The 72,089-nt window shown below is 38.4% G+C and overlaps 1 long non-coding RNA gene across 3 annotated transcripts; it reads left to right on the top strand.

The window, feature by feature from the left end:
• Positions 1-19,781: 19,781 nt before the first annotated feature.
• On the top strand, positions 19,782-59,560 carry LOC146003931 (uncharacterized). 3 transcript variants are annotated; one of them, XR_014443869.1, is made up of 4 exons: positions 19,782-19,947; positions 37,566-37,707; positions 38,608-38,690; positions 41,108-41,197. It is a non-coding gene; the product is annotated as an uncharacterized LOC146003931 (long non-coding RNA). The 3 variants fall into 3 exon arrangements; XR_014443871.1 differs by lacking the exons at positions 19,782-19,947; positions 41,108-41,197 and adding exons at positions 37,114-37,164; positions 59,524-59,560; XR_014443870.1 differs by lacking the exon at positions 19,782-19,947 and adding an exon at positions 37,114-37,164.
• Positions 59,561-72,089: the final 12,529 nt, after the last annotated feature.

The following is a 72,089-nucleotide window of genomic DNA, read 5'->3' as shown; positions in this document are numbered from 1 at the left end:
ATTTCTGAAGTCGCATAAATGAAATCCAATGTCTAAAATGTCCAAGCCGCCAATATATCACACAAATAACATATCGCAATCGCAAATGTTCCCATTGCACAAGTCAATCATAAGAAGAAAAAGAAAAAATTCAGACGTGCGCCTGTGACATGAATTCATGATACGAAATCTTCAGACTTGCGCCTGTGACATGAATCCATCATCCGCCATCATAGAAGCCCTGAAAAACCTCATTGACGTTACGCAAGGAATTTTAATTTGAAGAAAAACGTAAGTTTCGTACACGCAGATCTAAAAAATTACCTTCAGCGCTATTTACAAACACTGTTTGTTATGAGGAACTAAATATTTTCACGAAGATATTTGAAATGTGCGGAAAATCGAGGGTGTAGAATGATACCCCGGCGCCTTAAATTGATGTAGAATGAAATTTAAGTTTAGTTGAAGAATAAATCTCCCTTATATCCTACAAATTAGTTTTGCCTGCATACGTGAATAGTTATTATTTTTTAAGGAAAACCTACACATATTTACAACATTTTGGAATAGTAAATGCTTTTAATTAATGTCAGATGAGCAGAAGACAATGTGCAAAGTAAACTTTGACGAATCAATTTTTTTAAAAAAAGCGTGTTACAAATGCTTACAGTTTAATATTATGTAGCTACGTTCTTGCTCTGAATTTGCATACGATGACTTTTCATTGTAACTCCATAGTACAATATTTCTTCTGTGGTAAATGTGCTGTGTTACGGATAGTTTGTTATTTTAGTGCAAGGGGGAGATATTTCGGTTCTATTATTGTTCATCTCATTACATATCCCGTGGATTGCAATGATTAAACTCCAACGTAAATAATAGAAAAATCCTGAAATGAATTACAATAATGAACCATCAAGTAAGATTTTTAGTGTAAGAATTAAAATTGTCTTGAATTTTACGAAAACCAGAAAATGACTCAATATCATATATGTTTAGTAAATGTATAAGAAATTAGAATATTTTCTAGATATTTCTTTCGGACAATCCAAGACTAGAATCCACACAATTTTAATTATTCCTTTTTAAAATTTATTACATTCCAAAGAAAAAAGTCTATTTGCTTTCCAAGTATCGAGCTCAAACATCGATATGCGTATTAATCGATAGTTCCTCACTGCGAGAGCACGTTGTCTTTCCCCGCCAGATGGCTCTTCTTGTACTGGGTATGTATAGTCTGTGGTTTATAAGGCCTTAGAAAAGTGTTCGCACAAGTCAATGGAGATAATGCTCAGTGTCCCATCCTGTAATAGATAATCCTTGATATAGCGGCACTTCCTGTGTTGAATAGGAAGGAGACTACCTGTGTAGAACAGGCTATAGGGACTACTCTCCTGTGTTTAATAGGAAGTAGAAAACCTGTGTTGAACAGGTTTTAGCTTTACTCTTCCTGTGTTGAATAGGAAGAAGACAACCTGTGTTGAACAGGTTTAACTTTACACTTCCTGATCACATCACCCTAACCACGACCGGATCAAGAAAGTGTGGGGCGTTACCCCCACACCCTCTATACGCCTTCATGGCGTGTTGCTATGCACAGGGGAGCACTTTTTTTCCTTCCTGTGTTGAATATAAAGGGGACCGCCTGTGTAGAACAGGATTTAGAAAAACTCTCAACATAAACATTTTTAATTCCAAAGCTTCAATATTGTGGTTTACTCGGTATTAAAAGTTTGGCAAATAAACAGTCAAACCCATCTATGGTGTTCAGTGTTTCCATGATCCAGAGATGGCTTCAGTGAAGGTCTGAAGAGTCGTCTTAACTCTTTGAAAGGTGGGCAGGTTAGCTGTGGTAACCACGTTTTGTCCAAACCCTTTGAGGGACACAAATAGGAATTGCAATTCAATTTTGAAAATAATGCTAATGGTAATTCTTATACTCATTGTAATAACATTTCTATAAATATCATCCAAACCCTGTTCGTTGTTTGTCTAGATATCACGTCATCAAATGTGGTTGCTGATGCTAACCACTGCACACACACAATTGCCTATACACAGAGGCACAAAATGCAAGCAATACATAGAGAGACAAAAAATGTATTTTATTTGTAGCATTTAATTAGTGCTCAAACAAATTATGGTAATTTACTTCACAGGTGGAGATGAAAGTCTGAAATTTAATATTGTTTCACATAGTTCACAAGAATTATTATTATTATTTAATTAGTATAACAATTATACTCAAAATTGTATAGCAAAAGATGTAAGAACAATAAACTCTTGCATGGGAAATGAAATCTTGACATATTTTTTTTTAGGAGATATGCTGATATTTGCTGATCAACTCACAAAAAATCTCTTACTTCGAATGAAAATCTTAAAAGGAGGTCTTACAGTTCATACATAAGGGTACTTGGCATGTACTACATGACCAGATGGTTCGCACAGGTTTTATTCTTGTACTGCCGTAAGCACATCTTCTTATTTTCCTGTAGTTTACGGTTATTACAAGCATAAGAAAACAGTTTTTCTTTGTGACGTTTCAGGAGAACACACGCTCCTTTCATCAGACATTTATTTTCATTTTGACTAAAGATACAGTTATAACAATGGTTAGTAATTTTTTAAACAAAAAGAATCTGTTATATAATGGATGTTGTCAATGTTACATTGTTGTAATATAGCAACTTAACTGTGAAAAAAGTGTTTTTTTTGGGTTTTTTTAAAATTATGAATCCAAAATATCATCAGGTAATTCAAATTCATCATTGTTTTCACAAAGTCTCTTGATGTTTTCTGTTACATTAAATTTTAAAGATGGTGGCTTACTCCATTTGTGAAAAAGAAAACTCCATACTGGATCTATGTTACCATTTTCATTATTTAATTTATTCCAGTCTTCTTCTGCAATGAACGAAGCTTCCCAGACGTTCAACTCTGTGTTTCCCGTTAATCTTTTTAAAACCCTTCTCTTTTTAATCAAATGCTTCTCTTCGATGATATGAGTTGATGGCAAAATCTATCAGCAAAGTAATGGTCTATCAATGGGAAACCCAGTATCCGGTATCATCTCCAGCATTTTCCTTCATTACATAGAATCTCAAATTGTTAATGCGATAGGTGGGGATATCAAACTCTACATCAGATATGTAGATGATGTGCTAATTATTGCTAAAAATGAGAACACCATCATGGACGTATTTAAATTGTTAAATGAATCACATCCTCGCATAAAATTCACTTGTGAACCCATGAATAACAATGTAATTTCTTTCCTTGATCTGCAAATTAAGACAACTGACTCAACAATTCAAACATCGGTCCATAGGAAAAAATTAGCGGGGGAAAAATACATCCATTCCAAATCAGAACATTCGCGTATAACAATGGATAACATATTTTTATTTTTTTTCCTGAGAGCACAAAGACTATGTTCTAATAATGAGGATATCAAAAATGAAGAAGAAAGGCTCTTTAATATAGCAAAAGAAAATGGCTTTCACACTAACAGAATAAACCAAATCAAAAAACAAGTTGCAAGAAAACTAAAGGAAAAGAGAAATACAGACAAAGATGAAAAATCTGTTGAAAAGAAATTTGTGTGCATCCCATTCCACAAGGGATTCTCACATAAAATTGCAAAAATTTTTAGAAGTTTTAATTTCAAAATTGTTTTTAAATCACCAAGAAGTTTGGAATGTACATTTAATGAATTCAAAATGAGAAACTCTCTACCAGATGTGGAAACCACAGGAATATATAATATAAGTTGTTCATGTTCAAAAGATTATGTGGGACAAACAGCAAGGAAAATGGCAATAAGATGGCACGAACACGATTTGGACATTATAAACCTAAACCCAAGAACAGGTCTGTCAACTCATATCATCGAAGAGAAGCATTTGATTAAAAAGAGAAGGGTTTTAAAAAGATTAACGGGAAACACAGAGTTGAACGTCTGGGAAGCTTCGTTCATTGCAGAAGAAGACTGGAATAAATTAAATAATGAAAATGGTAACATAGATCCAGTATGGAGTTTTCTTTTTCACAAATGGAGTAAGCCACCATCTTTAAAATTTAATGTAACAGAAAACATCAAGAGACTTTGTGAAAACAATGATGAATTTGAATTACCTGATGATATTTTGGATTCATAATTTTAAAAAAACAAAAAAAACAGACTTTTTCACAGTTAAGTTGCTATATTACAACAATGTAACATTGACAACATCCATTATATAACAGATTCTTTTTGTTTAAAAAATTACTAACCATTGTTATAACTGTATCTTTAGTCAAAATGAAAATAAATGTCTGATGAAAGGAGCGTGTGTTCTCCTGAAACGTCACAAAGAAAAACTGTTTTCTTATGCTTGTAATAACCGTAAACTACAGGAAAATAATTCTATAATGCAAGCAATGCGTACATACAAGATAAACTAGCACATCTTCTTGATGTTGACTTCTTTGGCTGATGAGCATTCTCCGTCAATCGGATTGCCGCATCCACCGATGGCTTGTGTTTTTTGACGGTTACAATTCCTGTGTTCTGCGATCGTGGACTGCCAGATTTCCTTGATGACACTATCTGTTTGCTCAGAAGTCCCCGATAAACTGCTCTTCGGACGTCTTTGTGACTGTACTGCTCCATTTCCAACTCCTTATGAATGATAAAATCATTCACAACACAGCAATGAACAAAGTGGAAAAACAGCCGGTGCCACCATTTGCTGCTCTTTCTGTCAGTCTCGTAGTCTCCTTTGAGACGATCTAAGTTATCTACAAAGTTCATGTGTCTGTTGTAATCATCCAATACTGCAGGGCATGAAACACTGACAGTGGTACCATCTCTCTCTCTCTCTTCTTTGAACACTTATAACATTGGTGGGGTCGTGAACAGATGAGAGGAGGTTCACAACTCGCTTATCGTTTCAATGATACACAGCAATTCCCTCATGACTTATTCTGACATCAAATTCACCCCTCTTCATTGTCCTCTCTGCTTTCAATTCTGGTAAATGTTTTCTGCTTGGATTTATTTTACCAACTGTAAACATTTGCTGTGCTTTCAGTAATACGAATAAACGAAAGGAGGAAAAGTAGTTTTCCATGTAGACAATGTGATTTTTGGCATAAATCTGTAACTACGCGTGCACCAAGTTCCTTTTCAGGCATATTGCCTACTTTCCCTGTATACACATGGAAACGCAAATTATATTATGACTCATCCCACAGCATCCAAATTTTATAACCTCTTTTTATGGGTTTATTACACATGTACTGTTTAATTACGCTTCTCCCTTTGAATTTCACCATTGACTCATCTACAGCAACTTTTTAATAAGGTTTGTATGACCTTGCAAATGATTCTTCTATCAAATTTAGCAAAGGTCTTACTTTGTACAGTTTATCAACATTGTTTTCCCCCTTCTTTGGCATCAAATTGTTGTCATTTAGATGTAAATGGCTCAATAAAAAACTGAAGCGTTTCATTGTCATTAGGGATGAAATGTAGGAATCATGCAAATCCGGAGAAGACCACCAATAATCTCTATAGCTGAGAAGAACCTTTACGCCCATAAACAAATTAATGCCAAGAAATACTCTAATTTCTTGTCCACCTGTTGGTACAAAAGGTTTTCCTTGTTGGGTTGCATAAAGGTTTGTGTGAAGAGCAATGTGATCTACCAAATCGTCCTTAAATAGTTCCTGGAACAAGGAATATGGCGTAGGATTCTGCAGGTCGTGAATATGTTGCGAAACTCCTCCATCTCCGATGAAGTTAGGAACATCAGGTATCCATGCCGGAGTTTGTGGCAGAACTACTGGCACTGAAATGTGGACGAAGGAACGGGAACACTTTGATTCCGAACAGGCTCGGACTCCCCACTCACACACTGTCACTTTCTCCTGCTGTCATGCACGAAGTGTTATTTGGTTTATAAGTTGGATCGTCATCTGAATCGGTACAATCATCCAGTTCACTTTCAGGGTCCGAAGGAATGTCTTCAAATAGAATCTGTTCTATCGTAGTTTTATCAAGATCATTGGACGCCATTTCTGCCCGACACAAAGAAATGTACCTTGTATGTGCCGTGGTTATCGTTGCTAACCACATGCAAAATACAGAATTTCAACAAACACCCGCAACAAAGGCGATATATACTTATTGCTATCAACAATAGTGAGTGAGCAAGATGAACCGGACACTAAATGTACAACAAAACTTTCCTTACCACTGATCCATTCGTCAAAGTTAATAAATGGCACAAACACCCGAAAACAGCCAACAACGCCAACCACAAGACCGCTGTCTATTAACGCTAATCTTTTCAGAATGCAATGACTTTCTTGTGCTGCGATCTACCGGCAAGTATACGAAGTAAATCTGTGGCCAGCAGAGCTAACCACATTTCCATGTAGCCCCACACAAATTCAATATATGTGGTTATTGCAACTAACCACTGCCCCTCAACCGGTGCAGTCGCGAGCAAATCCCTGCCCCTGAAAGAGTTAAGCCCGACAGAAAGAGCAAGGGTAACAACTGTAAAAAGTAATGTAACACACTTACTTCCCCAATCGTACTGCATTCCTGAACTTCTAGGGCGGATAGGGGCTGGGGGATGTTGAACTGCACTTTCACTTGGAGATGGGTTGGCGCCAGCTGTTTGGGGCTCAGATAAGGTGGCTGGGTCAGGTTGGAGATCACTCAAAGAATACTTGACATTGTCAACAACGAGGTGGCGGTAACTAATATATGCTCTATGACCTATTGGGGGGAGGGCGCAAATACTATAAGCAACTTTGAAAACAACTCGCTTACCCATTAAATGTCCATAGCAAAAATTAGTATGAACGAAGCTATGAAGAAAATGTTTAGCTCTATTTCATCACAAACTGGCAATAATATAAATTTAATAGGGACGTGAAGTTTTCGTTTTATTTGTCTCTAAATTTCGATGTTAACTTTTACTGCAATTCGGTGTTAGTTTTCGAGGTTTATGGCAAAATTCGGTGTTATTTTTACGTGCATATTTACTATTCCTCTTATGCTTAAAATTTTCACATTGTTTTAGTTTCTGAAATTTGAGAGAAATTTTAGTTTCAATGACAGAAAATATGGCTTACCTTTGTGAGAAATGACCAAATTTCTTCCATTTGGAAAACTATTTCATCTCATCAGCCACTAAATATGAAATGCTTATTGAATTGCACACTCATCTTTGAACACAATCATACACATCACATTTACCTAACAATGCCAAAAAATCCTTCTACGACCTCAAAATACCGTTCTGTGTACTCACATACATGCCCCCCGCCCGAAAAATAACAGGGTGCTTCTCTCTGGAAATTTTCCCGTTCCTACGAAACTTTATAATAGTTATAAAAGTAAGAGGGGCGTTTGCTGGTTCGAATCTGGTCTTACGTTGATTATGATGCATGGATGTTCATTCATGTAATAGAAATTTAAATGTACCAACTTAATTATGACACGGGATTATTCATCGTGTCTACGGTCCAAGTATTCGGCCAATGGACTGAGACGCATTTGTTCCCAATGCATTGGTCTTCATTTTCGAGCCAAAATTATCACTACAAGTAGGAATCAGAAATCAGAAATCAAGACACTGAACACTGTAGCATGTTATGACATAATATTTAATGCATTACTGTTGACATACTTAGAACACCTTGTTGCTCACCTACACAAGCACTATTATAGACAAAATACTATCGCGGACCCATCATGCACCGGGTCAAAACAATCTAGCAGCGCAGACCGCTGATGGTCGACGTCGCATGTAAACACTAGTTCTTTACGTGAGAACCATTTCTATCAAGTTTAAAAGTTAAGTTTGAAATCTCAAAGCTAATCCGAAGGTACTGAAACGAGAGTCCTAATCTTAAAAGTCGAACCGTGTATCTTGCACTGTGTCTCTAAACTGTGAATATCGAACTGTGTTTGTTCTAAACTGTGTACGTTGAACCGTGTATCGAACTGTGTCTGCTAAGTGCTTACTTCCTCTTTTTTATTCGAGTTCCTTCGTTCCCGGAAGAATTGTTCTTCTTCTCTATTGGTCGTCGAACTTTTAACTCCTCCCACACGTGGTCATGTCTGCACCGAAGAGTGATAATGCTTACACTGAAGGGTGATAATCGCGTAGCACAAAAACACAATAGCACCTTGTTCGAGAGCTGATCTCGAGAATGAAAAGTATCTTGTTCTAATTAATTTTTATTGCTCACAACTCAATTTTTATTGCTCACAACTGGGACACTTCGTTAAAGTTATGCCTTCCGTGGCTGCCAAAGCCCCACTGAAGCGAAGAGATACGAAGAGATATTTTCGGGCAGGGTTGTAGTTCAAGATTCCGTACTATTTACCCTTGTCACTTCACTGTCACTGAGCCAGACTGGCGGGCGCGATCATAGACGTTATGACGTCTCGTCGATACTGCCATGTGTAGATCAATTGTCTCGATTCTGAGCCTTTCCATCTGCGAACTCCCTAGAGAACAGAGAGTTCTTTGTTTGGGACGGGGCGAGAGTCTCCTTGGGGTTTTTAAGTTTTAAATGCCTGAAGCTCCGTGATTAGCTCCATCTCTAAATTTCAGCCATCAGGCTGAGCTTGAATTTATGTTGACGTGAGCCGAATGTGGACGGGATGGATATGAGAGTTTATTGCAGGACGCATTGGCTCCTTTATCTTGAAGTAGGGGCAGTGATATATGCGGGGCTTCATGGGAAAGAATGCTGGTTTCTTGAGGCAGATGTCTTTTCTCAGAGAGCAGAAAAATGAAATCTTGGGGGGAATGCGTAGAAAGACCGATGGTAATGGTAATTCGTACATCGGGTAATTGGAACATCGGTTATAACTTCCCATTTGGGAAGATCCCCCCAGCGAATTCTATTTCAGGACGAGGTTAAACACTGTCAGTCATATCTGCGCCATGACGCAATAAATGAAGCGTGACAATTCCTTTGAATCAAAATATCACCAGCTAGACTACAAATAGCACATTTAATCGCACTTCAGTTGGTTCTTTTTTAACAGAAGAAGTGTTATCCCCAGTTTATATTGCATATTTAAGTGCAAAATTCGGTGCTATTCTTAAAAAAAATGGAATAATGCGCGTTATTTCGCGATTTCGAAACACTGATAACCTGCCACCTTAAGCTACCGAAATCCATTTTACACACTTTATTTTGCTTTCCTCAACTTTTCGGTGTTAACGTTAAAACGAACACTTCATGTCCCAATATAATAGTACACCAATACTGCAAAAGGATGATGGGACGTTGACATTTTGTATGTTCGTTTGACACCCGGAGTGACCTCGTCTCCCTCTCTCCCAGTCACGGCTTTGCACTTGAGGCACTCCTACGATTTGTGTTCTGACTTTGATTTTTTCTTTAGTGTAGCTATTGTTCCACTTCAGATTAATCGAGGAGATGCCAAAAGTAATGTTCCCCGTGCATGTAGCACCGTGCCATTTAGGCACATTCTCCACTTCGGTAATTTTGGGGGTTATGTGATCAGCACCACACTCCGGCGGCATTTACACCTCAGGGTTACCCCAGGTACCTTTTTATTGGAGGTTGGGTGAACTACAGAGTCGTTTTATGCGGGATCAAGGTCGATAATATTCCAACCTTAGATCATCAGCTACCCCGGCAGGCCCGTTGCCAGGATTTTTCGAGAAGGGCTCCTCCATCATGAGCAGCCGCTATCTAAAGGTGAAAAAGGACCGGGGGGGGGGGGGGGTTGAAGCCCTGAAGATAAATTTCTCACCATATTACAAATTGTTATACAAGGATCGATACGGTGGAGGCACATAGTGGTTCCGATCCCACTTTAAACTGCAGGTCCAGTCCCGATTAGCCTTACTGTGCATAAAATGGACTTAAAACACCAAATCAACCAGCTAAATTTAAAATACAAGCTTGCACATAAAGCAAAAGTCGTTTCGTGGTTTCAAGCGTCGCCAGCTTAATCGTTAACAACATATTTGACTACTACAAAACTAAACATCATATACTAAATGTATCAATAAATAGTGAATCATGTTTTAGGTATTTGCCGACCCCCGTGGCGGAGTGGTTAGCACGGTGCGAGTAAATATTGGCTAAAAAAGAGTAACATATCAGTGAATTCAATGCAATAATTTTCTTACACGGTAAAATACACCCCATTTCATGGCTTCTCGTTTCGCCATTCACACATTGAATCCTTGCACAATATACTGATGAATGAACTGTTCTTGGTACTTTATTTATAATCCAACAATGTTAGTATAATTGGTTCTACAAAAATAGTTAATTTTTGCCGTAGAACAAGAAAATGACTAATAGGGTAAAGACCCCGAATATGAGACCCTTTTGGCAGAATTCGATTTACTTGTTAATTAAAGCATAAACGATTAATGTTTTTTTAAAAATATATTTTGTAGGGAGTCTATTTTATGATACAAGGTATTGGAATATATAAAAAAAGTAACAATCATAAATTATAAACAAAAAATGAACACAAGTGCTACTAAGCTATTTTTATAGGGGGTATATAAGTATATAAATCATTTGAATCTTTGAACTAAATTATTTTTGAACTAAATAAACTAAATTATTTTCTTACCCAACTATAATTCAAACGAAATTATTTTTACAACATGTTTAAAAAGATTAGGCTATTCTAAAGAAGAAACTGACTATTTTTACCATGCTAAAAATACAAAACAAAATGTTCCTTCTATGCTATCCTAGTAGCTGTCTTGTTGTCACCAAAATTGGTTCACTTCAAATGAAACCTACATTGTGTTACACATGATATAGCTACCTGGTAGAAACGAAGTTCATAATGCCTTTACTTTTGATTTTTGCACATCGGACACACAAATGTGTCATCTGCACCACAATGAGCATGAGCCCACTTGTAACAACGTGTGCACTTTACCCACTGTTCACCACATTGATCTTTGGAATAAGATGAAACACAAAATACACATTCTGTATCATATTCATCTTCATCTAATTCTAAACTGTAAGACGATTCTGCTAATGAGAAAGATTCTTCCGACTCATCTGTGGATTCTTCACATTTCTTTGATACAACCTTCTTCTTCTTACGTGAAGTAGAACGCGAGTAATCTGATCGCTGCTTTTTCTGGACCTCAGTAGGCTTCCTACTGTGAGTACCTGTAACACCCCTACCAAACAGGTTCTTCTTCACTTCCTTCTTACATTTCTTCCAATTGTCTGCAAATCTTTTTTTGTATGGTGTTGTTGTTATAACTACTGGTTGATTCACTACTCGAGATTTCCCGGAGTTGGTAAGAGATGGGCTGTCTAGTGTGGGCAGTGGCTCAATGTCTTCTGGCATTACAATTGCATCGTCATCAGGGGTGGTACTGTTTGAAGACTGCGTAGCCTGAATAGGACTGCTTTCAGGCTCCTGTTCCTGTTCAAGTTGGCCTAACCTGCTGCAGCTTGGTTGGGGTTCCACTTCACTTTTGGGTAGTTTAACTGACTGACCTGTCACATTCCGCTTTCCCTTTTTAGAGCTGACAGAGTGTATTGCAAAATCTTCATCACAAGAAATGTATCTATTGCAAGGAAAAAACAATCTTTCGAAATGCATTAACGGATGTTTCCATAGTAGCAGCTCTGTTGTATGCACCTGACAATATTCTGGCAATTTTAGTTATTTTTAGTGTTTTTCCTCGATTCTGACGCAACCATGTTTCAACTTCTTGCGGCTAAAATGTTTTGAAGGGAAACATATGAATGTACCATTGATATTCCTGAGTCGTCCATATTAAAAAGTCTGTGTGGTTCGTTTTGAATCTCCTCCAGTTCCCCTTCAAAAATATCAAAGAAGGCACTCACACTATCGAGATTGAATACTTTAAATATGGGCAAATGACGTTGGTTCTGGACTCCGCATAGACAGTTCGGGGTGACGCTTCAGAAAACCTCGCAGCCATTTCTTGCCCTAAGCGAACACTCACTAATGCCTCAGGTGTCATCCCTTTGTCTTTCACATAACGTTCTAGTGTTCCTTTGGGGACGCAGAAATAACGTGCAGCTTCCTTATAACCCATTTCGCCACTTCGAACATAATTTACAGCCCTTATCATGCTTTCTGGGATCCACTTCTTCCTTTGGCATGAGGCCGCTCCCTGAAACAAAGAAATGAACATTTTCATAATAAATCCTAGGCTATACACATTTCCAAAATAATTGTTCAAATTTTATTAATCTAATTATGAGTAAATTGGGTTAAATTTGAAAATGAGTGGGTCATTAAATTTATTAAAAATTGCAATACTTTGCCTTCAAGTTTTCTTCCCAAAAATATCGTCCGATGTAGTTCGTTATTTTGTGTAAAAACTACAAGAATATTCTATTCATTACATATAACAAAAGGTAAAGATTAATAACCATTTCATTTATAACATAATTGCAACGTAACTCCCAAATTAGGAAAAGCAATGATGAAAATCAACGTAAAATATTAGATATATTTTATGACTCCTAATATGAGAGCCTTCATTATTATGGTAGTCCTATTATGAGAGCGGTCTCATATATTGAACCTCTTCCAAGTCTTAATAGGACCTTCGCAGGCTAAACAAATGAACAACGCTATATCTCTTACAAGTGGACGAAAGCTAGCAACTAATTACATGGTAAAACACACACACTCACCACTACGAAATACAGTAAAAAGGGGATCAGCAACAACTTACCTTAACCATTTTCAGCAGCTAATTTCCAAACGGCAGCAAAATTTTCAGGAGCACGTTTTCTTTTTCACATTCGCTGCGTCACCAACTCTGCACACAAAGAGCTCACGTGACTTTCAGTGCTATGGCGCGATTCCTCCTCCTGTTTCAGCTTCTTTCCGCTAGGGTGCAGCTCTTTGTTTACGAGATACATGGGGTCTCATTTTAGGTGCCTATCCTCATATTCGGAGTCTTTACCCTATACGTGTTGTAAAAAGGAATATCATTTCCAGATATATATTTTTGGGTAGGAAATGGTGAATAATTTCGCATGTAATTTTATTTTCTCAACGTCTTCTTAATGATAATATGAAAATAACAGAATTTCCTTGGATATAAATATGCATTTCCTCTTTTCACATAAACCCAACAAATGATGACATCCGTTCCCATTTTCAAAAGCAAAAATTTTATAGCACAATGCTTGCAGGTTTATTGTGCTATCGTCTAAGTTCTTCAAAGTTATTTTCTTTCCTTTTATATTGGGAGAACGCAAGCCGAATGCAATGGACGGAAATGACAATTATACACACACACAGATACATCCGACCGTGTGCGTACGTTACAAAACTGTGAGGAAATTAGCAGCAAACATTTATGTTCTTTAATAAATTGCTGACGTGTTTCTTTAAACATAAAAAGTAACCGATTAATTTAGGTTATTTCTTCATTAGTTAAGCGCCTTTACTCACCTTATTGTCACAGCAATCATTTTCTGGAGAGATGCATTGTCCCATAACTGTACCAGTGATTTATCAACACCTCCATCATATTTCCTCAACAACCCTCTCTACCGCGGTGGCTCAGTCGGTAACGCGTCTGACTACCATGCTAAAGGTCCCGGGTTCGATCCCCGGCCGGTTCAAATCCGGGAACTTTTCTAACGTTTGAAGCGGCCCCGGCGCCCACCCAGCGTCGAATAACATGGGTACCTGGGGGAAACCCTGGGGGGGTAAAGGCGGTCAGGGGCGTGATGCGATCACATCACCCCCACTCACGACCGGATCAAGAAAGTGTGGGGCGTTACCCTTACACCCCCTATACGCCTTCATGGCGTGGTGCTAAGCACAGGGGAACACTTTACCTTTTTTACCCTCTCTACCATATGAGTCCATTTACGATCATTTTGACATTTACACCCGCCTAAATAATGTTCTTGAAATCCCCACCCCCTTTCCGCTGGAGAAATCTTGATAAACACCTGACTTTATCTTTGCCTTGAATGCTGACCAAGTTACTGTACCTCATTCAAAAATAATTGAAATGTTTTATTTCGTCGCCAAGCAGTTTCCCGAAAATATTATAAAGGCTACCTTCCAGAGATACGTGTAACTGTGATTACTACGTAAATTCACTCAGTAACGTCTTTTATATATATTTAAGTGGTATTTATGTAGAAGATGAAAGAGACTCAAGATAGAAAACCACATGTGAACAATTTTTCTGTGGTAAATTGTTGAAGTGTTCCTTGAAAAAGTGCCCGATGTTATTACGTTATTCCTTCAGTAACTGTGAGAAATGAGGATAATATCCAGGTATTCTCCAGAATCTATTCATCACATAGATGTACATCATTCTATTGTTTTCTAACCGCCAGTAAATGTCAAGGTATCACGCCAAATTTCAAGGGCGAAGCCACCGAAGCACTGAGGCTTCGCAGAATCGCAGGGCGCCGTTTTCTGGGAAACCCCATCCCTCCGGCGAGGTGGGAGTCTGGTGACGTCCGTTTTTGACCTCGAAATCAGTTAAATTCAGCAGCGCCATCTCTTGTTCTGCTAGGCAGAAGTAGTGGAAGCAAAAAGTGCGAGTGGTGCTCTCAGCGCCTCTCAACGTATAATTTCCCAACTTCTTGCGAGGGGCCATTTCTCAGTGGGAGGTCCGTACAGCTGGTTTCCTGCCTTCGATGAAGATCTGATTATATATTTTGTATCTGTGGTAAGACTCTGAATCATTGCATGCATGAGTCAGCATAGCAAACTCACGTGTCAGTGTTTACCTTTCATACGCTGACAAGTATTGTTTATTTTGTTTATTTTATTTCTCCTTTCCTTTTCATTTTTTTAGGAACTATATTAATCGAATTACATATTTTCGGTAATGGTATGTTAATTCAATAATTTTGGGACTATATTTTGTAATAAAAAAAAAATCTCCATAGAAAGGATCGATATGGAATACAACTTTAAATCTTTCATCTTTAAGTGAAAATCAAATGATTTTCTTTAGGGGGTAGAGTAACGTAACTTATCGTACCCAAGGTATTTCATAGAAATGAAAAGTCTTATGTCATTCTTAGCATAGTAGGAAACAGAGATAGGAATGCGGAATAAGCAATGAGGCAAATGTAAGGTTATTGACTTGGGAGACGAGGAGGCTTGGAGTGTTGGAATTGACAGGGAGTAAGATCAGTTGGAGAGAATACGAGAGAGAGTAAGGACTGCAGATTGTGAGAGAGAAGCGAAGTGGAGAACGATTAGAACAATGGTGTGTGATGAGATTGATGTCTGACATGGAGGTCAGATAAGTGATATTCGAGAGGACAAGTGTGGGAATAATCTTCATATATTTTAAGGCAAGTAATATCCTTTTCTAAACCAATCCATATCGGTTCAGTCATGGAGAGTATACAAAAACCCAAATCTAACATAAGTTAATTTCTATCGTCATTCCTCTAAATGTAACCTCTTGCATTTATCACATTTAGGCCAAGCGAGTGATAACCATCTGAGAGATGAATACAATTTAAAGGTTCTTGGTTCGATCCCAAACGCAGAAGAAACATTGCGTTACGTGATGTAAGCTCCGTTACGCTAGTATAACAACGTTAATCAAAATATGACTTTTTCCTTACAAATATCGGAACGTCTAGTAGTTCATGTATGTTGAAGAAAACTATAAAATACTCGTCATTTTCATAAGCTGATAATAGTAATAATAATGATAATATTAATAATAACATGAAAAATGGTAAGATTTAACTAGATAGTTGCTGTTGAGTGATATACTTGTCAGGCGGATACGAGAAGAATATCACGTGGTCCATTCGCATCGTCAGGCGACCTTGAGTAGTGTTGTAATATGATTTCCTTCCTATAACATGAACTTGTTGTCATCGGAATTAGTAGTAGATTTTTCCAAAGCCGAGAATTTCTTCTGTGAGGAACCTGAGGACGAATTTGCCCATCTTTCAAAATAATATTTGGATTTTCAACGATAGATGGAATGTAATTGAACTGATCGCGTTGATATTTTTTAGTCCACTTTATGCACAGTAAGGCTAATCGGGACTGGATCTACAGTTTAAAGTTCGATCCGAAACACTATGTCCTCCATCGGTTATCGATCCAGGAATCCCTTGAATACAAAACGACGACGCTACCACTGCGCCATCCGGAAGGCCAAATAATGAAATGTAGTTGAAATTTCGAATTATGCATATCCATTCTACGCCGTGGAAGATAATATTTTTTTACTACTTTCCTCATTAATTTTCATATAAATGTTCAGAGTAATGAGGTTGGAGAAATTAAAGCTCCAAACATGGCGGATGATTATTTTATTTAAAAATAATTTAACAATAATATTTTCTTTCTACTCAATGCGAGTACTCACCATGATTTAGCAAGCGACAAATAAAAACAGGCAAACCCTTATTGAATTAACCAAGCAATATTTTGAAATTTACGCATTTCTTTTAGTTTGGTGAATATTGACGTGAATGGAATGGGAACTACTTGTTGAAACATATTTTGTTTACAATCCTACTGAAATAATTATTAATAATTAAAATTTCTACAAAACAGTTTTTGTTATGAATTTCTACACGTCCTAAGTTTCCTTACAGAAGAAATTCTCGCCTTTGGAAAAATCTACTACTAATTCTGATGGCAAGAAGTTCATGTTATAGGAAGGAAATCATATTACAACAATACTCAAAGTCGCCTGACGCTGCGAATGAACCACGTGTTATTCTTGCAGTATCCCCCTGAAGGCAAAGCTGAGGGACAAATCTATCACTCAACAGCAACTATCTAGTCAAATCTTACCTTTCTTCACGTCATTATTAATATTATCTTTATTATTACTATTATCATCTTATGAAAATGTCGAGTATTTTATAGTTTTCTTCAACATACATGAACTACTAGACGTTCCAATATTTGTAAGGGTCAAGTCATATTTTGATTAATGTTGTTATACTAGGCTCTTTAATCTTGAAATGTTTCTGATAAACGCAAGCAAATATTTATGAGGAATATTGCAGCACACAGTAACCAACGTCGTACTTCCAAATGTTATTTTCAAATCGTTTGAAACGATAGTAAAAACTATGGGGCAATTTAAACAATCATACATTCTAAACTCTACCATAAGCCGAAAAAAAAGGATTGGCCGAGTGGAGACTCGAACATGGGATCGAAATGTCAGTCTGAGCTTATAAGTAAGATGCCTTAAGCAACTACTCTAGCATTCTCTCTCCACTCAACATGCTCTTGCGGGCTCGCTCGGCAGACACCGCATGGCACGTTTCGTCCGGCCACTTCTTGCAACTTTACATTTCGCGAGAGACCTGTTGACATATTTCCCCCCAAAAATTACAGTTTGGTTTGTGTCCATGAATATTTTTTTATATCCTTACGTATGATTGTTGTAGGAATGTAACCAGCTCATACAAGCCAAAAGCTGAGTCGGGAAGACTGCCACGATGATCGACAGTGTTACAAACTGTGAAGAACTCTCAACATTTGCAGTTTCATTGTCGACATGGTAGGACACGTAATTAAGAAGAACACGCGTGTTTGTTTATGTGACCAAACAGCCAATTGCTATTGTGTTCATTGCTGGCTATATATGAGTTTTGTGTGTTCGTGTTTGTGTGCGCGCATGTTTGTGTATTACTTTTTTTCCAGAATTCATTTTATGCAAAATTTCAGGACGTAATTTATCAAGTTCAAAATAATATTTTTTATCATCTTTTTGAACCAGCGTATCAAATTTTCGAGGGTGGGTGGTTTTTTCGCTCACGGGTGTACCTAGGTAGTATGAGATGTTAAAATTGCATAATAATTACGACTTGTTCTGGTATCAGAGCAGACCATTAGATGAAAATTTAGACGTTCGACATGTTCTGGTATCCAGAACAGACCTTTATTGAAATTGGGAAGTTAAATTAGTTAATATTTTATATTATTATTTTAATGTGGGTGTTTCGCTTATTAGTATTTGTGAGTTGGTTAAAGCTTTGGTTAGTGTAGGTCAATATTTAGGCTAAGTCTATAAACACGGTGTTTATATATATATAGCATTTTATGACTTCGTTGCCCTAAATTGTTTGTGTTTGAGGAAATAGTGCTTAGTGAGAGTATTTGTCTAAAGCAGAATTATTATCATAGTATTTCTAAATTATGATTTGTTATATTGTAATGTTCTGTGTGTTTTTACACTTGATGTTGTGTTTACATATTACACAAATGTCTATATTTATTGTATGTGTGCTATTGAATGGTATGTAGAGAGGAGTTGCAAGTATATGCAATATGTGTTCAATTAAAAAATAATAATAATTTTTAACAAATCAACCATTATTTTTGAAATGCCCCACGTTCGTGACTTGGCGAAAAGAAACTGAATCCACACAAATAAGTTCCAGAAGAGTAAACTTGTATTTTATACATATTTAATCAAGGGCTGGTTGACAATGCCTAGCTCCGGAGCACTCAAATAACATACAGGAGAAATTTTGAAACTCATTTACAACTGATCACGGCAATGAAAAACAGAGGAATAAAGAAAGAAAGAACAGAAAGAATCTAACATAGAGGCAAAAGAAAAGTCACAGATGTTGAGAAACAAGGAGAATGAAATTTAAGAAGAAATAGAGAAAAGACGTAGAAAGAAACAGGATTAAATAAACAGAAGAAAGAAAGAAGGGAAATAAAATAAAATGAGAGAAAGAGAATCAGAAAGAAATACCATAAAACAGGAGAAGGAAAAAGGGAGAGAAAGGGTAGAAGGAGACAAATGAATAAGGGAAGAAAGAATGTGAGAGAAAACCGAGAACAAAGAGCATTATGTTAGTTATAACCACTGATGATAAGCCCGTCCGAAAATATTTAGCATTCCCTGTATCCTACTCGAGCAAGAATATCTCTAATAATTATTATAGAATTGATGCGATATTGTTTGATGTTTTACTCCGTAATAAAATAGAAGGTGGTTAGTCCTAACCTCGACAAGTGTGGATTCAAACGAACATGCCACATCGAAATCACATTATGAAGACTATTGTTTCTCTTGGTAGTCTAATCTAACCGAATCATGGGTGTTTTTGACTTGCCTGGGCGTACCATTTATAGGTTGTAGTATTAATTAATTTCGTGTGTACAATTCCGATAATGAAAAAATGCAATATCGCTTCCACTTTATTCGTGGACAATACAACAGTACAACAATGCCTACGTGATAATCGTTTCCGTAGAGCTTATATGACAAAAATTGCAAAGAGAAAAGTTGCTGTCTTTGAATATTTGCAGAATTATTTGGCTTCTTACAATTCTCAAAGCCAAAATTTAATCAACAAGAAAATGAAAGTAAGTAAGGCTTGTATTATAATTAAATGCATAATGTGTACTCTTGCAAACCAAGAATTGATGATGAGTAAACACAAGAAGTACCAAAATTCGCGCAATGTAGGTTATCATTAGAAATGTGAATATGTGTTCGTGGACAAATAACACTAGCCAACAAATTAATTTTTTTTATGTAGAAGTTACAGTGATAGCAATTCCAACCCACTGAATCAAAATATCAAGTGAAAAAATGTGTGTCACGTCACACTTATAGGAGGAATATAAATTTAAATTCAATGCATGTCATTCAAAATAATATTTTTGAAAACTTCGCAATGCACCTGGATATGTCCTGTGTACAACAGTATAATTATACATTTGCACAATTTATTTAGTATTATTATGTAATAAGTAAAAAGGAATACATTTTTGTTCCCAGAAGATGCCTGAAAAGATTTCAGGTTTGAAATCTTCGACAAGTCGAAAGAAGCCACCATTCGCAAACTGGCCAAAGTTCTACTTCCAACTTTGACTTCTTCACCAGTTAGTTGTTTTCTGAGAAGCCATTGAAGAAAGAGCATCTGGCAAGAGGAGTATTGCATAGACAGTAGGTGAGAATTGTTGATTTTGTGTGTGTAATCAAATGGCAATGCAAGACAATGTTTGAAACACCAGTTTCGCTTTCAGTTGTCCCCCCTTCTTTCTTGTCACTGCCATGCTTGGAACACGGTGAGAAGGGCAAGATAACATTGAAAGTTTCCATTTCTAAAAATCCCTCTCTTTGCACTGATGTATGGATAGCGTCGACTCGGTCGCACGGTCTCGAATGGAACGGGATTGCAAAAGTACATTTCAGCGCATGGCTGGTGGTGGTAGTATGCGCGCTGGCTGTGCGAATGAAGTCCATAATAATACAAGCCAGAAAAGCGAATCCATTTTCTCCCCTCGAATGCTGCAAACAGCGGCAGAGGTAGCATATTTCAAAAAGTGTTGGCGATCGCAGTCCACGCGAGAGATGGAGGCAACTTTGATGAAGCGAAGCAAATGGCAGGTAAAGTGGCGTGGGAAAATTTGAAGGAAATGGTGTTCGGTGAATAAGTATAATATAAATAATTGCGCAAATTCCCTAACAAATGTATTGTTATTAACACTCCCACGATTGGGTGACAAAAGTGGGGAGGGGGGCAGGGACAGTTTACTTTTTTTTGTGAGAAGGCTTAGCATTAAAAGGCCACAGTGGGGCGTAAAAAGTGAGGGGGCAGTTCGTAATCGCAGTCACTGTTGGAAATGAATAAATTATGTGTATTGTTTTGAGTCGGCTATACGAAACCATGTTTACATGTAAATGTCTCTCTGAGCCTCAGAGAAGGAAAACAAAAGGGGGGGGGGGGGCAGAGTATTGGTGCCACGGAAGTTGGAACTATTACAGTGTTTTTCGGCGGGGTAGAAGAGAAGAGCTGGGTAGAGAACACTCCAGGATATCGGTGAAAAGCTGTTTCGACAACATGACATAGAGGGTGATTGAAAAGAAAGTGTCCAGTAGTGACCTTGCACGCTGCAGGTCAGTTGAGTGCAGTTGAGCGGCGAGGAAAGTTGTGAGTGCGCTGCGGTGGGTCAACATGGTGTTAACGGTGCAGCAGCGTAACTTTGTTGTCGAGACGTATGCACGCCTCGGTTCTTGGAAACAGTGTGCAGATTTGTTTACGACGGAGTTCGCGGTGAATGGACTTCCAGCGAAGGCCCAAACCAAATCAATAATGTAAAAACTGATTTCAAAATGGCGGGAAACCGGATCGTTGCTGAATAGGCCAAAAAATGCGTCCAAAGACTGTCCGCACTGAGGCAAAGGTGGGTGACGCAGCGCAGCTAATGATACGTACGTATTCCACGAAAATCATCTCGGCGTTTGGCACAACAGTTGCAGGTGTCCCAGTCAACTGCTATGCGGATCCTGATGCAGGACTTGAACTTGCACGCATTCAAAGTTACCGTGATGCAACATGTGGACAAGGCAGCTCGTGTGCAGTTTTGTGAGTGGTTTCTGTTTAATATAGCTCCGGAGGTGCTGCAGGATGGTTACTTGTTCATTTCCGATGAAGCATGGTTCCATCTGTCAGGCTACATAAACTCCCAGAACAGGCGACACTGGTCAGGTGACAATCCACACGTGTTCAAGGAGGTTCCACTGCACGCCCAGAAACTCGGTGTCTGGTGTGCCGTGTCGTCACGCCGCATCATCCCCGTGTTCTTCCATGAGACTGTGAACTCGGCTCTTTACATCAGTAACATAGGCCTCCCCGATGGCGCAGTGGTAACGACGTCGCCTTGTAATCAAGGGGTCTCGGGTTTGATTCCCGATGGAGGCACAAAGTTGTTGGGATCCCACTTTAAACTGTAGGTCCAGTCCTTACTGTGAATAAAGTGGACTTAAAACAACAAATCAATCCAATCAACATCAGTAACATATTCAACGTGTTTGTTGAACAACTGACTGAGGATGAGCGAAGGAACGCTTACGTTCAGCAGGATGGAGCCACGGTGCATACAGCATGGGTCAGTGTTCCCGCCTGATCGCCTCATCAGCCGTGGCACGAACCAACCTTGGTCACCTCGTTCTCCAGATTTATCACCCTGTGATTTCTTCTTGTGGGGAGCTCTAAAGGGACAGGTGTATAGCAACAACCCTCAAACACTCGAAGAACTCCAGAACAACATTATCACAGCTATCCAGGCCATCCCACAGGATGTCCTCGCCCTTGCCTTTCAGAACATGTGGTATCGTCCGCACACGTGCCTCGAGGTCAACGGAGGACATTTCCAGCACCTCCTTTAGGTAGGTTGTTGTCACACTGTACTGTATTTACAGAAGAGATGTTTCATTCATTTACGTTTATGTCAAGTTGTTTAAATTGTCTTGGGACCGATATCCTGGACTGTTCTCTACCCCGCTCTTCTCTTCGGTGTACCAGGGTTGCCTACATACAAGGAGCACATTTTCCACGGGGCCTCTTTTAACAGTCTCACCCAGTAATAGTAATCCATTGAATATGAACATGGATTTTATCTTAAGTGGAAACTTCCCTTGCTAAAGTAAAATTTTGTTGCGACATTATGAGAATTTGACTTTATTTATTTTTCTGTTTTATCGAAAAATGTTCAAAGTGTTACTATTAAGTATACTTACTACACCTATTACAACATACAGGGAATAAATAATACAGTAATATTGTTAATAGAACTACATCATCAAAATGATGCACCTGCTTTAAATTAAACAGTATACACACAGTAAGCATTATATTTTAAGAAATGATATTATTAATCTAATCACTATTGAGAATACTGTTTTTATGTCTTTATCGTGCACTTATGGTATAATTCTTCAAATCACCTCATGAAAACGCCGAACACACATTTTTGTAATGCATTAATACAAGGAAAGTAAGCAAGAAAATATTTACATATATTTCTTTGCAGACTTTCGAGAATATTAATTTAATGGGTTGTCAATACTTTCATAGGGTTCCGCGATATTTACTCTGTTCCAGCTTCTATTTTGGGTCAATCCATATTAAGTGGTACAGTGTCTCTCAAAAGTTTTAGGACAACGACATTTTAAACTAGGCAACACAATTTACACAAGCCGTTGGTGGGTTGCGTGCAGAGTTAGGCTCAATTTCAGGGTTGCCACATGCACAATAGATATTTATAAAACACGCGAAAGAAATATAAACAAGTATTATTGTATAAAATTATTAAAAATATCACTATTATATCGCAAACGACAAAATTCTTTCTGAAAGAAAAAAATAGGTTTTCTAGTATTTCATCGCTAATGAGTCTACAGTAAGGAAAAGAGGTGAGAGGAAACGAAAGGTCACAAAGGAGAGGAGAAAGAGAAAGCGAAAGGAGAAGAGGAAAAGTAGAGGAGAGAAGAAAGATAGGATAGACGAGGAGAGGAGATGTAGTGAGGAGAATGGAAAAAGATTCGACGAGAGATGAGGAAAAAAAAAAAGAAGAGAAAAGAGGAGGAAAACGAGAGGAGAGGAGAGGAGGAGACGAGAAGAGGGAAGTGGAGAGTAGAGTAAAGGAGAGAAAAAGAAAAGAACAAAAAAAGAGAGAATAGTGCAGTGGAGTCCAAAATCTAAGACAGGAAAGGAGATAAGACGAGTTTAGAAGAGTGGGATGGAGATAAGATGCGAGAAAAGTAGGGAAGGCGATATGAGATAAAAGCAGAAAAGAAAGAGGGGAGAGAAGAAGGAGAAGGAACTGGAGAGAAGAGGTAGTTGCAGAAAATACCGTCTGAGCGTCAAAAATGGATGCATTGGTCAAATTATCGACATGAAACATTCAATGACATTTTGAAATGTATTGGAGAATATATTAGATCGGTGCGAAATGCCTTTTGGCTGAGTTCAGAGCAAATTAAAATCTTCCATGTAAGATCTTTGATTTTACCTGCGATTACACCACTAAAAAAATGAACGTAATCTTTAATATTTATAAGAATTATTCAATTTTTTTCCACTTCTCGGTTCGTTGAAATGGAGATTTTGTAATTCAATATTTCCCCTCCCCCCATCGTTAATTCCAAACTGAATCATTCCGTTTCACACGGCGTGGACAATGAACACAATGGGATATGTCTAAAACTTACGAAAATTTTCTGCCAGCGGAAGGGTTTGAACCTACGACCATCAGATTGACAATCCTGAACGGTAACCACTACCCTACAACCTTTAGCTCCTTAAAGCAGGTAGAAGAACCACTACACTACGCCTTTACCTTCGAATGAAACAATATTTTTTTTTTAAGTATTCTGCCCCTCCAATATTGTAAATGTCGTTTGGTATACGTGTAGTTGAACTTTTACTTTAATTTTGATTTGCTTTCTTGTAGTATAACCAATATCTTCAAGAAATAATTTTCGAAGTAATTAAAAACGAGAATATTGGTAGTTGTGAAAATGCGAGTTATATCTTCTAACTTATTATTGTGATTAGGCATTACTAATGGAAAATATCTAGAGGCTTGAATATTACAGGACGATGTTCTTTTCCTGTGATACTCTAACAGACAAAATGCTTGTTTACTGATGCAAGTCTTGTGTCCAGAACAGTCTTATGAAATGTATTTGCTGTTGCGTAACATAACACGAAATAATTACACCGTTTGCGAACTACCAAATCTGTGCAACGTTATACGTAAACAGGCGGAAAATTTTATTCATAAAATCACTTCACATTTGACAGTGTTAGTCAAGAGAGACTCGTGGGACACTGTGTTAAGGTGCTGGACTAAATCCTTCTAATTTTTCTTCCTCGAAGAACAACAATTTCTAAGGAAGAGCAACAGTGATGATCTTTCTTATTTCTTTTAAATGCTTACACTTGCCTTTAATTGGGTTAAAAATAAATAAGAATATTGCTTACATTTCTGTCATTGACGTAGACCAGAGAGAGAGACAGACAGACAGACAGATATTACAAAATAGTTCAAATAGTGCGAACGCCATTAAAAAGTCATGATAATTCTATGTTGCGTACTTAGAATTATCCATACAATAAAGAACATGTCTAATTGTGAGTTAACAAAAAAAAAAAAAAACAATAATAAAGAGACATTTTTGCATCACGATTGCAGTTCGAAAAAGTCTGGACAGGGATTGAACGCAACGCACTGTCCTGACCAAATCGGTGAATCGGACGTCTGGTAGCCTTGCATCAATGATTATAAAACTAAAACCACCCAATATTGCAGCTTGAAGACTTATGCGCAAGAAACAGATTCATTTATACAAGAGCAAAATTGAAATTTTTACACATTTCAAAAATCGACGATGTTATTTTCGTATTGATAGGTTCACAGTTAAATATTTTAGGGTTCGAGAGGGAAGCATGGCCCACATGGCCCCTCCCCTGGGTACTGACCTTACGTAGACAGTGGAAGAGACATTTTGGAGAACCTTTCTATTAAATTTAGTATTTATGCTTATGCTCAGATAGGTTAAACCGTTTATTGACAATCGTGAACTTTTCGTTTAATAGATAATATTTGGTTTTAAACGACGGGAGAACATTGGTCGAATTTCCTTTCTTGCTCTTTTGAGAGAATATATACTTCTACAATAGCAATCGCGTTCGGAAACCGTGAAAAAAAAATGACTTGGTTTTCAAAGGCAGACAAGCTTGGTAGTCTAGCTTGCTCGCGATCAAAGTGACTCACTCACGCTATTCAAGGCCGCTTCTTATCGCACCCAGCACGTTACAAGTGACCAGAGTCGAATTTTAAAGAGAATCTGAAGAATCTTAGATTTCATCAGAGGCGGCTAGGTAGGCACCAGCTCAACATGCAATAGTTTAAGTGATAATTCCTGACAAAAAGAACCGTATTGAATAATTATTGGGATAGTAATACGTGTATCCGCTCTTTTTTAACAATGTAAGCTCGAAGACAATCTGTATTCCATTTATTTATATTGGCAACTTGGTCAACCGGAGGTTATTTTATCGCCTTCGATAATCGAATTGTCTGATCGATTATTTTTTGTTTACCCAGGAACATGCCCCATAGGAGATTTCCGAGACCGGGTTACGCTACTCACTCGTAGCTCCCCAATTTCTTCACGATGGTGGGTTGCCACCGGTCCCATACACAGGCCGAGAACCTAGAGAGTGAGCATAGGCGGACTCGAATCCATGCCGTCCTGCAGTCGGAGGTCACGGAGGAGGACTTTTCTTATTTTACCTTTGGGCACGCAAAGAAGGCCACGCACAAAGTAGAGGACGATCTTCAACCTCTTAGGTGACGAGTTCAAGCCTTAAATATGAGGATTTCAACCTTAGACGACCTCAATTTCAAAATTATAAACAAAATGTCTACTTAAACTAAACTTCTCCTCAAGGCCAAAATAGTTTGTAACTGTGAAACTACCCCTGAATACAAATTGACATTTTTTTTCCATGTGAGTAAGAATTAAATGTGTGGCATACAGAGATAGATGATACCTTTTGAGAAACAATTAACTGTACCCTGTCCCAGCATCTCTGGAGCAAAGCCGCGCATAGCGGAAGAGAAGTGGAGAGAGGGGATAGGAGATCGAGTGGACAGAGCGAATCAGTGCACGCTGCTGGGAAGGCTGGTAACTGCAGTGGCTTTCCTCCCTCCACGCAATCCCATTCCTCTCACGTGTTCATCGCTGCTCAGATACTTGTTTTCGTTCACCTGCTCCTGAGATAAGTGGGACAGAGTGTAGTTCGCATACATGTAGAAAGTAAAGAAACTTATCCCAGAATGAAAATTCCACATAGTTTTAAAACGTTTGTTTAAGCAATGAATAACTGGAAACGGATAACACATAATTCCCTTGCCAAAATCTAGTGGTCGAAAATTAATTTCAAGACATTTCATATCTTTTCACCATATTCCAAGTTATAAGGAACTATTTCGTAGATGTTCATGAAACCGTTATAAAATTACAAAGAAAATATATTCACAAGCTTAGATATAATAATACGAAGAAAGAAATTCAGAGTTCAATTTCAAATGCATGTGTATCAAGTAATTCTAGAAGTACAGAGCTATATCTGAGTATTTAACTTCTTTTTTGCAGATAACGTTTACAATATTGAGGCGACAGAATAATCAGGAACAGTAGCTCCAAGAAAACAAAGGGCGTAATGTATTGGTTAGAGTTCTTGAAAGCATTGCGGTCCCACGTTCGATCCTCCATACTAGATGTTAATTAAAAAAGAATCCCTTCCATTAAACAAGAGCATGGTAACATTATTTGTAATAGCAGTATATAGCCTAGTGGATACATTGTTCTGCATATGCAATTTATAAAAAAAATAAACAAATAAATTAATTGACACACGTTCAACGGGATATTTTTATATATAAGATCATGAATAATGATACTCTAACGATAATTGTGTACTGCTTCAAAGACATTGACAAATATTAATGAAATAACTATTTATATGTGTGGCAATTCAGGACATGCTAATTTTACCCCTTTTCCCACTTGAGTTCAATGCAAGGATGCAAGGATGTGTAAAAATTTCAATTTTGTCTGACCTTGATTTTTCTATTCATTATTCATCCTCATCGTCGCGATTAGCCAAAGGTAAAATAAGAAAAGTCCTCCTCCGTGACCTCCGACTGCAGGACGGCATGGATTCGAGTCCGCCTATGCTCACTCTCTAGGTTCTCGGCCTGTGTATGGGACCGGTGGCAACCCACCATCGTGAAGAAATTGGGGAGCTACGAGTGAGTAGCGTAACCCGGTCTCGGAAATCTCCTATGGGGCATGTTCCTGGGTAAACAAAAAATAATCGATCAGACAATTCGATTATCGAAGGCGATAAAATAACCTCCGGTTGACCAAGTTGCCAATATAAATAAATGGAATACAGATTGTCTTCGAGCTTACATTGTTAAAAAAGAGCGGATACACGTATTACTATCCCAATAATTATTCAATACGGTTCTTTTTGTCAGGAATTATCACTTAAACTATTGCATGTTGAGCTGGTGCCTACCTAGCCGCCTCTGATGAAATCTAAGATTCTTCAGATTCTCTTTAAAATTCGACTCTGGTCACTTGTAACGTGCTGGGTGCGATAAGAAGCGGCCTTGAATAGCGTGAGTGAGTCACTTTGATCGCGAGCAAGCTAGACTACCAAGCTTGTCTGCCTTTGAAAACCAAGTCATTTTTTTTTCACGGTTTCCGAACGCGATTGCTATTGTAGAAGTATATATTCTCTCAAAAGAGCAAGAAAGGAAATTCGACCAATGTTCTCCCGTCGTTTAAAACCAAATATTATCTATTAAACGAAAAGTTCACGATTGTCAATAAACGGTTTAACCTATCTGAGCATAAGCATAAATACTAAATTTAATAGAAAGGTTCTCCAAAATGTCTCTTCCACTGTCTACGTAAGGTCAGTACCCAGGGGAGGGGCCATGTGGGCCATGCTTCCCTCTCGAACCCTAAAATATTTAACTGTGAACCTATCAATACGAAAATAACATCGTCGATTTTTGAAATGTGTAAAACTTTCAATTTTGCTCTTGTATAAATGAATCTGTTTCTTGCGCATAAGTCTTCAAGCTGCAATATTGGGTGGTTTTAGTTTTATAATCATTGATGCAAGGCTACCAGACGTCCGATTCACCGATTTGGTCAGGACAGTGCGTTGCGTTCAATCCCTGTCCAGACTTTTTCGAACTGCAATCGTGATGCAAAAATGTCTCTTTATTATTGTTTTTTTTTTTTTGTTAACTCACAATTAGACATGTTCTTTATTGTATGGATAATTCTAAGTACGCAACATAGAATTATCATGACTTTTTAATGGCGTTCGCACTATTTGAACTATTTTGTAATATCTGTCTGTCTGTCTGTCTCTCTCTCTGGTCTACGTCAATGACAGAAATGCAAGCAATATTCTTATTTATTTTTAACCCAATTAAAGGCAAGTGTAAGCATTTAAAAGAAATAAGAAAGATCATCACTGTTGCTCTTCCTTAGAAATTGTTGTTCTTCGAGGAAGAAAAATTAGAAGGATTTAGTCCAGCACCTTAACACAGTGTCCTACGAGTCTCTCTTGACTAACACTGTCAAATGTGAAGTGATTTTATGAATAAAATTTTCCGCCTGTTTACGTATAACGTTGCACAGATTTGGTAGTTCGCAAACGGTGTAATTATTTCGTGTTATGTTACGCAACAGCAAATACATTTCATAAGACTGTTCTGGACACAAGACTTGCATCAGTAAACAAGCATTTTGTCTGTTAGAGTATCACAGGAAAAGAACATCGTCCTGTAATATTCAAGCCTCTAGATATTTTCCATTAGTAATGCCTAATCACAATAATAAGTTAGAAGATATAACTCGCATTTTCACAACTACCAATATTCTCGTTTTTAATTACTTCGAAAATTATTTCTTGAAGATATTGGTTATACTACAAGAAAGCAAATCAAAATTAAAGTAAAAGTTCAACTACACGTATACCAAACGACATTTACAATATTGGAGGGGCAGAATACTTAAAAAAAAAATTATTGTTTCATTCGAAGGTAAAGGCGTAGTGCAGTGGTTCTTCTACCTGCTTTAAGGAGCTAAAGGTTGTAGGGTAGTGGTTACCGTTCATGATTGTCAATCTGATGGTCGTAGGTTCAAACCCTTCCGCTGGCAGAAAATTTTCGTAAGTTTTAGACATATCCCATTGTGTTCATTGTCCACGCCGTGTGAAACGGAATGATTCAGTTTGGAATTAACGATGGGGGGAGGGGAAATATTGAATTACAAAATCTCCATTTCAACGAACCGAGAAGTGGAAAAAAATTGAATAATTCTTATAAATATTAAAGATTACGTTCATTTTTTTAGTGGTGTAATCGCAGGTAAAATCAAAGATCTTACATGGAAGATTTTAATTTGCTCTGAACTCAGCCAAAAGGCATTTCGCACCGATCTAATATATTCTCCAATACATTTCAAAATGTCATTGAATGTTTCATGTCGATAATTTGACCAATGCATCCATTTTTGACGCTCAGACGGTATTTTCTGCAACTACCTCTTCTCTCCAGTTCCTTCTCCTTCTTCTCTCCCCTCTTTCTTTTCTGCTTTTATCTCATATCGCCTTCCCTACTTTTCTCGCATCTTATCTCCATCCCACTCTTCTCCACTCGTCTTATCTCCTTTCCTGTCTTAGATTTTGGACTCCACTGCACTATTCTCTCTTTTTTCGTTCTTCTATTTTCTCTCCTTTACTCTACTCTCCACTTCCCTCTTCTCGTCTCCTCCTCTCCTCTCCTCTCGTTTTCCTCCTCTTTTCTCTTCTTTGTTTTTTCTCATCTCTCGTCGAATCTTTTTCCATTCTCCTCACTACATCTCCTCTCCTCGTCTATCCTATCTTTCTTCTCTCCTCTACTTTTCCTCTTCTCCTTTCGCTTTCTCTTTCTCCTCTCCTTTGTGACTTTTCGTTTCCTCTCACCTCTTTTCCATACTGTAGACTCATCAGCGATGAAATACTAGAAAACCTATTTTTTTCTTTCAGAAAGAATTTTGTCGTTTGCGATATAATAGTGATATTTTTAATAATTTTATACAATAATACTTGTTTATATTTCTTTCGCGTGTTTTATAAATATCTATTGTGCATGTGGCAACCCTGAAATTGAGCCTAACTCTGCACGCAACCCACCAACGGCTTGTGTAAATTGTGTTGCCTAATTTAAAATGTCGTTGTCCTAAAACTTTTGAGAGACATTGTACAACATGGTTGCTTGACCGTTTTTAAAAAAGTTTATTTTTTGTGTGGTGTGAGCCTCATATGTTGACAGTTCAGAACCACTGTTATATAATTTTTACTATCACTGATTTGAAGATGGCGGGCATTTTTTATCATGGTGCGAATCATTTTCTCCATTCGTAAGCTTCAGTGGCAACTTTTGTATCTCAGCTCTGGTAAGTCCTACGACAATAAGACAAAATCTGTGATGTTAACCACATTATAGGCTATAATTATATTTGTATGTAATTTTCTAAATATTATTCCTTCATAATAAATTTTAAGGTCAAAATTGTGTAGTTTAATCGCTCAAAATGACATTTTTGGACATTTGTTTTAGTGGGAAGGCAGTTTGTTTGACTCTTGAATTCTTTTGTGCAAGTACCAATAGTGTGAGTCAAAATTATTTGAAGCTTGAGACTTTAATCCTTTTTTCTACAGGGTCATAAACATGTACTATTTCTTTAAAAAAATCCAAGTTCAGGGTTAAATATCTCTGGTGGGCAGTTGTTTAAAAATCTGAAAATTGTACACAATACAGTATTCCATGATAAGTAACTTCAGTAAAAATTTTGAGTTTGAAATTCAATTGGTTTAAGAGATACAAAACTCGTAAAAAATTCAATATTTTGCATTAAATATGGTATGCCTAATTTAATTTCATTTCTTATTAACATTTTGTGTTAAAATTCTGCAAACTGTAATTTGGAATGCCAATCAACAACATTACAATCCTGAAATGGCTCTGCAATAAAGTATATATATACGAGAGCGTGCTGAAAAGTAAAGCTTCCTATGTTTTTATTATTTTTTTGTTACCTTGTAAACGCATTTTGGATTTTGAATAACCATACATTGCACTTATAAAACTTTCCCGCTTCTCCATTGAACGTTTCAAACTTCTATCGCCAGGGGGTGCTGAACTATAGCGAGGAAAATGGCATCATGTAACCATGCAATGCCGGTGGAGCGCCTGAAGTAGCGTGCTGTGATCAAGTTTCTAACAGCAGGAAATGTGCTACTAATTGATATTCATCTGAGACTGAGGGCATTTTATGGGGATGAATGCGTAGACATCAGTACTGTGCGATATTGGGATTTTCATGCTCGTAAACAAAACCTCAGCTGAACACGATTCCGATGACCTCCATCAGTTGCAGTACGCGGCCTTCCACTCCATTCTCTCGCATACACTGAGAGTTCTTCAGCTGGAACACACAAATATAATTGTAGCCTATAATGTGGTTATCATCACAGATTTTGTTTCATTGTCGTAGGACTTACCAGAGCTGAGATACAAAAGTTGTCGCTGATGCTTACGAATGGAGGAAATGACACGCACCATGATAAAAAATTTCCGCCATCTTCAAATCAGTGATAGTAAAAATTATGTAACAGTGGTTCTGAACTGTCAACATATGAGGCTCACACCACACAAAAAATATTTTTTTTTTATAAATGGTCAAGCAATCATGTTGTATGACTTCATATGGATTGACCCTTTTGCAGCATTGGCGCCAAAAACGTGTTGAAACCATGTAGCTCAATATTGTCCCGAAAATATAATGTTCGAACCCTTCCCCACTACAGAAATCCCTTGATACGACTTTTACCAATGGCGTTTTCTAAGACCATCATGACGGCATGTTTCTCTTATATTTTTCCTCTTATTTAGATTTATTTTCTTTTTGTGAGAGCCATAGGCTGTACGCACTACATAGTTTTCATTTTTCTACAATATTTTGTTACATTTAGTTTTCTTTTCAGCTGTCTCTTACTTTGTCCCCTATATACACATTCTTCCCCTCCCCCAACAGTTCTTCTTTCAGTCTTTCTTCCTTCTTCCTCGCCCCACTTCTCTTCTCCTGCGCTCTCACCAAAAAACGCATACATTTTACTTTACACACACTTACACTATAAAGATGGCTCGTCTGGAGCATGATCACTCATTTCGCTGCCTTCTCTAATAGCTTACCCCCGCCGTTCTCTTGCTTCTCCCAGGTATTTCCCCACTTTCTGCCCCGCTTCCTTTATCTTTATTCTGTCGTCTACCACTTCTATCACCTCCCAACCCTGTTAAGTTTTTCATCCATTTGTCCCTTAGGTCACGTGTAGAACGCAAGGGTCCCGGGTTCGAATCCCGGTCGGGCTTGGTTGTTTGTGAATGTCCATTCATCAATTTCATCATTTCATCACTCATCCCCATCTTCGCAAATTAGACAAGAGGCACAAAACGCGAAGTAAAATAAACTAAATCAAATCAAATCAAAAACGTGTGGAACGGTAGTTCAGTAGGATATGCTTGTCCGTCTCCTCCCCATCGCACAAAGGACATATTGTTTCCCCTGCTTCGTTTCTCTTTCTTAGTTGTTTCCATCCCCCTAATCTGAACCATGCCAGCGCGTCTCTTTCATTTTTTCCCACAACCTGGATATATTTCGCTCTCCCCCATTCTCTTACTTTTAGCTGTTCCCTGATTGAGGTCTTTGTTTGGCAGTCTGCTATTATTTCTTGTCTGTCTGTGTCGAGTAACCTGTCTTTGATTTGATTTTCTGTTGAGATGCCCCATTTCCTCCCTCTACCCATACCCAACCCATTCCGCTATTATATAACATATTTTTCACTTCCAGGCACCAGCTGTAAACGTTTTCCTACCTTGTCTGTATTTCCAAACATTGTCCCTTCAGCGTAGTTAGGCCCTCTTGTGACAATCGCATCCAATATTTAACAACCCTCATCCGTGCTTGTACCGCGTCTCTGTTCAGGCCCAATTCCTTAAGAATCCCATAGTTGGCCGTGCCTCTGCTTACGCCCATTACTCTCTTATAAAATTCGGTTTGTATGCCAATTATTGTGTTGTCCCCAAAAAATTAAATAAAATTAAAAGCCATACTGAAGTATTTTATATTATTTTATAAATAGGTTCTACTTATTAATCATAAAAATAAAAGTCCAATAAATAATTTTATTAGCCCACTATTATAATTTATTTAACTCCCACAGTTCTACTCCATAGTTTAATGTACCTAATACTATTGATGAATAGAGGTTTTGAATGACCGGGAAAGGCATTTGAGGTGCCTTATTTATTGTCCTTATGACTTGCTCTATTGCAAATTTTGTTTTAGTTTTTCTTGCCCTTATGTGGTGTGTCCAGCTCCCTGTCATGGAGAGTGTTGCCCCCAGGTATGTGAAGTTTTTAACCCTCTCGATTAAATCCCCTCGTATGTCCACGTCTGCTAAATATGTAGCCATTTTTGAAAGCAATGATTTTTGCTTTTTAATGTTTACATTAATTTTAAATTTGCTGCACCCCTCATATATGCTATCTATGCCCCTTTGAAGACCCTCTATTGTCTCGGACAAGATGACTATGTCGTCTGCATACACAAGGACTGGTATACTTTGCACTCATATACATGGGATAGAATCCTGGTCCATTTCAATTTCATGCGCTACCCAATCTATGAACAGTGAGAATAGCACTGGTGACAGGATGCATCCTTGTTTGAGTCGCCTGAGCGAAGGCTGCAGTGCCGAGACTTGGTTTCCTTCGCATCTTACTCCGAATTCTACCCTCGTATATATTGCGTGCAGTGCTCTGATCATGCGCGCGGATATTCCCTTCTCATACAATTTTCCCCACAAAATATCCCTATGAACTTTGTCGAATGCTTTTTCAAAATCAATGAAACATGCGTATAATTTTCATCGCTACCGTTTTATTTTCTTCTGTACGAGTGTTTGTAATATGAATATGTTGTCTAACGTGCTGTACCCTTTCCTGAAGCCCGCTTGTAGTGGTGAGATTTTGTCGAATATTTCTGTCCATTTCTGTACCCTGCGGTTTAAGATGTGTGTGTAAATTTTACTCCATATAGGTAATAAAGAAATGCCCCTGAAATGGTTTGCGTCATTTCTGTCCCCTTTCCCTCTCGTATAAATAGGACAGATTATGGATCTTGCTCAGTCCCTCGGAAAGTACCCCTCTTTAAAAATCTTGTCCATTAATTTGCTTTGTGCTTCCACCATATGAATGTCAGTTTCGTTGGCTTTGAAAAATTCCGCCCCAATGGAGTCAAGTCCTGCAGCTTTCGCCTTTTTTAGTTTCCTTATCGCTATTTTTATCTCCTCGACCCCTATATCTTCGTCGAGAATCGGAACGAAATTCCCTAAAAAGTATATTCCCGCGTAACTTCTAGGCGTCGTGGCCCCCCCTTCCCCCCCGACGACACGGCGACAGTGTGCTTCCAAATGTAAGGTTCAATATGTGCCCAGTTGCTCTTTTGGCTCCGTAATTTCAGTAATATGTCCAACAAAGTGGTGTTATTATTTTCTGCTACGACCTTTGTTATATATTCAAAATTTCCCTGTTCCCATTTCTCCTTTTCTTTCGTTAAAATGTTATTATAAGCCTTTCTGCTCGAGATATAGTTGTTTCTGGTTTCCATGCTATTTACTTCTTAATACCCTTTTAACGCGTGATCTAGTTTCTTTTCATCGCTTTACACTTCCCGTTGTACCACCCTGTCTTTGCAGGCCTGTCCCCCTTCCCCCCTTCCTTTGCCATATTTCTTCCCCCACGTTCTAAGATATTATATCCCAGCTGGACCGCTTCGTCTATATTGGATTCGTCTAAGGCTCCGCACATGCGTTCACGCATCATTTTTGTTATGTCATCCCCAATAAAAACCACGTGAAACTGATATGAGGGCAGTCACATGAAAACCGAACACCCGCTACAAAGTGACAATGGATTTGTTTTATTCAAAAGTAATTGCCACAAGTGTTAAGACATTCATCCCACTGGGAGACGAGACGATCAATTCCAGTTTTGTAGAAAGAGGTAGGTCGCTGACGGATCTACAACCTCACCCACTGTTGCACTTCCTCGTCCGAATGAAACCGACGTCCACGAATGTCTTTCTTCAGGTCACCAAAAATGTGGAAGTCACAAAGGGAAAGATCGGGTCTGTACGGAGGATGTTCAAGCGTTTCCCAGCCAAATGTCTGAAGCTTATCTCTCACCAGATTGGCAGTATGGGGACGGGCGTTATCATGCAAAAGGATGAGTCCCTCCGACAGCATTCCAGGGCGTTTTGACTTTATGGCGCGTCGCAGTTTCTGCAACGTGTCTGCATAGCGTTGCGCATTGATTGCGGCTCCACGCTCTAGGAAGTCGACAAGCAGAGGGCCCTTGCAGTCGAAGAAGAAGCTCAGCATGACCTTACCGGAACTCGTATGGACAGCCTTGGATTTCTTTGGCGTGGAAGAATCGACGTGTTTCCATTGTTGGCTTTGCCTTTTGCTCTCGGGCTCAAAATGGTGGCACCACATTTCGTCCCCTGTGACGATACGTGACAGAAACGCATACTCTTCCTCGTGGTACCGCTGCAAATGACTCAGACATGCAGTCATTCTGTCAATCTTTTGTCCCTCCGTCAGTTGATGCGGAACCCAGTGCAGGTGATCTTTCATCGTTCGACAGTTTCGGTGCCAATGAGAAACGAGGAAAAAGTCGCCTGCTGGGCAGCGAGGAGCGAATGGAAGCCAGAAGAGAGCAGCTTACGTAGACGCTGTTGCCACGTTGCGTATTTTAATTTGCTGCCTGGCTTTGGCTTCCCCTAGCACGGAGTTCACGCGGTCTGCAGCAGCAACGCCGCGTGGTTTATGCTAGAAAAGCCAGTGATCAGCTATCGCGGGAAGCGGGACAGGTTGTAACAAACGCGGTATAATGCCAACCTGAACACGAATTTCTTCCTCTGTGATTCGTCGGTCTTCCCGGATCAGACCATCGATCCTCGCAATCACATCAGGCGTAATGGCTCGATGGGCCTGTCCCGGGCGCGGATCGTCTTGCAGTGATGCGCCTCCTTCGCGGAATCTCTTCTGCCACTCGTGCACACTTGTCAGGGACATGCAGTGTTCGCCATACACTGCAAACATGCGAAGATGAATTTTGTGTGTTCCAGCACCCTCAGTCACCAATAAACGAACCACACCTCTCTGCTCTTCTTTGCTTGCCTCCATTTCCAATGCTGGACGAACACACTTTTCACTACGCTCACCTCCTGAGCAATGACGAAGCAACTGTGTGGACCTGTGAGTTTTCACTATGCATTTCTCCTACCCTACAGATGGCAGTATCGATACGTAACAACTGTGTTGCCAACTTTTGCGAGGAATGTGTTTTATGGTGGGTGTTCGGTTTTCATTTGACTGCCCCTCATAAAACGACCCATTCATGATCTACAAAACGTGACCAATTTTGCGGCCGTACATTTGCAACCAAAAAAGTTTTGCACAAGTGTTTCAAGGCTATTAAATCAAGACGTTTGGTAATCTTATAATTGCATTATTGTTACGACAATGTACTAGTGAGTCCTATTTTGAATATCTGAATTCTATTATTCTTGGAAACCAACAATACTTGTGTGCTAACTGTTTCCATAGAAATGATCATATTAAAACGCTATTAAAATCTAAGTCTATCTTGAAATGCGGTTCAAAGAACAAAAGGTAATTAGAGCTTTTTCAATAATATAAATAGTGTATGCTTGTTTTTTTCTGTCTCCAGGGCTCGAAGTGGAAATTACTACTTGAAGTTATGTTTGTTAGGGGAAGCGGAAGATGGTAGTATGAGCAACATGGAGACAATGCAGTAGGTGGGGATGCCTATGCAGATTATCCCAATTGGGGAAAGCTTTATGAAAATATTCTTAACTGAGAGGATAGCGCGCTGTGCTAACCACTCTTCCACGTAGGTCGTCTTCGTATTTTCGAAAACTCTGAAATCACATTAGATCTCTCCTGAAGATGTCGGCAAACTAAAATTACACATTTCATACATGTTAGATAGCTATTATTATTGCAAAGAAATATGATTTAATTTATACACAAACTTACATTTTATTTGTCAGGCTATGACACCTTCAACGAGCCATGTGTACTGGATGATGGAGCTAAGCGAACTTCCTAGCCAGGCTATGACGTCAAAGAAGTCAAGAACATGGAGGCATCCAAGAACAGCACCTGCCAAGAGGAGTGCCTTGTTAGTAGCAGGTAAGCTTTCAAGATACGTGCTTTGATTTAGTTTATTGTACTTCGCTTTTCTAACACTTTTGGCTAATCGCGAAGATGAATCACGATATCATGAAATTAATGAGGAGACACTCTCTTGCATAACGACGGATGCAAGATGGCTTTGACAGCAAAAATGGTTGTCTAGCAATGAAAATAAAGACCATATTATTTTTGGATGAGAAAGCTTTAGGCATGGCAGCCAGGCGGGAACCAGACGAGACCGAGAGCGAGTCAGACGTCTGTAAAATCAAGGCTTACCACTAAGAGATTCTCGATTCGCTGCAGACATCAGCAAACTAGACTGTTTTGCTGTTTGGTCTATTCGTTTCAGACAAAACAAGGGGACGTGTGATTATTACTTATGGATTGCTTGCGTACAAGAAAATTTAGATTCTTTAGTGCGTTTTAGCAAGTGTGTGTGTGTATATATTTCACACCGTCTGCCTAGTTCATGACAGTCTGAATACGTAATGCCGCCGGCCTATTTTTTTCCGCCTAGTTCGTTGCACTTTTTGACTCTACATACACGTCTAGTTGGTTTACAAAGTGCCACACCGAGTCGCCTACTTCGCTGATTTGGTGCCACGTAGTGTATTTGGTGTCTCCACAGTTTGTACTACGTTCTGGAGCGGTGTAGTGTGTGGTGTATGGTCACGTGGTACGTGGTAACCAATGAAATGAATTATGACAGAAGCGGACAGGGATTTGTTTAATTTTCTGAACTTGAACATGGCTTATCGTTGGTTGAACACAGTTTCTTTGCACCAGCCTGACACTGAGATGCACTTCACCTTGATAACGTCTGGTTGCATTTGGCTTCAGCTGAAATAAATAACTTTACAGCACTTGTTGATTTGCGTCTTACTTTGTCCCTTTCAGAGGCAACAGAGTGACACAGGGACGACAGCGACAGTCAGACACCAAGTGCTGCCTCCTGGGAGCAGAAAACTCACACAGGGTCGGTGAGTACCATATTCCATATTATTTTTATCACTCTTTGATAATAGCATGGATGCTATTAAACAATCCACAGGAAGGACTCAGTTTCGGTTCAAAATCCATTCATACATTTAATGGACTCTTGTATTTGTTTTCAGCTTGCCAGTGATTTAGTCTCATTGTTATAATTACAAACATTGTTGATTTTACAACATGCTTAGTATGAATATGTTCAATGTATTCTTAAAACGCAGCATGTTCCTTTTTCAAAGAAACTAGAAGGTATATGAAGATGAAATTTTAACATAATAGTTTTAGTATTCGTTATCACTTCAGCACAGGTTTCTCCTATCATTGTGATGATATTTGAATTATTTAAATAATGGAAGTATACAATTGAAATACAACATTAGTACATAATAACCAGGCTATATCAATACAGGTAATATCAGCTCAATCACTCTCCTTAGATAAATCTGTAGGTACAGATTTTTCACTTTTTCTCATACGCGTTTCTTCATAAAATATAATAATGTACCTGGTGACTTGATTAGTTAATACAGTTACAGCTTCAAGATCTCTGAAACCAAAATCTGAAAAATCATATTTCTTATATATTTCTAACTCCATTAAGGGAGTTTAAAAATATTTTGTTTTGTTTTTGTTTCATTTGTGATTCCAAAATTTACATTTCACAGCTTCACACGACATGGTCTTTCATATGTGAGAAAATATGTCGGAATTTATAGTAAACAATGTCACATTGTTATGAGAAAGAAAAAAACCTGTCAATGTGGACAAGAAATAACTTTTCTGTTGATGTTCTTCACAGTAGTGAAGGGTGGGGGGAGGGTTCCACCTGAGCAACCCCTAATGTGTCCTCAAAAAATGATAAATAAAAAACATCGGTTTAGAATTCCGTCCAGAGCATCTTAGCGGGGTTTACTTTCATTGTTGCCTAGTTTTTTGAGATAATATTGTGGCACTGTAAGCTTATTTTCTATCACTCACATATCTGGACAGCAGAGAAATTAAAACACACAAATATCCGTTTCAGTGCTTTAGAAGGAATTCTGAACAAATGTATTTTTTTTTTTCAGAATATAAAATATCATATCGCAGACTAAAGATCCAGGACGGCCTTAACTAGAAATATTAAACGTCAACCATTGCACACTTTGATACATCAGATTATTGTTCGATTTCTTTGAGTTTTTTAAGTCAACTTTGTGAACACATACATTGAAACTGGACCTATAGTTTAAAGTGGGATCCGAACCACTATGTGCTTCCAGCCGTATCGAAACCGGGGCCCTTTCATTACAAGGCGACGACTTTACAACGACGCCATCGGGGAGGCCACTTAGATTAATTATTATTTTAAGAGGAGTCACCCGGTTGGGATAATGGGGGTTATAATCTCCCTTTGATCCAACGTTCATACAACAAGTATTGAAATGCTGTAGAATTTAGTAGTGGCTACTAAATGAAGCATATCTCCCAAATGGTCATGCCATACACCCAACTTATGAAATTTCTGGGAACGCCACTGACCGTCCCTTTGCAATGCTTTAACTGAGGCTTGAGAAACTCGCTTGCGCTTGTGGAGAAAGTGAGCGCTCCGAGCAGTGGGAGCTTAACGCCTGCACCTTAAGGCCAGCCAGCGGCAGAGCAGGAGAGGGAAAGCCGCTTGAATTGAGTGGTAAAAATAGTATGGGAGAAGGTGTACTCATTTTCATGGAACCACCCACTATTTCTTCTGCCATGATAACAATGCCACGCTGCACTTTTACTCATGTATCAAATGACGAGGGTTTTCCCAATGCACCATTAAGTCTCTTGCCTCGCTCATCCCTTTCTCCCCTCCCCTCCTCAAGCGCTACAGTACCGCCGCTTGCTCTGCAATCAACACATGCACACGAGAGCTCTCTTCCAAAAACACGGTGGGTTGCCCAGGACTGCTTTAGCTAATATGAGTAGAGGTGTTATACGTATATACGTTGGGAAAAATACTCCATTAATATCTAGAATGTGAGATTAATTTTGGTGAACTTCTTGCATTCTGTTTGCATTCTTGCTAATTTCCGTCCTATTTCTGTCACTTTGGCTAATCGCTGCGATGAGGACGAGTGGTGCTTAGCTTATATTGGTTAAGAATTGCACCCATGACCACACCTGAACTCGAACCAGGAAACTTTGATGGTATGATCTAAGTCGACCACGTAATGCGCTCGCCACCGAGTCGACAGGAACTTCATTATGTATAAAAGCAAATATGAACGAAGAATGTTCCAAACGTAGTTTGCGTAAGAGTGAAGATTTTCACATACCTTTAAATGAACTTGAATAATTCATTTATAAAAGTTCAGTTTTTACATTAAGGATATACAAGGCAGATTAATTATATTGCTGCTGGAAGTTTTCTTGTACTTTTTTCTAGTGGCGAATTATCAGAGGATACAAGGTAAGACATGTTTATGATAAATGCTTCTTGTTAACTGTTTACACCCGAAGGCCAGGAAGAAGTGGGTGCCAGTGACGACTGTAGTGCCAAGATTTCTCAACAGGAAGGCGAACAACGCAACCAATGTATATTCTGTACTGTACGGACACGCAAACCAACCTCCTGAAGTCATTATTATACAAAATAAAGTAAATAGCTAATTTACGTTGTTTTTCAATCTCACAAACAGGACTAAAATATATGCTATTCTTTTGTTTCAGGTTCCACAAAAAAAAATCGTTCGTTGCCTAAGAAATCCCTCCCTCGATAAAAGGCCAGTTTCGGGGCCAGATGAAACACTGGGGTTCATTTCTTAAGGGCTGACTCACGGGTAGGGGAAGGGGGTGGGTTTCAGAGGGGGTGAACTAGCACTGCGGAGGTGTGAATGGTCAGTGGGTGATGTAACCCAGGCCGGGAGGGACGTAGGCACCAGCGGGTTGCTGAAAAAGCAGTCGTTGGTGAAAACTCCATACTTCCACCCTTTGCCGAGCCCTGTCTGAATGGGCTCCTTGGGGCTCCTGGTCTCGGTATCGGGGTGGTGTGATGGCGTACAGGAGGCGTGGGTGACTACTCGCCTCTGTCGGTGTTCGTGAGAGGCGGGGGAGGCCGTCCCTTTTCCCCTCCTTAGTCGTGTAGGGGAAGGGTTGCAGGGGATGTAGTGGTTGCATGGAAACTCGCACGACTCGCTCCTCTACACTCCACACCGCTCGGTCATCTGTCGCCTGGAAGCAGTTCGATCTCCTTTCCATTTTTTCCAGATTTTTTCCAGTATTCTTCCAGTGACTCATGTTCCACAAGCAGAGCAGCCAGCTAAGGTAGGCAGTATTTTTTGGCTACACTGCATATTGGTTATTTAACATCCCCTTTTTACTTCCTCAGGCTAATCGCAACAGCAAAATGAATGACAAAACATTAGGGACAAACGTAATGACTCATTCATATCATTTCAGCTGTTAATGCGTGTATATATTTTTTTGGGACACCCTATAGCACGTGCATTCTTTCGAACATCAAACAGTATTGATAGAAACTCTATTTCACTCTTCCTACCATAGTTTAGATATCAAAATTGTTTCGAAAGCACAGACAAACACAAACTATAAATACTTGCACCAAAACCTCATTTAGCACTGTATATTCTATGTTATCTCACATCTCAAATAACTACAGACCTCGTAGCTACTAATATCACACAACTTACCTTAGTAATAAAGATCTCTCTAACCACACTTACTTATATTAATTTATTGTACTTTCACCATAATCTGGGAATGTGCTCCTAGGCACAGCTTCTCTTCATGCTTTGTTCCCCTTTCTTATGATTAGGAAATTATGGCATGCTGACTCAAGATGTAGGACTTTAAGTCAAAATGTACGACACAAATCACTCTAACTAAATAATACATTCTAGAACATGTTAGCAACTAATGTAAAACTGATACATTCTTAGCTTTGAAATACTATTATGATTTTTTTATGATTTCTTAAATACAAAATTTTCCAAACTTCGAATCAATACTAAAAAATAAATTCTTACTACACTTGTTTTCAGTGGCACACTTCTTAGAGGAAGCAATTTTTATCAAAATTTCAGGTTTAATCAAAATATACATGTACATACCAAACGTTTTACAGACTCTATGAGAAATTTATTTCTCTCGTCAGTTCATTCTTCTGACATTAATGAAAATAGTCTTTCCGCATTTCCATTATGACCTGGAATGGCATGCAAATATTCAGCAATTACCGTAAGCTGAAATACAAAATATGAAATATAATGTCCCTAACATAACTTGAAATCGTTCTAGAAGTTTCACTTGGTGAGGTTACAGCGCCTTGAATAACGTAGTGTGGAAAATGACCCAAGAAACTGGTTCCCCGAGACGATGACAAGTAGATGGCAGTGCGATCGACACAGCTGCTAATTTTGTTATGAAAGTAATGCGGCTTAGTTAGTTTTTGAAATATATTGTGTAGATTTGTTTCTCTAGAAAGGCGGTAAGTGAATTGATGGAAACAGTTATATTTGTGGAGTGATTTGCAGTCAAGAAATGGCATTAATTTGGAAAGAAAAGTAAAATAAAATTAATAAATAAATAGCATGCGTAACACAAGAAGAAACATCGCAATGTGATTCCGGACGTCAGGTCTTGGACTGTGTATTAGAGTTTATTTTTCTATGTTATTAGAATATAAATAGTATCCTGAGAGATATTTCATACCGAGGCGACAAACCACAAATGTCGCTTGAAAGCGAGCAGTCGGAAATCAATGCAGCCTTTCGAACCGTAGGGACAAAAGCTCTGACTGCACCGTTTTCTCAAGGAGATTTTACACCAAAGCGACAAACGATACGAGGATTTCACACCAAAGCGACACGGGTCATTCGGTCCAAGGCAACTTTCATACCGAAGTGACACATGTTGCTTGGAAAGGAGCCAATCAAGAGCAACATTTCACATCGTAGCGGCATGACGGGAAGCACAGGCCAGCGTTCGGTTGGTGAAAACCTCAAGCGATAAGTGTCGCGTGCCGCTTGTCGCTTTGGTGCGCAATCTCACTAAAGCAAGACACTCATTGCATCGCGTATGCGCGAACAACAAACCACGGCAACATGTTGCAAGCTATTGAGGAAATGGCCCAGTTTGAGCGACGCAGAAGCGACAAAGCGACAAGTGTGGCTTATCGTGTCGCCTAGATCTGTTGTTGTAATGTGCGATTTATCGTGTCGCCTATCTGTTGTTCGCAAGCAACGCTTGCTAATAGACTGAAGGCACCATGTCGCTTGTCACTTAGTTAGGCCCCTCATGTGCAATGAATGCTATTTTACAATCTGGAAGTGTGTGTCACTAGTGTGGCAGTGTGAACATCCCGTGTCGCTTGTCCCATTGGTTTGAAAGTTGCCTTACACTCATGTCGATGGCACTAAGAAAGTTTTGTGGGGTTCCCCTTGTCGTTTCATGCAATCATCATTATCATCATCGCCGCGATTAGTTTAAAGCAGAAGAAAAGAGATAAATATCCAAAATACAAATGCTTCAGTGTGTATATCTTTAAAAGAAATGATGATGATGATGATAATAATAATGAACCTAATTTATACACAAAAATTTAGTTGCCAAGAACATTCCACGCGTATTTTTTCTCCCGTATTATTAACAAAAGTATGACGATAACAGGACGTGGTCGACTGTCTAGAATGTTCGTTAATATCTTCGCGACCACTGTACCAAATATCATAGCAATTATCACATTCATAGAAATGCTTCATGTAAAAGAATCAGACGTTGCAGCGAAAACTCCATTTACTTCCATTATAAGCAGACGAATGACTAGCACGTGTACCGACACCAGCGCCTCTAGCGGTATCATTTTCGAGTGGAACCAGCCTGAGAGCGCAGAAGCATGCCGTTTTCCACACTACGTTATTCTAGGCGCTGTAGTGAGGTTATCAGTTGAATAAAATCAAAACATTGAATAAGAATGGGGAGCACTTTGAAAGATCCATGATTTCTTCCAATCGGTACAGAAATATCGTTCAGGCATTGAACAGAATGTGACCCCAAAACTTTGTTCATTAATATCATCAGTCCTAGCACAAGACATTATTGTTTTCAATGTCTGAATCAAATTAATTTCACTATTGACTTTGGGAGTGCAATCCACAGACTTCTAACTTACATTATTTCTTTTTATTCAATTGAAGCACGTATTTCCTTAACTTAAATTATGTAAAGCTCAAAATGTAGGACATTTATGATTTCTCTTTCCAAATTCCTCCTGGAATATGTCCTGGCTAAAGAGGACTCCTGGCAACCCAATCCTTTCTTCCCATTAAGCCGCCCAAAGCGTTGTTCTCTTCCTTACTCTTCCTTCTTTCTTCCACATTGTCATACATTGCCGTCTTCTACCACATCTAAAATCTCTTTCTTGTTCATTTCAGACCTTACAAATCCATTTAAAACTTTCAATTCTCCACCAAAGCCACATATCAAATGTTTCTAGTCTTTCCCATCTCTGGTTCATTTCAGCACATAACAGACTCCTATTGCTTCTGCAGTACAATACATTGATGCCTCTATCAATTTCCCATGTGAAAACTTTTCACATCAATTGCTGTTAACATTCTAAAGGCTTCCTAGCAAAAAAATATATTTACAAAGCTTCCAAATCCATTTAAGGCGCTACTAAGATCCATGTGTTCAAATCTTCTTTTCACCATCTTCATCTTCTTCTCTTGCACTACAGCAGTTGGTGGGCTTTGGCATCCCAAACAATCCTCCTCCACCTCATTCTGTCTTGAGCTACATTCTCCCAATTACTTACATTCAAGCTTTTCAAATCATCTTCAACTTCATCGATACATCTCCCCTTTGTCTTACTTTAAGCCTTGTTCCCTAGAGTTTCTGGTTTAATACTAAGCATAATCTATCCATCATTCTCACGAGATGTCTTGCCCATCTTTGATGTATCTCACCACGTGTTCATATTGGATCAACTCTCTCTTTTCTTCTCAACAACATTTAGAAAAAACACAAGCACACACATTTAGGGTCAGATTACACGGTTAGGTAAGGTGAAGGCTACTTCCTAATAAGGATATTGCATCTTATCATTCATACAGTTATAGACAGAAATATTAGTGGAATAATAGCTTTGACATAGAACAAACAACGTATTTTCATTTTTACATCGCCTTTTACTTATCTAAGGTAATCGCGACGATAAAGATGCAGTTAATTTATGAAATAGATAGGGACGCAAACTCAACATGCGCGCCTTATTCAGGATTCACACCCAGAGTAGACAAATGACGTAGGTATCCGAAAGCCATTGGATACTGAATGTGAACATGAGTCACTGGATCACGAACATCTATTTCTTTCTTATTGTCTCCATTCGCTTTACCTCGTTCATTTTAATATAAGTTGCTAATTGTCAAGTATATCATTGGTTTGAGTATAATGTTAGATTGACTCAGGCTTTGCTCATAATCTTACCTTGTGGTCTTTTTACGTTACTTGTCAATCTCTCTATACTTATCGAAACGATGAGTGATGAAGTATATTATCAGGACAAACATAACGGCATATCCATGCTTTCAGTAAGATTCGAGCCCAGGAGTCCTGATTTGGTGTGTGCCACGTGTGTACCACTTTATCACGAAGACCAATTTCGTTAATATAGACCTACTTATAAACCGTTTTAGAGTTCTAAGTTTCTTCACTTGACTCTTCGTATTTCCTTAACTATACTTCATTGGTAAATTTGCCCACTAGTATTTATCCTTTAGTTTTATATTTTAGCATATCATTTCTTACATCCGTGACCCTCTTGCCCATAGTTCATTTTCTTTGGTATTTTACCACTAGCGGCGATTCGGAGCCAAAACTGGGGGAAAAGGGCAGTTTAATTTTTCTTGGTAGACCAGGCTTAGCATTAAGAAGTCATAGTACGGGAGCAAACGAATGGGGCAACTGCCCCCACACCACTGTATCTTACCCTCATTTATTTGAATACCCACCATTCTATTAGTTCCCTGTCACTGTTCTAGGCTCTGTATGTTACCAATTTTTATAATTTTATATTTATTACTTTTCGATGTTTTGAACTTCTCTAGCTTAATCACGACGAATAGGAGGGATCATGAATAGGGAGAGACCTTGATTTTTCGCTTTTAATTAAGGGAATTAATCGGTGTTGTTTTTATAGTTTTTCGTGTTATTTTCCTCAGAATTCGTGTTTTCAACAATCAAAGCTGCACTCGGCATTAAAATGACAAATAAAACAAACGTTATTAATTCTTTCCAAAATTAATTTAATACACATGAACTACTTTGGACAGCAAACAAATATATTTTTGACAGAAAAGACTGTCCAAAGAACCTCGGTTCTACTGAAGAACCTGATGTATATTACTTATGTAACATCCAGCGAGAAACATGACACTTCGTTCCTTCACTTATATCTATACGTGTTTTACATAAATTTACAAAAACCTTTTTATATGTGAACCAGAGATCCCGTGTAGCCATAAGGTCAGATCTCATAATTTCGATGCGGGGCTTCACATGAGTTCCAATATTTTGATGTTCACCCAGCAATGTGAAGATAATAGGTAAGGACCTAGATTTTTCGGTGTTGCATTTTCCTAATTCATGTTATTTTCTTACTTTTCCGTGCTATATATCCCAAAATTGACATTCTATTCACTTCTCTGCCAAATATTACCTAAACGTATCCCTTCATTGTGCTTTTAAACAAGTATATTAGTAATTTGTAGATCACATGGCCTTCGCTCTTCGTGATAGTTTCGTACTTTGGAAACGATTTTTGAAGAGGATAATTTCCATTATTTTTCCCGCGACAAATACTGATGTTACAACTCTTGTGTGACCCTAAGTGCGTACTCGATCTCCGTCAGAACAGCGCCATTGTGGTCGGTGAAGTAAAACGTTTCTCACGCTACAAATACCGATGTTACGGTCCCCGGGGGGCGATAAGTGCGCACTCGATGTCCGCCAAAATCATGACACTTTGTTCGGTAAAGCAAATGGTTTCCAGCGTGACAAATATCTATGTTATGACTCCAGAGGGAGCACTCGATCTTCTGTCAGAACCCAGCCACTTTGCTCGGTGATTCACAACGTTCGCACAAAAGGTGAGACATCGTGGAAAACATCCCCATAAACATGGTTTCGCCTAGCTTTCGAAATTTATCCATGTATAACACGCACCATAGTTTCTTGGGAGTATAAAACGCCCATAAATATGGCATATTTTATTTTTTAAACCTAAAACACAATAATGTTGTATTTTCTCGTTATTTTTAGCCTTTTAAGTACTGTGTTGAAATTCGCGAAAAGGGCCACAATTCGCATTTTATGCCAAATTAGGGTTATTTTGCTATTAGGAATTTGTCAAAAATGTGTTTAGAACATGCCACTGTACATACAGCAACTATTTTGTGCAACAATTAATATTTTTCGGTGTTATCGCATTTCCAAAAAATCAAGGTACCTAATCATGAATTGATGAAACGTCCATGTTTTATGAAAGATTCGAACCTACGGCCTCTGGCTTCGAAGCGCTAACCACTCTGCAAGGAGACACGCGTTACCTCCAGTTTTAAACCCTTTCAAGAGGATATCGGACTGCTTCTACGTTCCTTCCTTGCTTGCTTTTTGTCTTCCTAGTCGTTATTCATATTTGGGTCTTTCATGTGTCTATTTTATCTCAAGCCATGTTTAACAGTGGAAATATCTTTATCGCTACTCCTATGCATCGTTGATTGATCATTTCTTTACTATTTCCCAATTTGACTCTATCATACGATATAATTGGAAGTCATCTTCAGTTACTTCTTACCATTTTGCCTTTAGGTCATATACTTAACAACTGCATTGCTGTTAACTTAGATAGCGTTTGGATTAGTATATAAATATAGCTATAGAGTATGTACAATATGAATAAACATAGATACAAGTTACTAGTGGAAGAAAATAAAGATAGGGAGGTGTGAATAGATAAAGCAATATCAAATAGAAATCTAAGACCCATTAAGATTTAGCTGAACATCAATAATATAGAAAAATGATGATGTTCTTATCACACCATGATACACGTTGATCTAAGAGATAGGGTTCTGTGACGGTACGGCGTGCCATTGCGTATCGCCAGAAAAGAACTCTGGATATTATTAGGTGAAAGATTCTGGCAGGAGGACAGTTAGTTTTATCTAATCCACATATAATTTAACAGTAAGTTCTACTGATAGGTAGAAATCAGGACATAGTTTCAATGCTTCTACTATCAAAGAAGTAGGTCCCCTTAGAAGGAATTAGGAATTATTATTGACTTTCAGAAACTACAATATGAAATAGGAAATATCATTTATATGAACTAGACCTACTTTGAAATTAAGAAAATTATTTTGCAAGGATGTACATACAAACAATGTTTATTAGGTTTCAATGCTTCTACTATCAAAGAAATAGAGCTCATTAGAAGGCATTACGAATTATTAGGGATTAAGAATTATTAGGAATTAAGAATTATTATTGACTTTCAGAATCTACAATACTATGAAATGAGGAAATTTTATATATATGAACTAGACCTACTTTAAAATTAAGAAAATTATTTTGCAAGGATATACATACAAGCAAAGTTTATTATGTGTCAATGCTTCTACTATCAAAGAAATAGGGCTACTTAGAAGGCATTACGAATTATTAGGGATTAAGAATTATTAGGAATTAAGAATTATTATTGACTTTCAGAATCTACAGTACTATGAAATGAGGAAATTTCATTTATATGAACTAGACCTACTTTGAAATTAAGAAAATTATTTTGCAAGGATATACATACAAGCAAAGTTTATTAGGTGTCAATATCAAAGATATTGACACCCAATTACTTAAAAGTAATTACGAATTATTAAATATAAAGAATTATTAGGAATTAGGAATTATTATTGACTTTCTGAAACTACATTGAGAAATGAGGAAATTTCATTTATGTGAACTAGACCTAGTTTGAGATTAAGAAATTTGTTTTACAAGGATATATACATTCAAGCAAATTTTACTAAGTTTCAATGCTTTTACTATGAAAGAAATAGGGCCCCTTAGAAGGGATTATGAATTATTAGGAATTAGGAATTATTATTGACTTTCAGAAATTACAATGAGAAATGAGGAAATTTCATTCATATGAACTTGACCTAGTTTGAAATTTAGAAAATTATCTTGCAAGGATATACACACAAGCAAGGCTTATTAGGAGTGATTATATTGATATCAACCAGTTATCTGCCAACTACTTCAGAAAGTGGTACACTCATTGTACAAAGACAAAACGTTGGATATAATCAGATATTATAGGAAAATAATAGATATGAAAATATACATGTTTTTGTTGAGTATGTTAGGTTTATAATTTAGTTTTATAAGTGTCAAAGCAAGGTTCCAGACTGTAAATGATAGTAATATTTGTTATATAGAAATAAGGCATAACGTAAAGTTAGGTTCAGCTTAGATAAAGTTTAAGTTACTTTAAGTCAAGGTTTAAGATGAAAACAACAATAGTTTACAGTATTTGTAATATCGCTCAAGTAGTTTGTAACATGACATCCATTCTGTCGATATTACAATCAGACATCATCACCATTATCTGAGCTTCACGAGGCAACAAGAGACAAGGGGGAACGGCGACGAGGCTGGGCCTAAACATGTTGTTACAGAAAAACTATCTCCACATACAACAGGAGTAGTGTCACAAATATGCCTTCTACGCCAACCCTGATTTCTTGACGAAACGACCGCCAAAACCAAAAAAACTCACTTTCTTTCCACGTTCCGCGCCTCATTTATTGCGCTGACGATGTTTCACGGCGCAGAAAAGCAGTGATGAGTGAAATTCACTCTCTCATCCTCTCATCCTTTGAAGGATGAATGCACCTTATCGTAATTTTCCAAGTCCGGGGCCATGTTTATATATCGTGACCTTTGTAAACCTCTCTCGGGGGAACGATGTGCCACACGCGCGCGCGTGCCTCTCATTATTTCCGTATTGTGACGCAAACAAACAAATAATAATTGTTGTTTTTTAGGATCCCTGGCCCCTATAACCTCGCCCGGGTGCGTGGTGCCCAACCAAAAAAGTAAAGGTTCTAACGGATGCGGTTCTAGATAACCACACCTCTATAGAGTTTCACGTGTTTGTTTTTTTTTTGTTTTTTTTTCTCTCAAACTTCCATGAAACTCTACAGAGGACCTCCGTAATGCATGCAACGTGTACTAACGACTCTAGTGTTATTTTGATGTTGTAAATTTTTGGATATAGAGTTTTATTGTGAGATAGATAAAAAAAATTATGTTTATTATAATATTTTCTTGATGAAGATGGAGAATATGTGTGTTTTACAAATAAAGTTGCATGCTTTTTTTTCTAGTGTGTATGTATGTGTATGTGTTTTTGATGTTCGACAGCATCTGAAACGATAAAAAAGAAATAATTTTATTGTTAATTTTTTCGTGTAAAAACAATAAAAATTTTGTGCAAATTCTGATTGTCTCGTGCTATAGTGCAAAAAAACTGATGAAAAAAAAGACATTGTAACTGATAACTGATGAAATTGATATTGTAACTGATCTGAACTAGTGAAATTCGTATTGTGCCATTGTAACTGATTGTGCTAGTACAAAAATTCCTTATTGTAACTGATTGTGCAAGAAAAGATGTTAAACCTGTTAAACTGCTCTGTGACCCTCTCGTTCTTCACGTCGTGGACGAAGGACTTCTCTGCGACCAGGATGACGCTACACACGGTGTCCTCGGGCAATGGACTGTTGAACTCGCAGACGACCTTGATGTTGGTGCGATCGTTGACCACCACCTGCTTCCTCTTCGTCGTGTTGATGACGGACATGGGTCTGTGGGTTTTGAATTCGCTGGGCGTGTAGTACATGTCCACGCTTCCCTCGGTCACGCGTTTGTAAGAGGTGTAAGCTTCGTAAAGTTTGAGGTAATCGTCTTTGGTCATGTCGAGGTTGTAATTTTCGCGCGGGAACACTTCGTTCCTCCCATTCTTGAGATAAACGTTCTTGATCTTGCAATCGTCGAACTTGCTGGAATCTTTTTCCTGATTCTTGTCCCTCCCGGTCTGAAAGAGCACTACGACGAAATCTGGCATGTCGAACTGTATGTTGTTGAACTGCGTCGTCACGTCGAATTCCACGTGACTTCCCGACGCTAACTTCTGCACGGACTGGTAACCGTGAAAGTGAATCGGCACCTGTGGACTTTTCAAGATCTCCGCTTTGTACTTGAGGGCGTAGTTCGTCTCGTATTCCACCACTGGTATTCTCAACTCCATGCTCCGGATGACGCACTTGGCTGCTTCGGGTAAAGTGTTGGGCAGTGGCGTGGTGCCGTCCGGACCCAAAGTAGGGTATCGCATCAGTGCGTCGTTGTCGTTGGCCGCTCTTCGAAACGTGATCCTCAGTCCTCCCTTCCACATGATCTCCTTGTAGTCCGAGAAGAATCCCGGCAGCAGACGCATGGGAAAGAGCACCGTGTGACTTCTCGTCGATATTTTGGTTCCCGCTTCGAATCCTCCCGCCTGATAGTATGCTGCGTCCGTTTTGGATAATTTCAATGTTCCCACTGCCGTCGACGTGATGCCTGGATAATCTATTCTGTCGATGACGGTGTTGTGTTTCCTCACCTCCACCTGCGAGAACAGGTGAGGCACGAAGTTGTCCACGAGTATCAAATTGGCATTGGGCGGAAAAGCTTCTCCGCTTTCTTTCTTCACCACGTCGAATTGAAGGTAGAGGTCCGCTCTGTGAGGATGAACGAACCCGTCGCCTACGTCAACGTCGTATTCGATCTCCCGGTTCGCTTCGTTGAGATTGGCGAACGTGCGACGGTTGGGAGGGAAAGATTGCAATTCGTAACTTTCAATTTGCTCTATTTTCACTATGTGTGTTATTTATTATACGTTGATCTCCACGACGGCAGTGGTCGTTGCACCTGCAAAATCCACCACGTCTCCTTTCTCGTTCGTCACCACCAACTCTATGTCGTCTATGCGGTTGCGACATACTGGAAAATAGATCGGCGAAGAGGGCGTGTAGATGATCGGTTCCATGAATTCGGAACTTGGTTTGAAAGTGGCTATGATTCCCGTCTGCTTGTGACTTCCCAGTAACCCCCCGTCCGAGGATTTCGTGATCATGCCTTCCGCCACGTTGCAGTGTACGTTCAGAGTCTCGATGGCTAGAAATTTAGGAATGTTTGTTGCTACGTGCTTGATGCCAGCTTCGAGTTTTGTGTCGTTCTCGAAACCTAAAAGTTCTCCCATGGTGCCCAGGTCCACGGTCTCCGTCGCGGACACGATTTCCACTCTGTGCGTGACCGAATTTTGAGAAAGGTACGTGCCTTTGGGTAATTGAGCTTGCAAAGTAGAAAGATTGTATTGGCCTGGCGTGACGACGATATGTTCGCTTCCGACGTTAATTTTGTTGTTGTGCTGCGTGACGTTAGGTATGAGGTACATGCTGTAGAATGCACGCAGAGCTACGGATTTAGGATAGACGATGTCGTCGTGCAGCGTGAGTTTCAAGATCGAAGATTCGCTCGTGAGATGGAACACGCCCATCGTGATTCTGTTTCAGGTTCCACAATGCTTTCTGGAAATCTTTGATCGTAGGCTTATTTATTTTAGAGAGAAACGTGAGCATGGAGAGACAGAGATGACCGCAGTTCACGTCTCCGAAATTTTGAATGCGTTCGTCGTTGTAGTATATAGAGGTTTTGTTCGTTTTCAGATAATGAACTAAATTTGTAGGTGGAACACCTCCGAAAGAATCGAAAACGAATGCTTTGTTATTGTCGTTTTTGTGGTAACATATCCAATGCGTGCCTGGATTTTCTTGACTGTCCAAGTTGACTACTCCACATTCTCTTCTTTTAACGGTTGAAGGTAACGAGTCGGACATGAAAACTCCTCTGAAGTGTTTGATTTGTAATGGTTCGATCAGAGATTCAATGTCTCGGTTGGTGAGTGCTGCTGTTTCTTTTTTTTAAACTTTTTCATCACGCCCTTCCCCCCTTTCTTCTCCATGGCCAGATTGTGACGTTTCTGTTCTTCCAATTCCGCCTTGTTCTTCTTCGAGTCGATGACGGTTTTCGCGATGGCGGCGCTTCCGCCGGCCAAACTTCCAACGGCCCCCAATGCTGCCAAGATGGCCGGGATGCTGAATATGAAACCTCCGATCTTTTGCTGTTTCCGCGAACGCTGCAATCTTCTCAATTGAGGTGTGCTGAGAAGTAATTTCATTCCGTGTCCTTTCGTCAAGCAAGAACGTTTCTTCTCGCGTTGTTTCTTGGTGAGTAACCCATCGAGGGCACCTAGATTTTTCAGATTGGAGTATGGTATCTGGTACACGACACCCTTGGGCTTCATGTTGATGCTCTATATATTTTTTTTTCACGGTATGTTATTTATATATATAAATGTTCTGAGATTTTTCTCGTGTAATTTTTTTTTCACGGTATGTTATTTATATATAAATGTTCTGAGATTTTTTTTTGTTTCGTGTAATTTTTTTTTTCAAGGTGTGTTATTTTATATATACTCCGCGCAGTCGTTACACAAATTCTATTACGTGTTTTGTTTTCTTACCAAGAAGTTCCTTTGTCCCCTTGTACATGATTCGAGTTTTGTTCTCGATTAAAATAGATAGCTTCTCGTCGGATAACATGTTAGCGTATCGATCTGGTAAAAATAGACTGTATTGTCCGTCGAGCAACAGACGCACCTTGGGACCATACTGGGTAGAAACAATTGAACCGGAAGTTATCGTGTAAGGTTTGTCGACTTCCAATTCCTGAATTTTTACATACTCGACTGACAAATTTAGCATTTGTTTTAATACTTGGAGATCACTCATTTTTTTTCCAGTCATATCGAAGAAGAAAAATTTTCAGAGTGTTAGAGAAATTTTAATTTTTATTCACGATGTGTGTTATTTATATATACTTTTTTTTTCACGAGATTTTTTTTGTATCGAAGATTTTTTTTTGTCTGTGTTAGAGAAAGAAAGTCCGTGCTTCGGAAAACGCGATGATGTGCGTGATGATTTCTTCCGTCTCCTGTTTCGACTTTCGCCAATCATCCGTGTATCGTCTTATTCCCTGCCTCGCCTCGTGCAATTCATCCAACCTCTCGTTTAATTTTTCCCCTGCGGCCGAAAGAAGAGTGTCGAGATCACCGCACCTCATGCCACTGATCTCCCGAAGACGGTCCTTGACAGCCATTTCACAAGGGATGCGAAAATCCGGCGTTGATCTCGCTATGATTAAAAGTTTATTAACATCTCTGTTTACTGCCTGTTTGAATATTTTTCTAAGCAGTTCGTGCGGCAAATCAGTTATGCAAGCCATGTTGTTGTTTTTTTACTGTATGTTATTTATACACCCCACCCAAATTTTTGTTTCGTGTTCATGGCGATGGTGGTGCCCAGTGCTGCAACTCTTTCACCCAGCGATGCGTCTCTGCTGACGAATCTTTCGAAAGCTGCATGCTCCAATTTCTTGTCTGCTTCGTGACGTGCATCCAGATCCGTCTGCGTGTTGTTGTAAGCGATGTTGTGATCTTTGCATGCGGCGTCCAACGGATTCACACCCTTGTCTCCTCTCTCCAATCTTTTCTCGAGTTTGGTACCCGGTCCGCAGTACTGGTAGCCAGGTAAATGCATCTCGAAAGGTAACTTGTTGATGATGTCGTTCACGAGTCCCTTTCCTTCGGCCACGTTCCAGAATCTCGGAGGCAGCGTGTTGATGATTTTGATGAGGTAACCTATGCCCTTGTCGTCGTTCACGATGAAGTTGGAAAGTTTGGTGCTGATCATGTCCACGATGCCAACCTTCTCGTTGTAGAAATTACGATTGCCTGCATTCTCTTCGCCGGCTATCACCAACAATCGGTCCACGAGCTTCCTCACGTCGTCCACCCAAACGAATTCTTTGGGTAACGTGTTGTAGCGTTTGACGCCGCTGCCTGTTTTGACCTGGTTCCAAATCGGTTTGATGAGATTCCTGTACTTCTCGCCGCTGCTCGATTTCACCCTATTCTGCGAGGCGTCGTTGTTCTGGTACAAGGCATCCGTCATGATCAAAATTTCCTTGTAACTCTGGTAATCTTCGTCGGTGTAATCTTTCGGCTGCTTTTTGGAACGAGTTCCCACAGTCCCACCGTACCCGGATACCTGGTCCAACTATCCTTATCGCCTAAATTGACTTTAATGTCGTTGCCTTCGAAGGTCACCTTCGATTTTCCAATCTTCCACACCACACCGCCTTCGTTGCTCTCCATGCTCGGATACAATCCAAACACTTCGTCCTTGTCGAACTTCCCCGTGCTCAGATAGTCTCGTGCCAAAGGTCCCAACTCGATCTTATCCGAAGACGTGCTACCTATGGCTCGAAGTCGTGCCGGTACGTCCTTCAGTTCGAACGGCGTCGAAGGAATGCTCGAAATGGGCGTGGGTACAGCGTAACTTTTAGCTGCGAGCGGCACGAGTTCGTTGATCAAATTTTTATTTTGTTCCGTGACACTTTTAATTTCTTTACCTAGACCGCTGATGGCGTCGATCACAGGTTGATCTTGACGTTTCTTCTCTTCGTAGGATCCGCGATTCTCGGATTTCCAACCTTTGAATCGCTTCACGAGGTATTCTCGCAACTTGAGATTGTCCTCATCTTGAAATTGACGTTTTGACATTTTTCTATATACGTTGAAACGTTTCTGAAACGTCGAATTCTCAGCCTATACGTTCGGTTCTCCTAGTTTTCTTGCTGTCACCCGCTTGAGACTATCCACTTTTTCTAACATTCACTTTTTGTTGTAATGGTTATTTATGTATGCTTGTCAGACGTTTGAAAAAAAAGAACGTTTTTTTCAAATTTTATTTTTTAGATTCTCGATTTTTGATTTTTTTTGGATTTTTTCTTCTTGTTGCAAATCTGAAATTGTCCTCTTGTTAGCCTTTGAGACGTCTAGATAAACGTTTATTTTATTCCTATATTTTCCATGGTTTGCTTTTCGAGTCATGTCGATGGTCACGAATCCGAAATCGTCACTGTTCCAACAGTGGGAGCAGAATTTAGAAAATAGATTGTAATTCATTTCAGCCCCTACGTAATCATCGTGTGCGTGTTTTAAATTGGTGTGGTCTTGTCGAAACAAACATATGAAATTAGCATTATCGCGTAGCAGTTGTTTCGGAACCTTGGAAAAAGTTTGTGCCAGGTAGAAACAATCCAATCCTTTGTGACGACCTCGAGTGAAAAAATTACGAATCTCGTTTTGATTTTCCAAGATCATGTCGTCGAACACCACAACGGAATTCTCGAGACAATCGTCCAGTGGAATGATTTCAGTTGCGAAAGTTGCAATGCCCAGTCCCTCGTACAGTTTCATAAGTTGCTGGTATTTCGGTTGTTCGAGACTTTTCGAGAATACGTAGAGGTGTCTGTTTTCCCAGTCTAACCAATTGGGTGCAAGGATAAAATTATCAATGAGCACCTTTCCGTACCTTTCCGCACCCCGAAGGTCCTACGATCAGACACCGTATGCTGTCGGGGAGCAATTCGCCGTTCCTTTTCTTCGTTTGATTTTCCGAATCAGGTAGACGTTTCACGACATTCCACGTACTCATAGAATCACTTCGTTCGAATCGATCCAACTCGTGTCCGGAAGTCCCAGCCATTTCACCAAAAGTTTGTCGCCTCTCTTGCGCAAAACTTTTTCGATAAGGTACGTGTCGGGGTATTTAGTTTTAGAGAGTTCCTCCTCGTAGAAGCGCCCCAATAAAATTTCACCGCCACTGTCCTTTATTATATACGTGTGACGGTTTCCGGGTAGAACTCGAACTACGGTAAAAAGTTCAGTGCTCCAGTTTCGTGTGAAACCCCTGTCGAACGTTCGCTTCAATTTACTGACCCTCACCTGGTCTCCAATTTTGTATTTAGCCTTTTTTGTCGTGGGTGTGTACTTTGGACAGTAAACGCTAGAAATTAAACGTTGCTCGTCGGACTTGGTAACGTCAGCTGGCTTCATGCCTATCGTTCCGTGCACCGTGTGATTATAGTCGTTAACAAGTTCCGGAAGAATAGTGACCCACTTGTAGCTTCCCTGAAGCGTGAAGCGTGACCACATGCGCGATTTCAGAGTGCGATTAAATCTTTCCACGATGCTGGCCTTGACGTCACTGAAGGTCGAGTAATGTCAAACGTCGTGTTTCCGAATAAACTTTTGGAATATGGCATTGTACAATTCCTTCCCCTTGTCCGTGTGCAGAAATCGAGGTCGTCTGCCGCCGCTTTCGCGAAAAATTGTCTTGAATGCTTCCGTGATGCATGTTCCTGTTTTCGCCTTGAAAGGTAGAGCCCATGCGAATTTCGAAAATGTGTCTATGACGGTGAGGAGGTACTTTTTGCCCTTGTTCAATTTATGTACATTTTTTAACTTGCCGCTACTCATCTCGACGAGGTCGCTTTCCCAGAGGTCATCGATGCCCTTGGTTACCACCGCCAAACGTTCGAAGTTGCGGCGTGCAGGTTTATGCAATTCTTGGACGATGGCTTGCCTAGACTTTTTTTTTTTAGAGATTACGTTTGAGGAGAAGCACCAGCGTGATGGGATTCAAAGAGGGTGGCACCTCGCTCGTGTTTTGAATGATCAGCTTATCGCCGGCACTCACGTCGAAAACGGTAAGATCTTCGTCTTCGTGTATTTCATATATGTTGCGCGTTTCGTTCCAACGTGCCAGAGGAATGTTTCCTGCTTTCTGGACACCACGATTCGATATCAAGGTCATGGTGGGAACGCTAGCTTTTCTGCCGTGAGACCAGTGCGAAAATTCGTTTACCTGAATCGTGCCATCGAGGAGAAACTTGTAGTACGGATGATAAGGATGTAACATGTATAGTTTGTTACCTTCGACGAACGTGGAGATTCTCTGTTGATTGGGTACGCTGTTGATTTCGATGGCTTGCAAGGTGAACAATTTGGCGAATTTAGTGTCGATGCCGAGCAGATTACTGTGAACGTGTCCGAGTTTATTTTCGATGGGCAGCAAATGCTCGACTATGGTATCCGTTACGGCAGAAAATGACGGTTTGATTTTCACTTCCACGTTCAACTGCTTGTAGCTTTCGTTGAGTTCTTGCAACTTTGCCTTCATGGCTCGGTGCTACGTATGCACGAAGAACTTTACCCTACCTTACCTAACCCTTCCTGTCGTTAATTTGTTCTTGATTTTTCTAACGCTATGTTTGTTACAATAATCAGAATAATTCTTAGGAATATAAGAACTTGCAGGCTTCTATAAATTCAATTTTCTTACATTGTGCGTTTCCCACAAACACATCCTTACACCACCCTTTTCTTCGTTAAATCCAATGCCCGAGTAGATGCAGTACTGGCTGCCTTTTCAAGGAATCGCCAGACGAGAACGAACGATGGAGTCTAACTTTGTCCAGGCTGAAACTCTTATCTGGAACCTTTGGTTGGCATGATCGTGTGTCGATCACTATAAACATAGCGAATGGAGCAGAGTAACATACAGCAGTGTACGTACAAATAACAACCGCATATCTACTTTTGCGACCCCCTTATTTGTTTCTGACCAGAGAAGGACCCCGGTTTAGGCCAATACCTCTGGACATTGTTCACTCTGTAACCATATTTCTTCATTGGAAGTTAATTCTTGAAAGTGCATTTCTCACTACAGCACACGCTGAAAACAATATAATGTGTATTGTTGTTATTCTTTCAGTGTCAAGATAGAACACCCACAACAATAAAATGTCCCGAAATATCAAAATCTGGATTTTCAACTCGTCAGGTGCGGAAGGTGTACACTTTGGAATAGCAACCAATAAATACTTTAAAGAATATGAAAGTATCTATGCTTTATAGTTTCGACATTTTTCGCTTTAGATCACTGAACTCTTAAATTGCCTCGGTCTTAATTGGCTTGAAAAATATGTGCCATGAGTTCTCTAGGATTTCCAGAGAAAAAGTGCAGATCGACGAGTGGAACAAAACTGCAGCTACTGTAGGACCTAGAGAAGTTGACTCGCATGTCTATTTGCTTAAAAGGCATAAATAATTTTAATTTAGCCATTAAATGCAAGCAGATTTTAAGAGTGTGTATCGGTTACCAACTATCATAAGTATGTCAGGTAATGTTTCCACAAATGTAATATGTGCATGTTCCAACTCGGGGTATGGATGTATGAGTAGGTAGAATAAAAATCGCCCAAATATCGAATTTTATTGGTAAGTATCCTCATTTAATGAAGTACAGTTCCGTGTATGCTTAAAGTTAATTACTGAAAATGTTATATTCGTGACAAATCTTTCTGAAGAAAGTTCTTGCTCTTTGAATGTCTCCAGTGCCGTATTTATAGACTCTCGAATATCTGCCTTGTTTTATGAAACGTTAACTGAAAACCATATTTCTATTAACTTTTAATTATATTTTCATTAAATAAGTTGGATAAAATCATTTAACATTACAAAAAAATGTCATTCATAGTAGAATAATGATAACGATGATATATACACATGATTGGAATGAAAGAGGGATGGAAGGCATTTTTAAAATAAAAATAAAAATGCAACTCACATTTTAATGATTGCGTTTAAACATGAAGGCTACAGTAGTATTTTATAAGCTACAGTAGAACAAGTTATTGTACTTTATTGTCTTGTTGATAATTGTTTTTGAATTAACCGTTTGTATACTGTTAAGGTCAATTTTATTAAGACGGGTATGAAATTCAGACAAGTTTACATTCATTTCTTAAATAGTTTCTTAGCACCTTCAAATATGTAATTCTATCAATTCACGTAATTCCATTGTCCCTGATGAAAGTTATTTAATTTCAGAATATTCCTCCCTCATCTCAATTTTCAAATATAGAAAATATATTTTTTTGCAATTGTGACGGGTGTGACACTTCTGAGACATGACTTTAAGGTTTACTCAGCCTTTCAGAAACTTTACTGAAACAATTTCATTTCATTCTCAGAAAGGAGACTTTACTCGACATTTAGATGCTTTTCGTTTCTAAACATATTACTACAAACTTCCTTTATATAAACATTTTTGGGCTGTGATGGGTGTGACATCATGCACATTAAGGATTATGGTACAATGCAAAGGCTTACAAAATTATCATAAATAGATTCCTCAAACTAAGATTTGTGTCAGAAACGAAGTAGCATACTTCAGAGATTAAAATAATAAATCAGACAATTAGAACGAAATTAGAATGCATTTAGTTTTCTTATGGTAAGTGGAAAAACCACACATAAAATCCCACGTCTACTATAAAAAGTATTTGGTTTGAAACAATACGTATGTCATTTGAAAGCCATTAAACTAGTTTGTATTAATAATTCCAAATTCTACATAGTTTTCCTTTGATTTCACAAATAATATGTGATACTTTGAATAAAAATAAATTAACCTTGATTGTCCACTTTCACATGGAATGACTCTTAACAACTTTAATAATACCGCTAATTAGTAATTAAAATACACTGAAAATGAGAAACTTGGGAAATATTTATGTAAAAAAGCGCCCAAATTAAAAGAAAATGCAATTCTCCTTTTCCTTTAATTCTCTCCAAAATATGGCAGACCTCAATTGTCGCATTTAACAATATAGTCCAGTAAAAGTAGGCAAAATGTCATCAAAGAATGGAAAAAATTCCAACAGAGATAAAAATTGGTAGATATCACCAGTATGGTATTTCAAACAACATACTAAAAGTCCCCGACAATCCGAGTTGTGCTCTGTCCGCCATATTGGAAAATGGCGGATGAACGGTGACGTTTGATCATAATAGCTTTATTAACTAAAAATGGTGAAGGTTGAGCCGAAAATGTGTTCAGACATAAATTAAAGAAAATAAAATTTCCAATAACTGTAAGAAGATAAATTTTTGTGATTTAAGCAACCTATCTAATAATGTTAAAAATAAATTTAACCAATATAATCCAATAATGTAAAAAATAAATTTAACTCTGTGGAAACTTTTCCCATTATTTTGTAATCAAATTTTCCTGGTGTTGATTGAAGTTTACACTTTTATTTCCCGACTTGTAACGAATAATATATATTACTGACCAAGCTTCTTCCAATCCGCTTCCCCTCATCATGTATCCTATCGCTCCCATGTACGACATAAGCATGTGGAATCCACCTAGACGAAGGACAACTGACGACATACTGTATCTCCGTTGTCTAGAGAAGCCGCAACAATTTCAGAGGCTTTCAGATATAGAGGTTGGTCGAAAGTAACAATACATGTATCTTGACCATGTTTCATGTATTCTTCAACTGCGAACATAAGGGATGAGTATATGGCATCTGGACTTGTCGGCAGCAGCTTTATAAATGGTAATATACTTATTTCAGAAATGTGATATTCGTTGCTACCTTCAGTGGCAAGCTCCATATAACCACTCCAACTTGGACTTGGTGACAAGGTAAGGTGATTTCCATACATCCATACAAAATCAAGAAGTGATGCAACATGCACTGATGGTGCTACCTGTTTGGTGTATTCAATTTCTTTAATCTTGATTTTCTCCAGGCCACGGACAGCAGGCACAACGTATGTGCGTAATGGAACATTAGCAAATTTGGCAAGGTAACATTCTGGTGGTTGCTTCTTCAACCGAACAATTTATTTTCTGGGATGAACAAATCTTGCAGGAGTAGTGCACATAATGCTCCCCGTATTGTGGAAAGTTCCTAGTCTGTCCAAGGTCCGAACATTGACGTCTGCATTATCAAATACAAACTGATTCAATAATTCCTTGTCAACAACAATTTCCTCATCACTTAACATTGCAGAACTAAGATACAATACGGTTTCATTGTAGGATGCACATAAACCCATGCTTGATAACATATCAATAATATTTCTTGAACCAAAATATCTATGTGGATGAACTGCAAGTCCAATCTGAATCATTGAATTGAATGACCGTGGTCTTACTGCTGATATAATAGCATGCTCAATACACGCACATTTTCTTTTGATGGAGTCTTCATTTCCTTTTATTCGTTTCATAATCACACCCTCTGTAAACCCCCTTAATGTCTCTGGAACCATATCATCAGCTGTCTTCAAGCATTCATGTGGATTTGGATACATATCTTTAGCATATGTTTCAGATCGTATATCTTCCCGAATTATTGCGGCAGCAGTTCTAACAATTCTAAGTCTTTCGTTCTTTGGATCTTCTTCTTTCTGTGTGTATCAACTTTTGGATAATATTTTATATCCTGTATCACGGAAACATACTGTAGTGGTTTGCCCTTTACGTGTTTTATTATCATGTCTTCTCAATAGTGATCACATAGGTGTTTCTTAAGAGTTTTTTCTGAGACATCAGTATCTTGTGGAAGATATTCCTTCATCTTCGTCATAAGTTGATTCATCGAGTACTGACACTCGTCGTTAACATTATCAAGGTAGCAGCATAACTGCAGAAATGCTATAGAAATACACTCATCTTCAGGCCTACCACGTTTTCCCGATGTATGTGAGGATGTGTAAAATTTAGTGAAACAAGGATGGTGATACCTAGCCTCAACTGCAACTAGATCAATAACGGTGTGCATTCGATCAAGCACTGTCCTTCTCCAATCATCGTTCCTTTTGATGGCAGCTCCAATGATTTGATCCTTGAATGTTAAGGATCGAACTTCAAATATTTTAACTCGTCTGTTCACATTTTTTTTTATTTCTGCTTGAAAATCACAAAGTTCACTGCAAGACAAGCAATCACATTTGAAGTGAAATATATGTACTGCTGATCGAAGGAGTATTGAATTTTGTGGTGAACGATTACTTGCAGCAGTAATACTACTCTCACGAGTATAGTCTTTCCGGCACTTAATATGTAACCTCACATTCGTCTCATTTTCCAATTTCTCAAATATTCCATCTTTTCGACGTAAACTGCTGCTCTTTATAGCATTTAAGCCTTTTATCACAACCACAGTGTCACCTTCACTCAACGTTTGTTCACAAATAATACAATATTGGGTTATATCCATTGTTGCCTTGCCAAAAAGGTTATTCAGTTTGTTTTCTGATTGTCAGATCCAGTAGTTGTATTTACAATATAACCAGGACCACTTATAAGTGTAGAAAAGAAGAGGTCATATGATTAAACAGCCCGATTTGCCTACACTTAAAACTATGCCAAGAGGGGCTTATTCCCCAATTCTTTAAGTGTGATATGCTTTTAAATCTCATGAATTTTGAATCCTAGTGTAGAAAAGAAGAACCCTAACAGCCCGATTTGCCTACACTTAAAACTATGCCAAGAGGGGGCATATAGCCCAATCGGCCATGTGTGTACATATTTAAATCTAAACAATTTTGAATCCTAGTGTAGAAAAGAAGAACTCCCCTCAGACAGATTTGCCCATGTGTGTAAAAGCTACATCTCTCAGTTTGTTGTCCATAAACTTGTTAAAAATATGCCCCTCTTGTTATTGTTTTGGCTACACTTAAAACTAGGGCAAAAATGCTTTTATTCTCATGCTCTTCAAATCAATACAATAACAAGGTCGGGCTGCAAATTGTTTCATGTTTTTTTTCTATTCTTGTTGCATGTCCCGGCCAGCAATAAATTATGCATGTCTTATTTGCTTGCACGCATGAGATAAAATCTACACTCTGCTCTTTCAGGGAAAATTCCCCATTCATGCCATCATGTTATTGACTCCAAGGGAAATTCTTAGTAAAAAGAATAATGACCTTTTGCGTGTTGCATGAATACAATTCAAGTTTCGCCCTGTTCTGATAATATATACCCGAGTGAGATGTAGAGAATATATATTGCACAGTTTCAAAGTCCAACTTTGAACTGTATTTAGCTGATAACTCCTGGGTTCTGATATTCAATATGTATTGCATGTAGACATAGTCCCATAGCCTTTATAATCAAAGGCCTCTGGGTTTAACACCTCTCTATGGAGAAGTGCTAGGAGAAGGCAAAATGTTGGTATTATTGCCTTGTAAACAAGAGGCTCGGGTTTGAGTCCTGATAAAATGTGTAAAATTGAAATACATGTGGCAGAATAATATCCCCACATGTGATATTTTGAGAATATTCACTGCTAGCTGTTATACAGCTGAGGTTTGAAACCTGGAAAAGAGTGTTATACAACAGCATAAAAGAGCAAAATTATTTTATATTGGGGATCACCAGAGCCTAGTTATTGCTGTTGTCTGGGTATAAAAGCATCAGCTCAGCTACTAATTGCTGTTATAATTGTTTTGGCATAGTTCTGGTTTTTTTTGGACCCAGAAATTTTATATAAATAAACAATAAAAATGCCAAAACAAAAATATTGCAATCAATGCAAAAAAAATATATCTAGTTCTAATTGGTCTAGGCATTGCCTTATTTGTAACCCTGTGAAATGCAGAAAGGCCACAAAAATGTGTCCAAGATGCCATAAAATATTAAGCAAGGCATATTACAAATGGCACAAGTGTAATTCTTATGTACAATCATCAACATTGCCCCCACAACCATCTACATCTGGTCTGAAAAGAAAGCATGAAGCACCTGTTAATGCTAGACCAGCAAAGCAGTCACGCTATGCACCACCCATCCATAGCAGTTTTAATGGCCAATTAAGGGATCACCGGTTTGTATCAGAGCCAAGATGTGGTATTAAGAATTTTCTGAACAGTGTAAATCCTGATGTGCAGGCAATTCTAAATGCACAAAATGGCTCTTATAAGCTGTCCCTCAAATTGTTTACACAATATAAGAAACCAAATGGCACAAAATTTACACAGCCCCACATAACAGAAACTGTACCGGTATATTCAAATACAAATTCAGACAAAATAATAAGCAGTTTGATAGATGAATTGAATATTAAACACTCTGAATTTGCAGCAAAAGAGTCTGGATGGAGCCTATGCGGTTCTCCACACAAGTTATATGTTAATATTTCTGAATTCAGCCCATTACAAGGATCTACATATTTGCCATTACCTGCCAATATCAAAAACAAAACAGCCGTGGTTAATATAAAAAATAATGATGAGAAATGCTTTTTGTGGTGTATTTTAGCTGCTTTGTTTCCAGTTTCAAGGCATCCTGAGAGAATAACTTATTACAAACAACATGAGCACGATTTTGATGAGGCAATGGAGGGTTTAGAATATCCAATGTCTGTTCAGCATATTGATAAATTTGAAAAAAAGGCCAGGAATATCAATGGCAAACAATTATCTATTAATGTATTTACTTGTTCTACTGGCCGTGGCAATTGCTTGATAGCACCTCTCAGAATCAGTACATTTGATGATGATTCTGCTGTTCCGATTGATCTGCTCTTAATTGAAGGGGATGGCACATATCATTACACTCTGATACATAATCTTGAAGCTTTAGTGAGAACACAACTAGACAAATCCAATATAATATTCAAGTTGTGCAGAAGATGTTTAACTGTATTTGATGGTCAAAAAATGGTGAATAGGGTTCGGGAAGTGAATGCAGAAATTGCTAAAAACAAGTTAATTGAACATTTAAAATATTGTAACAATCATAAACCTGTTCATATGGTGATGCCAATGCCAAGTGAAAATGCAAAATTCAAAAAGTTTGAAGCCTTGTTGGAACACCCAGCATATATAGTCTGTGATTTTGAATCAAATCTCAAACCTCTTGCATTCTGTAGCCCAGACCCTGAGGAATCTTCAATTACAGCATATCAATTACATGAACCTTCCAGCTTTTATTATGTGATTGTACAGGATGGTGTTGTTAGTAAAAAAGATTGATACATGGGACCAGATGCCATCAAAAAATTTGCACATAGAATAGAAAATGAGTGCCATGACATAGCATCTAATATCTTATTAAAATCAAAACCTATGTTGCCTTTAACAGAGAAACAGATTGAGGATTTCAACAATGCAGAAAAATGCCCGCTATGTGATTCTGAATTTTCAGATACAAATATCAAGGTGAAACACCATTCCCATACAGATGGTAAATTCAAAATGGCCCTGTGTAATATCTGTAATATTAAGATCCAGAGACCAAAATTTGTCCCCATATTTTGCCATGGCGCATCCAATTATGATTTTCATCATTTGATCAGGTACGAGGGGTTTGACAAGCAGAATTTAAATATTTTAGCAGAAAATGATGAGAAATATATTGCTATTAGCAAAATAATTAAAGTTAATGGTGTTCCTATTCATTTAAGATTTCTTGATTCATACAGAATTTTATCGGCTAGCCTGGCTACACTGGCCACTCAATTATCTGATGATCAATTCAAAATTACATGTGCTTTGTTTCCAAATCAGGACCTGAAATTAATTAGGCGGAAGGGTGTATATCCATATGATTATGTTACAGATTTTTCTAAATTTGATGAGTGTTCTCTGCCACCACAACAAGAGTTTTACAGCAAAATCAGAGGATCTGGAATCACTGATGATGATTATCACCATGCCCAATTGATGTGGAACAATTTAAAATGCCAGACATTTGGTGATTATCACATGGCATATTTGAAACTTGATGTGACCCTCTTAGCTGATATACTGAAGGCATTCAGAAAATCTTCCATGCAAAATTATAAACTGGATCCAATATATTTTTACAGTGCTCCGGGCCTAGCATGGTCTGCAATGTTTTTAAACACTAAAAGGCAATTAGATCTGATCCAAGATCAAGATATGTATCTGTTTATGGAACAATGTATAAGAGGAGGCATGGTGCAATGTTCTCAGAGATATGCCAGAGCAAATAACAAATATATTCCTGATTATGATCCAGCACTGCCAGCAAATTATATACTGTATGTAGATGCCAACAGCCTCTATGGTTATGCTATGATGGATAAACTGCCATATGCAGGTCTTAAGTGGGTTGAAGATTTCAATATTGAAGATCTTAAGGATTTTGATGATAGTAACTATGGCCTGTTCTTAGAGGTTGATCTGATAATTCCTGATGATTTACACAACAAATTTTCTGATCTGCCCCAATTCCTGAGGTTCAGTGCTTACCTGGCTCTAAACAGAAGAAATTGATGATGACACTGGAGCCAAAACAGGGTTATGTCATATATTACAAAAACCTCCAGTTCCTGATGCATCATGGTGTTCAAGTGACCAAAATTGGCAAAGTTTTGAGGTTCAGGCACTTAAAATGGTTGAAGCCATATATTGATACAAACACAGAGCTTCGAACATCTGCAATAAGCCAATTTGATAAATCTTTGTTTAAATTGATGGTCAATTCTGTGTATGGCAAAACTATTGAAAATGTCAGAAAACATACCGATGTTAAAATAATTACTGACCCCAGCCTGAGCAAAAAATTGATTGCAAAGCCTAATTTCAATTATAGAAGAATTTATGATGAAAATATGGCACTTTTTAATATGAAAAAAACAAAGATTAAGTTTGATAAACCTATTTATGTAGGGGATGTGATATTGGAATTGGCCAAATTACATATGTTAAAATTGTATTATAATGTGCTGAAACCTTTTTATGGTGATTGTGTAAAACTGATGTACATGGACACAGATAGTTTTGTTCTTGATATTCAAACAGAAGATGTTTATAAAGATATGTCACAGCCTGAATTGCTTGAATATTTTGATAGCAGTGAACATACAAGAATTCAACCCCACAACAAAAAGGTGCCTGGCAAGTTAAAAGATGAGACACTTGGTGATGTTATTGTGGCATTTGCTGGGTTAAGAGCCAAGATGTACAGTTTTGAAACATGTAGTGGTGTTGTTGCCAAAAAAGCCAAGGGCATTGGCAGAGTGACTGTTGAAAAAGAGCTTGAATTTGAAGATTACAAAAATTGCCTCAAATCATGTAGCACAATCAGAATATCAGAATCCAGAATTCAGAGTGTGGATCACTTATTGACTACAAATGTTGTAAGAAAAGTGGCTCTGGACTCACATGATGATAAGAGATGTATTTTATCATGTGGCATACATACTCTACCATGGGGTCATTGTTATTTGAGAAGTGGTAATCAATGCCCAATTACAGAGCATGATTTGAAATAAATAAACATGCCTATGAACTTATTTGGGTTCAAAAAACAGGCTATTATGGACCTGCCAACACCACAAGCCTCTTCTGATATAATATCTAAACTAAGTGCTTTGTTAATTATTCATTTGAACAGCATACTTACAGATGTTGATGATGAAACAGGTAAAACATTGTACATATTTAACAATAATTTAAATCATTATCAATTACCTGTAGGTGGGCAATTGCAATTTATTACAACCCCCGAGGGCAATGTCAAGATTTCAATAGGGAGAAATATTTATAGAATTAAGCACTCAAACATGATTTCTGGCACTGTATATACTGTTTCTGCTGGTGACTGCTTATATATTGAGGTCCCGGGATCATATGACAAGCTTATACCCTTTTTTATAGAATTAAAAATTAGATATTCAATAATAAATAACCGCTAAAACAAAAATGCCTAATGATATATTTGGCCATACAAGACATGAAGATCACAGTGATGAGATTCTGATGCTTGATGTCAGAGTCAAGAAATTAAGAAGTGATTTACAAGCTTTACAAACCACACTGAATGCCAGTCTTCAATTAGAAATTACAAATTTGCAATCACAATGCATGGACCCTCTTCTTAAAATTGATTCTGAACTCAAATTATTGCTTCAGAAATATACTGATTTGGCCACATTAGATAATTTTCAAAGTTTAGAAGAGGCTGTAGCAGCTCTTCAAGCCAAATTTAAGACCCAGGCCACCAATTCTGAGCAATTGAAACAACAATTGGAAGAGCAAATAAATAATGTCGAGACGCAGCTCCTAACAATTGTCAAAAGCATAAAATCACAAGAAGATTTTGATCTAGTGATTTCCACTCTAAAGGAACAGATTCAGTCACTCCAAATACCTAATCTGGACCCTCTGAACAATGCCATAGCCGAGGTTAAAGATAAAATTGAGACACTTGAAAATTTTATGAACAACTTGCCATCTTCTGATGCTTTGAGTGCAATAACTCGGAGTGTTGCAAATATTAAGTTACAACTTGAAACATATGAAGATTTTGGAAAAATTCAAAGTACCATAACCCATCTTGAGGGTACAATAGCAGCAGTGCAAAGTGATTTGACAAATGTACAAGAATCTCTAGAATCTCGCCTGCCTGGGATTGTAGATACCCTTGTTAGTGTCCAGCAACAGATCACAAAGCTTGAAAACCTCAACACTGAATCTGAACTATCTCATTTTCATCACTTGATCGATGATATTCAAACAAAGCTTGAAATTTTACAACAATCCACACCCACTCAGGCAGATATAGCCCTGCTCCAAGATGCTATGCGTGGTGTGGTTGATGCTTCTGAATTAATTGATGTGAAATTGGCACTTGAATCTTTGCAAAATACTGTATCAAATCTGCCTACATCACAGGAACTTAAAAATATTAAGAGAGCTGTGAATCGCATATTGAAATCAGAAGATATCAAGAATATCCAGGCAGAGATCAAACAACTCACTCAGACAGTGGCCACTCTACCAACCAATCAACATATTAATGAACTGCATGCCCTGTTTGAGGAAATCAGAAGACAGGTCCATGATCTTACTGCTCAAAATTCAAAATTGGCAGTTGTTGAAAATTTGCAACAAATTGTGGGTAATATCAAGCAACAGTTAGGGACCATGGAATCCAATCAAGCAAATGCTCTGTCTGTTTTTGCCAATCAGCTACAAGAAATTGTGCAACAATACAAGAAACTTGTTGTGGACATAAAGATCAAGCCAGGCTATGATGATGTTGTTAGGACCATCAATGAGCATCTTGAATCTGTAACAAGCAGATTGCTTACAGCAGAAAAGGAAATAACAGGCATAATCGAGAATCCAAAACATACAGTAATTCTTGAATTGTACAGCATCCACAACAAAGAATATGATTCACCATTTACACCAGGTGGCAAAATATATATGCTGTCCCCTGCACAATTTTATTACCAGTTTTTTGTTGGGGGCACACTTAGACCAATCAAGATCAAATATTGGCTTCAACCACAGGCACACCACTACCCTACCTTATCAATAACAAATGCTGATAACAAAGCAAAAATCACCAGTGTAGAATTAGAGGATTTTACAGATCCCAATACATTAGAAACATCTTATGTTGAAGATGATGGCTCTCTGGAATTTAATATACAAATAGGGGACAAATTATATTTAGAAAATCCTGTAGTATCAGCTGCTGAACACCCCATAGTTGCAATATTCTTGTTTTCATATTATGTCTAGACAAATTATTGTTGATGAATTACACAGACAAGCCAGACATAATTATAAGAGACTGCCAGTAGTCACAAAAGGCATAGATGATTTATGGCAGAGCGACTTGATTGAAATGGCAAGTGGACAGCTGAAAATCTTAGACAAAATCAACAAGGGCTACAAGTATCTACTCACTGTAATAGACACATTTTCCAAATTTGCCTGGGCTGTGCCACTCAAATCCAAGACTGGAAAATGTGTTACAGAAGCCATCAGAACAATCATCAATCAGAGTGGAAGATCACCGCGCTATTTGCAAACAGATAATGGCAAAGAATTTTATAATTCAGTGTTTCAACAATTTATTAAAAGCCAGTCAATACAACATTATTCGAGTTACAGTGATCTCAAGGCCTCAATTGTAGAGAGATTCAACAAAACCCTAAAAAAATCTTATGTATAAACAATTTACCCTCCAAGGTAATTATAAATGGATTAATATTCTTCCAGAACTTCTACATAAATATAACAACTCGGTCCATTCCACAATCAACATGAAACCCTCTGAAGTAACTTCATCTGATGAGCAAAAATTTATCAGCACTGTTTATTATCCTAGATACCAGCCAACAACAAGAAAAGCCAAATACAGGGTAGGTGATCAAGTAAGAATCAGCAAATATAGGCACTTATTCAAAAGAGGCTTTACAAGAAACTGGAGCACTGAATTATTTACAGTGGTTCAAGTTAAACCCGGGACCCTTAACACATATATAATAAAGGATCACCGAGGAGAAATTCTCAAAGGCCGGTTCTATGAAGAAGAACTCAACAAAACTAAACAGCCTGATACATATCTCATAGAAAAAATCATCCGCAGAAAAGGCAACAAGTTATTTGTCAAATGGCTAGGACTTCCAGAACACAGCTGGATCGATGCAAACAAAGTGATAATATGAGCACCTGGGATGTTATAAAAAGGCTGCCAGAACCTGAACA

Source organism: Lepisma saccharinum, chromosome 21, assembly GCF_977018435.1.
Source record: "Lepisma saccharinum chromosome 21, izLepSacc3.1, whole genome shotgun sequence".
NCBI classification, from domain to species: Eukaryota; Metazoa; Arthropoda; class Insecta; order Zygentoma; family Lepismatidae; genus Lepisma; species Lepisma saccharinum.
The sequence above is the reverse complement of the archived record's forward strand: the minus strand, read 5'-3'. Positions and strand labels throughout refer to the sequence as shown.